General features: G+C 44.2%; 12 non-coding genes across 12 annotated transcripts; all 12 read right to left on the reverse strand.

Annotated features, from left to right (window-relative positions):
- Positions 1 to 9,928: 9,928 nt before the first annotated feature.
- On the reverse strand, positions 9,929 to 10,042 carry LOC140308322 (U5 spliceosomal RNA). The gene has a single exon (XR_011916279.1). It is a non-coding gene; the product is annotated as a U5 spliceosomal RNA (small nuclear RNA).
- Positions 10,043 to 10,453: 411 nt separating this feature from the next.
- LOC140307960 (U2 spliceosomal RNA) lies at positions 10,454 to 10,644 on the reverse strand. Its single transcript, XR_011915978.1, has one exon. It is a non-coding gene; the product is annotated as a U2 spliceosomal RNA (small nuclear RNA).
- Positions 10,645 to 10,952: 308 nt separating this feature from the next.
- Positions 10,953 to 11,066, reverse strand: LOC140308210 (U5 spliceosomal RNA). Its single transcript, XR_011916178.1, has one exon. It is a non-coding gene; the product is annotated as a U5 spliceosomal RNA (small nuclear RNA).
- A 411-nt stretch (positions 11,067 to 11,477) lies between these two features.
- On the reverse strand, positions 11,478 to 11,668 carry LOC140307852 (U2 spliceosomal RNA). The gene has a single exon (XR_011915880.1). It is a non-coding gene; the product is annotated as a U2 spliceosomal RNA (small nuclear RNA).
- Positions 11,669 to 11,953: 285 nt separating this feature from the next.
- Positions 11,954 to 12,067, reverse strand: LOC140308212 (U5 spliceosomal RNA). The gene has a single exon (XR_011916179.1). It is a non-coding gene; the product is annotated as a U5 spliceosomal RNA (small nuclear RNA).
- A 40,109-nt stretch (positions 12,068 to 52,176) lies between these two features.
- LOC140308323 (U5 spliceosomal RNA) lies at positions 52,177 to 52,290 on the reverse strand. Its single transcript, XR_011916280.1, has one exon. It is a non-coding gene; the product is annotated as a U5 spliceosomal RNA (small nuclear RNA).
- Positions 52,291 to 52,701: 411 nt separating this feature from the next.
- LOC140307933 (U2 spliceosomal RNA) lies at positions 52,702 to 52,892 on the reverse strand. The gene has a single exon (XR_011915953.1). It is a non-coding gene; the product is annotated as a U2 spliceosomal RNA (small nuclear RNA).
- Positions 52,893 to 53,200: 308 nt separating this feature from the next.
- LOC140308213 (U5 spliceosomal RNA) lies at positions 53,201 to 53,314 on the reverse strand. The gene has a single exon (XR_011916180.1). It is a non-coding gene; the product is annotated as a U5 spliceosomal RNA (small nuclear RNA).
- Positions 53,315 to 53,725: 411 nt separating this feature from the next.
- Positions 53,726 to 53,916, reverse strand: LOC140307935 (U2 spliceosomal RNA). The gene has a single exon (XR_011915954.1). It is a non-coding gene; the product is annotated as a U2 spliceosomal RNA (small nuclear RNA).
- A 308-nt stretch (positions 53,917 to 54,224) lies between these two features.
- LOC140308214 (U5 spliceosomal RNA) lies at positions 54,225 to 54,338 on the reverse strand. Its single transcript, XR_011916181.1, has one exon. It is a non-coding gene; the product is annotated as a U5 spliceosomal RNA (small nuclear RNA).
- A 411-nt stretch (positions 54,339 to 54,749) lies between these two features.
- On the reverse strand, positions 54,750 to 54,940 carry LOC140308093 (U2 spliceosomal RNA). The gene has a single exon (XR_011916070.1). It is a non-coding gene; the product is annotated as a U2 spliceosomal RNA (small nuclear RNA).
- Positions 54,941 to 55,225: 285 nt separating this feature from the next.
- Positions 55,226 to 55,339, reverse strand: LOC140308215 (U5 spliceosomal RNA). Its single transcript, XR_011916182.1, has one exon. It is a non-coding gene; the product is annotated as a U5 spliceosomal RNA (small nuclear RNA).
- Positions 55,340 to 71,698: the final 16,359 nt, after the last annotated feature.

Below are 71,698 nucleotides of genomic sequence, written 5' to 3' on the forward strand. Positions count from 1 at the left end.
AACATACTTAGAGAACAGGAAGTACTTTGTGTCAATAGGTAACTTTACATCTGAGCAGACAAGAATCACAAGTTCCCCAAGGTTCCATCCTGGGACCTCTTCTGTTTAACATCTACATGCTCCCACTGGCACAGATTATAAAAAACAACCAAATAAACTACCATAGCTATGCAGATGACACACAGATGTATATAACAATGTCACCAGGAGACAGAGGGCCTGTACAGGCCCTTGGAAAATGCATTGAGGAGATTAATGACTGGATGTGCCACAACTTCCTCCAGCTAAACAAAAACAAAACTGAGGTAATTGTCTTTGGAGCCAAAGATAAACGATTGAAAGTCACCACAGAGCTTCAATCTATAAATCTAAAAACGACCAACCAGGCCAGAAATCTGGGTGTAGTGATGGACTCAGACCTAAATTTGGACAAACACATTAAGGCATTAACAAAGTCAGCCTACTATCACCTTAAGAATATATCAAGGCTAAAAGATCTGATGTCTCAGCAGGACCTGGAAAAACTAGTCCATGCATTCATCTTTAGTAGGCTTGATTATTGTAATAGCATCTTTACAGGTCTGCCTAAAAAGTCAGTTAGACAACTGCAGCTCATCCAGAACTCAGCTGCTCGAGTCCTCACTAAGACCAAAAAAGTGGAGCACATCACAGTCCAGCTCTCAAGTCTTTACACTGGCTGCCTATCCATCAGAGGATAGACTTTAAAGTTCTGATGCTGGTCTATAAAGCTCTGAATGGTCAAGGACCAAAATACATCAGTGACCTCCTGACCCACTATGAACCTTCCAGACCCCTCAGGTCATCTGGATCCGGTATTTTATCAGTTCCCAGAGTCAAAACCAGACATGGAGAAGCTGCATTCAGCTTCTATGCTCCACATGTCTGGAACAAAGTCCCAGAAAGCCTCAGATCAGCTGAAACACTCAGTGTATTTAAGTCCAGGTTGAAGACACATCTATTTTCAGCTGCATTTGAATAAGCTTGAGTTTCAAAACGGAATCATGTTTTAACTATTGATTTTATCTTTCATATATATAATTTTTTCTGATTTTATCTATTGTTCTTATTTCCTTCTTTTGTTTAAATTTTAAATCATGCTTTTTATTTCTTCTGTTTTAATGTCTCTGTGAAGCACTTTGAATCACCTTGTTGTTGAATTGTGCTATACAAATATACTTGCCTTGTCTTGCCTTGCCTTACATTGTCGGGCATTCGCACCTTGTCTTACCCGCTTTTTACAAACTATAGTCAGACATCCACACCTTCTTGCAGCTGAACCACCTCCGCTTACTGTTTTGATCATGTATGGTCTGGCAATACTACCTTTTCTTACCCGTTTGTGAGTAATTATGGCTGGACATTCACACCTACTTTCAGCAGAACACCACCTCTCTCGCTTTTGATGATGTATGGACCGGCATTCTTACCTTTTCTAACACATTTTTCAGCAATTATGTTCGGAGATTCACACCTACTCACAGACGAACAACTCCGCTCCCGCATTTGATGGTGTATAGTCGGGCATTCTCACCCTTTCTCATCAGCTTTTTGCAAATTATGATCTGACATCCACACCTACTTGCAGTCGAACAGTTCTGCTCAAGCTTTTGATTATGTTTGGTTGGATATTCGAACCTTTTCTTAACTGCTTTTTACAAACTTTGGTTGGACGTTCACACCTTCTTGTAGCCGAACACATCCACAGCTGCTTTTGATGATGTATGGTTGGGCATTCGCACCTTTTTTTTACCCATTTTTCAGGAATTATGGGTGGATATTCACACCTTCTTGCAGCTGAACACCTCCTCTCCCACTTATGATCATGTGCGGTTTGATTTTAGAAATTTTTACTTTCATGTTTTCTAGCAATTATTGATGGACATTCACACCTTCTTGCAGCTGAACACCTCCTCTCCCACTTATGATCATGCGCGGTTTGATATTAGAAATTTTTACTTTCATGTTTTCTAGCAATTATTGATGGACATTCAGACCTTCTTTGCAGCTGAACACCTCCGCTCCCGCTTTTGATCATACATTGTCGGGCATTCATAACTTGTCTTACCAGATTTTTACAAACTTTAGTCGAACATTCACACCTTCTTGCAGCTGAACACCTCCGCTCCCGCTTTTGATGGTGTAAAGTCGGGCTTTCGAGCCTTTTCTTACCCGGTTTTTAGAAATTATGGTTGGATATTCAGACCTTGCAGCCGAACACCTCCGCTCCCTCTTTTGATCATACATTGTCGGGCATTCGCACCTTGTCTTACCCGCTTTTTACAAACTATAGTCAGACATTCACACGTTGCAGCTGAACCACCTCCGCTCCCTGTTTTGATCATGTATGGAGTGGCAATACTACCTTTTCTTACCCATTTGTGAGTAATTATGGCTGGACATTCACACCTACTTGCAGTCGAACAGCTCTGCTCCTGCTTTTGATTTTGTTTGGTTGGATATTCGAACCTTTTCTTAACTGCTTTTTACAAACTTTGGTCGGACGTTCACACCTTCTTGCAACCGAACACCTCCGCTTCCGCTTTTGATGGTATATATTCGGGAATTCGAACATTATCTTACCCGTTTTTTACAAACCATGGTCGGACTTTCACACCTTCTTGTAGCCGAACAACTCCACTCCCGCTATTGATTGTGTACAGTCGTGTAGTTTAACCTTTTCTTACCCGCTTTTTACCAACTATGGTCGGACATTCACACCGTCTACAGCGGAACACCTCCGCTTCCGCTTTTGATGGTGTATAGTCGGGCATTCGAACCTTTTCTTACCCGCTTTTTACAAACTATGGTCGGACATTCAAACCTTCTTGTAGCCGAAAAGCTCCGCTCCCTCTTTTGATCATACATTGTCGGGCATTTGCACCTTTTTCTTACCCGCTTTTTACAAACCATGGTCGGACTGTCACACCTTCTTGTAGCCGAACACATCTGCTCCCGCTATTGATTGTGTACAGTCGGGTTTTTTTAACCTTTTCTTACCCGCTTTTTACCAACTCTGGTCGGACATTCACACCTTCTTACAGCGGAACACCTCCGCTCCCTCTTTTGATGGTGTATGTTCGGGCATTCGAACCTTTTCTTACCCGCTTTTTACAAACTATGCTCGGACATTCAAACCTTCTTATAGCCGAACACATCCACTCCTGCTTTTGATGATGTGTGGTTGGGCATTCGAACCCACTTCTTGCCCGCTTTTCATTAATTATGGGTGGACATTCACACCTTGTCGCAGCCAAACACCTCCGCTCCCTGTTTTGATCACGTATGGTTGGACATTCGCACCTTTTCTCACCCGCTTTTTGCAAACTATGGTCAGCAATTCACAGCTTCCTCTCCACCATACTTGTATGGTGGGATATTCACACCCACTTGCATCCGAAGACCTCCGCCCCCACTTTTGTTGATATTTAGTCGGTCATTCGCACCTTACCCGCTTTTGGCAAACTATGGCCTTCTTGCAGCCAAACACCTCTGATCTCGCTTTTGATGATGTAAGGTTGGGCATTCAGACCTTGCTTCCCCTGCTTTTCACCAAATATAGTCGGACATTCACACCTTCTTGCAGCCGAACACTTCCGCTCCACCTTTTAGTGTTCTATCACACCTTTTTTTCACCGCATTTTATAGATTATGGTTGGAAATTCTCAACCACTCTCATCCGAAGACCTCTCCTCCCGCTTTTGTTAATATATTTGAACTTTAGTCGGACATTCACACCTTCTTGCAGCTGAACCACCTCCGCTCCCTGTTTTGATCATGTATGGTCTGGCAATACTACCTTTTCTTACCCGTTTGTGAGTAATTATGGCTGGACATTCACACCTACTTTCAGCAGAACACCACTTCTCTCGCTTTTGATGATGTATGGACCGGCATTCTTACCTTTTCTAACACATTTTTCAGCAATTATGGTCGGAGATTCACACCTACTCACAGACAAACAACTCCGCTCCCGCATTTGATGGTGTATAGTCGGGCATTCTCACCCTTTCTCATCAGCTTTTTGCAAATTATGATCTGACATTAACACCTGCTTTTGATGATGTATGGTTGGGTATTCGCACCTTTTTTTTACCCATTTTTCAGCAATTATGGGTGGACATTCACACCTTCTTGCAGCTGAACACCTCCTCTCCCACTTATGATCATGTGCGGTTTGATTTTCGAAATTTTTACTTTATTTTTTTCTAGCAATTATTGATGGACATTCAGACCTTCTTGCAGCTGAACACCTCCGCTCCCGCTTTTGATCATACACTGTCGGGCATTCGCACCTTGTCTTACCAGATTTTTACAAACTTTAGTCGAACATTCACACCTTCTTGCAGCTGAACACCTCCGCTCCCTCTTTTGATTATACATTGTCGGGCATTCGCACCTTGTCTTACCCGCTTTTTACAAACTATAGTCAGACATTCACACGTTGCAGCTGAACCACCTCCGCTCCCTGTTTTGATCATGTATGGTCTGGCAATACTACCTTTTCTTACCCGATTGTGAGTAATTATGGCTGGACATTCACACCTACTTTCAGCAGAACACCACCTCTCTCGCTTTTGATGATGTATGGACCGGCATTCTTACCTTTTCTAACACATTTTTCAGCAATTATGGTCGCAGATTCACACCTACTCACAGACAAACAACTCCGCTCCCGCATTTGATGGTGTATAGTCGGGCATTCTCACCGTTTCTCATCAGCTTTTTGCAAATCATGATCTGACATCCACACCTACTTGCAGTCGAAGAGTTCTGCTCCCGCTTTTGATTATGTTTGGTTGGATATTCGAACCTTTTCTTAACTGCTTTTTACAAACTTTGGTTGGACCTTCACACCTTCTTGTAGCCGAACACATCCACAGCTGCTTTTGATGATGTATGGTTGGGCATTCGCACCTTTTTTTTACCCATTTTTCAGGAATTATGGGTGGATATTCACACCTTCTTGCAGCTGAACACCTCCTCTCCCACTTATGATCATGTGTGGTTTGATTTTAGAAATTTTTACTTTCATGTTTTCTAGCAATTATTGATGGACATTCAGACCTGCTTGCAGATGAACACCTCCGCTCCCGCTTTTGATCATACATTGTCGGACATTCATACCTTGTCTTACCAGATTTTTACAAACTTTAGTCGAACATTCACACCTTCTTGCAGCTGAACACCTCCGCTCCCGCTTTTGATGGTGTAAAGTCGGGCTTTCGAGCCTTTTCTTACCCGGTTTTTAGAAATTATGATTGGATATTCAGACCTTGCAGCCGAACACCTCCGCTCCCACTTTTGATCATACATTGTCGGGCATTCGCACCTTGTCTTACCCGCTTTTTACAAACTATAGTCAGACATTCACACGTTGCAGCTGAACCACCTCCGCTCCCTGTTTTGATCATGTATGGAGTGGCAATACTACCTTTTCTTACCCGTTTGTGAGTAATTATGGCTGGACAATCACACCTACTTGCAGTCGAACAGCTCTGCTCCTGCTTTTGATTTTGTTTGGTTGGATATTCGAACCTTTTCATAACTGCTTTTTACAAACTTTGGTCGGACGTTCACACCTTCTTGCAACCGAACACCTCCGCTTCCGCTTTTGATGGTATATATTCGGGAATTCGAACCTTTTCTTACCCGTTTTTTACAAACCATGGTCGGACTTTCACACCTTCTTGTAGCCGAACAACTCCACTCCCGCTATTGATTGTGTACAGTCGTGTAGTTTAACCTTTTCTTACCCGCTTTTTAACAACTATGGTCGGACATTCACACCGTCTACAGCGGAACACCTCCGCTTCCGCTTTTGATGGTGTATAGTCGGGCATTCGAACCTTTTCTTACCCGCTTTTTACAAACTATGGTCGGACATTCAAACCTTCTTGTAGCCGAAAAGCTCCGCTCCCTCTTTTGATCATACATTGTCGGGCATTTGCACCTTTTCTTACCCGCTTTTTACAAACCATGGTCGGACTGTCACACCTTCTTGTAGCCGAACACATCTGCTCCCGCTATTGATTGTGTACAGTCGGGTTTTTTAACCTTTTCTTACCCGCTTTTTACCAACTCTGGTCGGACATTCACACCTTCTTACAGCGGAACACCTCCGCTCCCTCTTTTGATGGTGTATGTTCGGGCATTCGAACCTTTTCTTACCCGCTTTTTACAAATTATGCTCGGACATTCAAACCTTTTTATAGCCGAACACATCCACTCCTGCTTTTGATGATGAGTGGTTGGGCATTCGAACCTACTTCTTGCCCGCTTTTCATTAATTATGGGTGGACATTCACACCTTGTCGCAGCCAAACACCTCCGCTCCCTGTTTTGATGGTGTATGGTTGGACATTCGCACCTTTTCTCACCCGCTTTTTGCAAACTATGGTCAGCAATTCACAGCTTCCTCTCCACCATACTTGTATGGTGGGATATTCACACCCACTTGCATCCGAAGACCTCCGCCCCCACTTTTGTTGATATTTAGTCGGTCATTCGCACCTTACCCGCTTTTGGCAAACTATGGCCTTCTTGCAGCCAAACACCTCTGATCTCACTTTTGATGATGTAAGGTTGGGCATTCAGACCTTGCTTCACCTGCTTTTCACCAAATATAGTCGGACATTCACACCTTCTTGCAGCCGAACACTTCCGCTCCACCTTTTAGTGTTCTATCACACCTTTTTTTCACCGCATTTTATAGATTATGGTTGGAAATTCTCAACCAATCTATCCGAAGACCTCTCCTCCCGCTTTTGTTAATATATTTGAACTTTAGTCGGACATTCACACCTTCTTGCAGCTGAACCACCTCCGCTCCCTGTTTTGATCATGTATGGTCTGGCAATACTACTTTTTTTTACCCGTTTGTGAGTAATTATGGCTGGACATTCACACCTACTTTCAGCAGAACACCACCTCTCTCGCTTTTGATGATGTATGGACCGGCATTCTTACCTTTTCTAACACATTTTTCAGCAATTATGGTCGCAGATTCACACCTACTCACAGACAAACAACTCCGCTCCCGCATTTGATGGTGTATAGTCGGGCATTCTCACCCTTTCTCATCAGCTTTTTGCAAATTATGATCTGACATTAACACCTGCTTTTGATTATGTATGGTTGGGTATTCGCACCTTTTTTTTTACCCATTTTTAAGGAATTATGGGTGGACATTCACACCTTCTTGCAGCTGAACACCTCCTCTCCCACTTATGATCATGTGCGGTTTGATTTTCGAAATTTTTACTTTAATTTTTTCTAGCAATTATTGATGGACATTCAGACCTTCTTGCAGCTGAACATCTCCGCTCCCGCTTTTGATCATACATTGTCGGACATTCATACCTTGTCTTACCAGATTTTTACAAACTTTAGTCGAACATTCACACCTTCTTGCAGCTGAACACCTCCGCTCCCACTTTTGATGGTGTAAAGTCGGGCTTTTGAGCCTTTTCTTACCCGGTTTTTAGAAATTATGGTTGGACATTCAGACCTTGCAGCCGAACACCTCCGCTCCCTCTTTTGATTATACATTGTCGGGCATTCGCACCTTGTCTTACCAGCTTTTTACAAACTATAGTCAGACATTCACACGTTGCAGCTGAACACCTCCGCTACCGCTTTTGATGGTGTAAAGTCGGGCTTTTGAGCCTTTTCTTACCCGGTTTTTAGAAATTATGGTTGGACATTCAGACCTTGCAGCCGAACACCTCCGCTCCCTCTTTTGATTATACATTGTCGGGCATTCGCACCTTGTCTTACCCGCTTTTTACAAACTATAGTCAGACATTCACACGTTGCAGCTGAACCACCTCCGCTCCCTGTTTTGATCATGTATGGTCTGGCAATACTACCTTTTCTTACCCGTTTGTGAGTAATTATGGCTGGACATTCACACCTACTTTCAGCAGAACACCACCTCTCTCGCTTTTGATGATGTATGGACCGGCATTCTTACCTTTTCTAACACATTTTTCAGCAATTATGGTCGCAGATTCACACCTACTCACAGACAAACAACTCCGCTACCGCATTTGATGGTGTATAGTCGGGCATTCTCACCCTTTCTCATCAGCTTTTTGCAAATTATGATCTGACATTCACACCTACTTGCAGTCGAAAAGCTCTGCTCCCGCTTTTGATTATGTTTGGTTGGATATTCGAACCTTTTCTTAACTGCTTTTTACAAACTTTGTTCGGAGGTTCACGTCTTCTTGAAGCCGAACACCTCCGCTTCCGCTTTTGATGGTGTACAGTCGGGCATTTTAACCTTTTCTTACCCGCTTTTTACCAACTATGGTCGGACATTCACACCTTCTTGCAGCTGAACACCTCCGCTCCCGCTTTTGATGGTGTATAGTCGGGCTTTCGAGCCTTTTCTTCCCCGGTTTTTACAAATTATGGTTGGACATTCAGACCTTGCAGCCGAAAACCTTCGCTCCCTCTTTTGATCATACATTGTTGGGCATTCGCACCTTGTCTTACGCGCTTTTTACAAACTTTAGTCAGAAATTCACACCTTGCAGCTGAACCACCTCCGCTCCCTGTTTTGATCATGTATTGTCTGGCAATACTACCATTTCTTACCCGTTTGTGAGTAATCTTCTAAAAGGTCATACCTGTCATTTTTTCCATTGAAACCATAAATATTTAAGAGGTTAAAGTCTTGCCCCATAAAATTCAAGTGTGCTAAAAGTGCCCGTCCGTCTCGCACCAGAACATGCGGATTTTTAATTAGAATGGCCACACCATCATTTTTAATTTGATTTGAGCCACTCCATATCGATAAATTGGGCCACATTTCCTCCCATTGTCTATGGTTTTTCAAAAAAGGTAGTCCACATTCTTGTATTAAAAACACATCTGATTTTATGGAGTCTAAGAAGGATATAATACTCTGGGCTCTTGTCTTTGATTTCACACTTCTCACATTTAGTGTTGAGAAGGTGAGAACCATTAAAAGGATAAAGGAAAGTAGGTATGTCATTTTCGTTTTTCTAAGTTATCAAAACAAATTACACACTCAGGTTATTTCTTGGGAAACTAGCTCTCCTTTTCGGACTCTCGTGTTGGCCTCTGATGCAATGTTGCATTTAACTTTGAGTCCCTGGGGGTTGATTGCAGAGCTAAAGGGAATCAGAGGACAACTCAGATGCCGTCCTCCTCGGCTGTTGACCTTCGGGGAGGTGAGTACCTTCACTAGACTCACCTGTCTGCTCTTCCTCCTCATTTAGCTTAGCTCCACCCTCTGCCTGTGAATTCTCACAGACTTCAGCACTGAGTGGTGAGGCCTCTACAGGCCCCTCTCCTTTTTGCTCCTCACTTCCAATCCAAGCTTTTAGCGGGAAGTTTGAATTTATTGGGTCAACCTCTTCACTTTGTTCACCAACTGCCACCTCTGGTCCTTCTCTTTGTTGGCTTGACTGTGGCTTTACCGTCTTTAATTTGTTGGCAAAAGATTTAGGGCAATCTCAGAAGAGGTGATTTAATTCTCCACAGAGATTACATTTCCTGCCATTTGGACACTCTCCAAAAGTGTCCCCAATTTCTCTGCACTTCCCACATATCACCTTGGTACAAGCCTCAACCAGGTGCCCATGCTCACCACACTTGCGGCAGAGCTTGGGCTGCCCCTGGTACTGGATGTAACCTCGGTTTTCGAGGTGGCCAGAGTGTCACTTTGCATCTCCGCCCACCCGCTGCACTGAGCACTCTTCAGCCCTTTTAAATGGTATAACTTTGCACTCCCGCACGCTCCAGCGAGCACCATTCAAGCAACAACTTTGCACTCCAGCTTCAAACGTCGGCACAGTCGCAACAAGTAAGGCAACTCTACTCAGAGAAGTCACTCTGCACAGTAACAAGATTTCTTTTGCACAGACAGAAAGGGCTTCACCCGCAAAGGTAAAGCCTGCCAAAAATAGCAACAACTCATTAGTGCTGCTCTCCACGGAAGTCTTTAGTAAAAGGCGAAAGACTTGTACATTATGAAGAGAAACCAGAGTACGATTATCTGTCACTGCGGGAGCAGGGCATCAGGCTAGTTGGCATAGCCACCTTCCCCATGGTGAGCTTTGCTTGGTTGAGACGCTTGCTCCCCCTCCTTGCTCCTCGGCTGACCAAGTAGGAAAAATCGGGCCCTATTCGATGGCTGCCTTGTCTTTTACTCTGTGCAAAAGACAAGGCAGCCACAAACACCACGGGAACACCGTATTGAGGCTTTGTTCTGACCGCTCATTCAGTGTCGCGTTTCTTTCAAGCAATTCTCCCGGTTAGCCCGCACTCGGCTCGCCCCCAGAGCTGTGTTAAAGTCTACTTCGCATTCACTCTCTTTTCTCAGCAGACTAAAAGAAAGTTTCATCTTGGGCTCCCTGAAACTTCCATCCTGCACCACTGTTTGCTTTTTCACAAGAGCAGAGAAGAGCGCACCGTTCCCAGCGGCACTGCAGTACCGGGTCAATGCTTGGAGTGAACGGAGCAAGCTCCTTTTTCAACTCCTATTGCTAAAAATCCATTTAATATGTAGTCCTCGTACAAAGGCCATATCAGATATTAAACTGATAAGAACAGGTACTACACTTGATCTTAGCCAAAAGGCCGAGAAGCGATAACTGTCCACTGGTTCACGTCCGAGGGCCCTTCCTGGCACAATGCACACTTGTAGCGGTGTTCTTTTTATGGCCATAGGTGGCCAGAGTGTCACTTTGCACCTCCGCCCACCCGCTGCACTGAGCACTCTTCAGCCCTTTTAAATGGTATAACTTTGCACTCCCGCACGCTCCAGCAAGCACCATCCAAGCAACAACGTTGCACTCCAGCTTCAAACATCGGCACAGTCGCAACAAGTAAGGCGACTCTACTCAGAGAAGTCACTCTGCACAGTAACAAGATTTCTTTTGCACAGACGGAAAGGGCTTCACCCGCAAAGGTAAAGCCTGCCAAAAATAGAAACAACTCATTAGTGCTGCTTTCCACGGAAGTCTTTAGTAAAAGGCGAAAGACTTGTACGTTATGAAGAGAAACCAGAGTACGATTATCCGTCACTGCGGGAGCAGGGCATCAGGCTAGTTGGCATAGCCACCTTCCCCATGGTGAGCTTTGCTTGGTTGAGACGCTTGCTCCCCCTCCATGATCCTCGACTGACCAAGTAGGAAAAATCGGGCCCTATTCGATGGCTGCCTTGTCTTTTACTCTGTGCAAAAGACAAGGCAGCCACAAACACCACGGGAACACTGTATTGAGGCTTTGTTCTGACCGCTCATTCAGTGTCGCGTTTCTTTCAAGTAATTCTCCCGGTTAGCCCGCACTCGGCTTGCCCCCAGAGCTGTGTTAAAGTCTACTTCGCATTCACTCTCTTTTCTCAGCAGACTAAAAGAAAGTTTCATCTTGGGCTCCCTGAAACTTCCATCCTGCACCACTGTTTGCTTTTTCACAAGAGCAGAGAAGAGCGCACCGTTCCCAGCGGCACTGCAGTACCGGGTCGATGCTTGGAGTGAACGGAGCAAGCTCCTTTTTCAACTCCTATTGCTAAAAATCAATTTAATATGTAGTCCTCGTACAAAGGCCATATCAGATATTAAACTGATAAGAACAGGTACTACACTTGATCTTAGCCAAAAGGCCGAGAAGTGATATCTGTCCACTGGTTCACGTCCAAGGGCCCTTCCTGGCACAATGCGCACTTGTAGCGGTGTTCTTTTTATGGCCATAGGTGGCCAGAGTGTCACTTTGCACCTCCGCCCACCCGCTGCACTGAGCACTCTTCAGCCCTTTTAAATGGTATAACTTTGCACTCCCGCACGCTCCAGCAAGCACCATCCAAGCAACATCGGCACAGTTGCAACAAGTAAGGCGACTCTACTCAGAGAAGTCACTCTGCACAGTAACAAGATTTCTTTTGCACAGACGGAAAGGGCTTCACCCGCAAAGGTAAAGCCTGCCAAAAATAGAAACAACTCATTAGTGCTGCTTTCCACGGAAGTCTTTAGTAAAAGGCGAAAGACTTGTACGTTATGAAGAGAAACCAGAGTACGATTATCCATCACTGCGGGAGCAGGGCATCAGGCTAGTTGGCATAGCCACCTTCCCCATGGTGAGCTTTGCTTGGTTGAGACGCTTGCTCCCCCCCTTGCTCCTCGGCTGACCAAGTAGGAACAATCGGGCCCTATTCGATGGCTGCCTTGTCTTTTACTCTGTGCAAAAGACAAGGCAGCAACAAAAACACCACGGGAAAACCGTATTGAGGCTTTGTTCTGACCGCTCATTCGGTGTCGCGTTTCTTTCAAGCAATTCTCCCGGTTAGCCCACACTCGGCTCGCTCCTAGAGCCGTGTTAAAGTCTACTTCTCATTCATTCTTGTTTCTCAGCAGACTCTTGGGATTTTATCTATAAAATGAATTCCTTCACTCAAACTATGTTAAAACTGCTTTGTCCTTCATATTTACCATGTCTAGAAAGATTTAAACAAAAAAAACAACGTTGTACTTTGCAGTAAAAGACAGAGCAAATCTAAAGTTTCATGAATCCGAGAATAAGCTTACTTTCATGAGTTCTTCACGATTTGGGATTTTGCTATAAAATGAATTCCTTCACTCAAACTAAATCGCTAATCTGTTACATGTAAGGCAGATGTCAAATTCACCGAAATAGGATCTAAGGGTATTCGGCCAATCGAGCTGTAGCAGCTTCGGTAAAAGAGTATAAGTTGAAGAGTTTGTGAATAAAGGTGTGCGCACACATAGTGAGCTGTAGGAAAATAGGCAGGGAGCAATGCCGGCTGGGGTATATGTTCTTGTATGTTGTCTGACTGTTTGATTTGAATGTGTTGTGTAAGTGTCCCGTTGAATGTTACATGTTTGGGCTTTGACACGCTTCACTGTGGTTGTTAACTGTGTGGTGTGTCCTGAAATGTTATATGTTTGGGCTGTGTGACATGCTTAATGCTTGTCAGTAGCTACCCACTTATTCATATATAGCAACTGACAACATAAGAAGTCCGGACATACTTTGATAGTAGTTGTAGAAGTATCCTTATTGATAATAGATAAACTAATTCATAGTGATAGAACAGTAGATGAACAGGTGCCTGCACATGTCTCACGAAAATAAAATGGGTGTATGATTGCTGACGGCAGAGCAATACTGCCAAACTTATGAGTTCTTGTGGCAAACTTGATTCAGTGTCTTGACGTGTATACGCTGTTTCGCTGACTTGATTGTCACAAGAAACAAAGTGTGTTTGATAAGATCCGACCATTTTATTACGGGAGGATCAGTATCAGTATTCGGCTGCAAGTAGGTGTGAATGTCCAACCATAATTTGTAAAAAGCGGGTAAGAAAAGGTTCTCATGCCCGACTATACATTAACAAAAGCGGGAGGAGAGGTCTTCGGATGAGAGTGGGTGAGAATTTCCAACCATAATCTATAAAATGCGGTGAAGAAAAAGGTGTGAATGCTACATAGAACACTCAAAAGTGGAGCGGAAGTGTTCGGCTGCAAGAAGGTGTGAATGTCCGACTATATTTGGTGAAAAGTAGGTGAAGCAAGGTCTGAATGCCCAACCTTACATCATCAAAAGCGAGATCAGGTGTTTGGCTGCAAGAAGGCCATAGTTTGCCAAAAGCGGGTAAGGTGCGAATGACCGACTAAATATCAACAAAAGTGGGGGCGGAGGTCTTCGGATGCAAGTGGGTGTGAATATCCCACCATACAAGTATGGTGGAGAGGAAGCTGTGAATGGCCGACCATAGTAAAAAGCGGTTGAGAAAAGGTGCGAATGTCCACCATTATACACCATCAAAACAGGGAGCGGAGGTGTTTGGCTGCGACAAGGTGTGAATGTCCACCCATAATTAATGAAAAGCGGGCAACAAGTAGGTTTGAATGCCCAACCATACATCATCAAAATAAGGAGCGGAGGTGTTCCGTTGTAAGAAGTTATGAATGTCCGACCATAGTTGGTAAAAAGCGGGTAAGAAAAGGTTAAAATACCCGACTGTACACAATCAATAGCGGGAGCGGAGTTGTTCGGCTACTAAAAGGTGTGAAAGTCCGACCAAGTTTTGTAAAAAGCGGGTAAGAAAAGGTTCGAATGCCCGACAATTTATGATCAAAAGAGGGAGCGGAGTTGTTCAGCTGCAAGAAGGTCTGAATGTCCATCAATAATTGCTAGAAAAAATTAAAGTAAAAATTTTGAAAATCAAACCGCACATGATCATAAGTGGGAGAGGAGGTGTTCAGCTGCAAGAAGGTGTGAATGTCCACCCATAATTACTGAAAAATGGGTAAAAAAAAGGTGCGAATACCCAACCATACATCATCAAAAGCAGCTGTGGATGTGTTCGGCTACAAGAGGGTTTGAACGTCCAACCAAAGTTTGTAAAAAGCAGTTAAGAAAAGTTTCGAATATCCAACCAAACATAATCAAAAGCGGGAGCAGAACTGTTCGACTGCAAGTAAGTGTGAATGTCAGATCATAATTTGCAAAACAACAACTATACACCATCAAATGCGGGAGCGGAGTTGTTCGTCTGTTAGTAGGTGTGAATCTCCGACCATAATTGCTGAAAAATGTGTTAGAAAAGGTAAGAATGCCGGTCCATACATCATCAAAAGCGAGAGAGGTGGTGTTCTGCTGAAAGTAGGTGTGAATGTCCAGCCATAATTACTCACAAACAGGTAAGAAAATGTAGTATTGCCAGATCATACATGATCAAAACAGGGAGCGGAGGTGGTTCAGCTGCAAGAAGGTGTGAATGTCCGACTAAAGTTCAAATATATTCACAAAAGCGGGAGGAGAGGTCTTCGGATGAGAGTGGTTGAGAATTTCCAACCATAATCCATAAAATGCGGTGAAAAAAAGGTGTGATAGAACACTAAAAGGTGGAGCAGACGTGTTCCGCTGTAAGAAGGTGTGAATGTCCGACCATAGTTTGTAAAAAGCGGGTAAGAAAAGGTTAAAATACCCGACTGTACACCACCAATAGCGGGAGCAGGGTTGTTCGGGTACAAGAAGGTGTGAAAGTCCACCCATGGTTTGTAAAAAGCGGGTAACAAAAGGTTCGAATGCCCTAATATATACTATCAAAAGCGGAAGCGGAGGTGTTCGGCTGCAAGAAGGTGTGAACGTCCGACCAAAGTTTGTAAAAAGCAGTTAAGAAAAGGTTTGAATATCCAACCAAACAAAATCAAAAGCGGGAGCAGAGCTGTTCGACTGCAAGTAGGTGTGAATGTCCAGCCATAATTACTCACAACCGGGTAAGAAAAGGTAGTATTGCCAGACCATACATAATCAAAACAGGGAGCAGAGGTGGTTCAGCTGCAACGTGTGAATGTCTGACTATAGTTTGCAAAAAGCGGGTAAGACAAGGTGCGAATAACCGACAATGTATGATCAAAAGAGGGAGAGGAGGTGTTCGGCTGCAAGGTCTGAATGTCCAACCATAATTTCTAAAAACCAGGTAAGAAAAGGCTCGAAAGCCCGACTATACACCATCAAAAGCGGAAGCGGAGGTGTTCGGCTTCAAGAAGACGTGTACCTCCAAACAAAGTTTGTAAAAAGCAGTTAAGAAAAGGTTCGAAAATCCAACCAAACATAATCAAAAGCGGGAGCAGAGCTGTTCGACTGCAAGTAGGTGTGAATGTCAGATCATAATTTGCAAAAAGCTGATGAGAAAGGGTGAGAATGCCCGACTATACACCATCAAATGCGGTAGCGGAGTTGTTCGGCTTTGAGTAGGTGTGAATGTCCAGCCAAAATTACTCACAAACGGGTAAGAAAAGGTAGTATTGCCAGACCATACATGATCAAAACAGGGAGCGGAGGTGGTTCAGCTGCAAGAAGGTCTGAATGTCCGACTAAAGTTTGTAAAAAGCGCGTAAGACAAGGTGCGAATGCCAGACAATGTATGATCAAAAGAGGGAGCGGAGGTGTTAGGTTGCAAGAAGGTCTGAATGTCCAACCATAATAGAGATATAAAAGGACACCTTTATTCAAACTCATTTTGACAGGTGACCTCTGACCCCTTATCGATCAATCAAATTAATATGACAGGTGACCTTTGTTTGACATCCGTTTGCTGACATCTGGGGATATGACTTTTGACCTCTTATCGATCGATCAACCTATTTTGACGTGTGACCTCTGTTTGACATAGATTAGCCATCTGTTGAAGAGATCTAAGGAAGGAAGGGGGAGTTTATGGCTAGGGTTAAGAATGATTACAGCTAAAGTCAGGAGGTTGTGAGAAATATATTAGTTGAATGTTTAAATAAGAGAAAGGGTTAGGGTTAATAGAAAAGGTTAAGTTGTAGAAGTGGTCAGCATTTTAACAGCTTCAAAGACCGGTCCCTGTAAGGTAAAGATGGGAAAATAATTAGATGTGTGGGGTGGGGGGTGTTAACAGACATCTGGTTGTCTCAGGCTGCACCATACTGTGACACTGAACGGAGGATGGGTTGTTTATAGCAAATAGAGGTAGGTTTAAATTACATGAAAAAGGTTTCCCTCTTAGTTTGCATACATGTTGTATATGGTATCATAGGCTAATCTACAGAGAATTCACTAATAGAACAGGTTGCCCATAAAGTTTACATCTAGTTCTCGCTCTGACTGATCAGCTCACACTATGAGAGCCAACTGCAGGGGGTCGTAAGAATGCATCATGCTGCGGCACTGGGCTGTAGGGGGCAAATGGCCCGGGTCAATAAGAATGCAAAGTACAGTGTGGTAAACAATATGTGTCCTTGTCTTAGTTCGTAAGTAAACAAATGAACATATATGATGTTCACAAGGATGTACCATGCTGTGTGGGAATGAGATAACATTTTAAGTCTCGTACGAGCAAGGCTCAGGGTGCTGGAAAGTCCTCCTTTTACCAGGTGTTGCTAGCACTGCATGGATTTGGGTGGGGTGGGGGTGGGGGGGTGTTAACAGACATCTGGTTGTCTCTGGCTGCACCATACTGTGACACTGAACGGAGGATGGGTTGTTTATAGCAAATAGAGGTAGGTTTAAATTACATGAAAAAGGTTTCCCTCTTAGTTTGCATACATGTTGTATATGGTATCATGGGCTAATCTACAGAGAATTCACTAATAGAACAGGTTGCCCTTAAAGTTTACATCTAGTTCTCGCTCTGACTGATCAGCTCACACTATGAGAGCCAACTGCAGGGGGTCGTAAGAATGCATCATGCTGCGGCACTGGGCTGTAGGGGGCAAATGGCCCGGGTCAATAAGAATGCAAAGTACAGTGTGGTAAACAGTATGTGTCGTTGTCTTAGTTCGCAAGTAAACAAATGAACACATATGATGTTCACTAAGATGCACCATGCTGTGTGGGAATGAGACAACGTCTTACTTCACAAGTAAACAGAATCAATCTGTTACTAACCGTAGGGTGGATATAAACTAAGTGTGAAGAGCAAATGGGTTGAAATTAGCACTTCAAGAAATTTTTAAAACACTCCCTTATTTCTATGGAGGGGGGGTAAGACTATATAAAATGGTTCAGGCATTTACGTCAGGGGCTCAACCGACAGGATAGGAACCATGGACACAGGTACGCAAAAAGTCTCCTTAAAACTTTAAAAAAAAAAAAACCAACAAAAAAAACCAAAAAAAAAAAAACCAACAACAAACAACTTTTTTAGGACGGAAAACAAGAGCTGACGTCCATACACAGCCAACTGGCGGTTCTTTGGCACTCTTAGGAGTATTCAACGGTAAGTAAAAAAGATCTGATGTTAAACATATGAATGCGTGTATAATTATATTACCACACCATGACAGAGTGTTAATTTCCAGAGTTGGACGCAGAGGATTTGGATGACTTCATATTGACGCAAGCCGATTATGGTAATGTTACTTTAACTTTAATAACCTTTAACAAGTGAAATGTTTCAATGAAATAACAACAGATGTAATTGTTCACAGATTTACTAAACAGTGTGGAGCAAGGCCGAAAAAAGAAGAACCCAGCCGTGTTCGAAGGTGAATTGACTTTAAACGCGCCGGGAGGGGGAAACGGACTTTCCCTGAATAAATCCCGGCTACGACGAAGACTGCTCCCTGTACAACACAACCAGTTTTCAACTGAGTGTCCGAGTGTTAGTACAGAGGACGGACGGCAGGAAACATCTGTTCTACACACACCTCCGAGTGTACCTTACAGCCCACGAGAAACCCAACGACCCGAGTCGCCTGTGAGCGGCTACCATACCGACACAGCTGCAGGGGCTGAAGGGGCACGGGCTGTCGGCTTACTAGGCTGCATAACGGCGCAGCTATTAGAGGCGCCAAGCGTTGCTCGCGGGGGGGGAGGGACCCCTCGCTAAACAGCCTGATCAGCGGGGTAAGTTTTTAAAAAAAAAACTCATCACTCATTGTTTTTGTTTTCTCACGTGAGCGCGTAAGCGTCATACGTCATCAACACGGATGTGACGCATAGGGAGAGGGTGAAGGGTGAGAGGGGTTAAAAGAGCGCAGCCTTTTTTTTTTCCAGTAGAACTCATGTCTGGTGCCTGTAAAACAAGCCAGTTGATATATTATTACTGCTCTGTCCACTTATCCGTGCTGCATTCAACGGGAGCATTACATGGTAACATCTATGCAAATTTCACATAGTGTATACTTAAGCAAGGTTTTTTTTTTTTTAATTTATTTATTTATCTATTTTACGCTATTAAACTGTGTTTCAATTTGACAGAATCTGATGTTATAGCTCCCGTGAGGTCCGTGGTGAAGAATCGGCGGTGCAATAGAGTGCGCAACAGACTGTCGCTTGTCGAAGGGCTAATGAAAGGTACAGCCTATTATTATTATTATTATTATTATTATTATTATTATTTTAAATTATTATTATTAATTTTTTTTTTATTTTTTTTTTTATATATAATTTCTTTAATTTTTTTCATTTATTTTAATTTAAATTTTAAATTTTTAATTTAAATTTTTTTTTTTTTTTTTTTTTTTTTAAACTTTAATTTAAATTTTTAATTCTTAATTTTTTATTTTTTTTTTTATTTTTTTTTTTTATTATTTTTTTTTTAAATTCACAATCACTGAACCAGGTATATTCAAAATACTTTTATGGTTATTTCTCCTTCAACCACAGAGGCCGATCTGTCAATAGAACGGATAAATCCTCCAAGCCGGCCCGACCCTCGTCTATGGAGGAAAAGAAACGCTACCATCCGACGTGAAAGATCAAGAGCTCGGGCATTCATGAGAAGTAGCGAGATTCTTATACAGAGAATTAACCGTGACTTGGCCGTGATTTCGAAGTAAAGTAAATGTGTGTATATATATATAAGTAGATATCTTAACCCCTCTTAGCCATTCTCAATTCTGTGTAAAGATGGATAATCAAGCAGGCAGAGCTGTGCCGGCTGTAATATCCGAGGCTGTGGGAAATTTGGAAAACATACCCATACCGGTTCATGTGTGGGATTACTTTACACCACTGGAGTATGCGCTCCTTAATATCGATTATCAATCATCTCCTATGAATATTGAAGAAGATGAAAATGGTCAAATTGATGTGTTACATGAATTAGAATCATCAGTCCTGAATTTAAACGGGCCTCCGCCACCCGGCCCGAGTTTACAAAATGAGTCATCAAAACCAGCTCCTTGTGTCACATCACTAGAGACAGCCTCAGCGATTAGTGCTTCTCAATCTTCAGCATCAGACACAGCCTCATCAAATCTGAATTCTTTACCTTCTCCAGCTGCAGCAGAGCAAACTCTGCAGCATGGTAGGGGGGTCAATCAGGAGAACGTAGCCGTCCCTGAATTAGAATCGTCAGTCCTGAATTTAAACGGGCCTCCGCCACCCGGCCCGAGTTTACAAAATGAGTCATCAAATCCAGCTCCTTGTGTCACATCACTAGAGACAGCCTCAGCGATTAGTGCTTCTCAATCTTCAGCATCAGACACAGCCTCATCAAATCTGAATTCTTTACCTTCTCCAGCTGCAGCAGAACAAACTCTGCAGCATGGTAGGGGGGTGAATCAGGAGAACGTAGCCGTCCCTGAAACGAGTCGGAGAGCTACACCTCAACCGATTGAGCGGGAACGCTACAATTGTCTTGAAATAAGACGTCCCGTCACAATACCGCGTCCGTGCCCTGATAGAATGCCCAACATCGCTGAGTTCACTTCAGCTGTTATGAGCAATCTTATTGAAGTGGCAGAAACAGCGCGATCACACGCCAGATGTAATGATGTCGTCCAGCTAGAATTAGTAGGTGAGAGTATTTCTCAACATATTACCGTTTCTGTCACAAATGAGTCTGATGTAATCCTGAAAGCCTTTCTGGACTTTTTAGACGAGTTAACTCAATCGAACGCAGAGATTGCCTCTGATACTAACATGGAGTTAGTCCTCCAGGTAGTAAGAAACCCTACAGGGGGCGCCAAACGGAAGGCTTCAAAAACCTTAGAATGCGAATTAATCCATAAGAAAAAACGTCACTTGTACATTACAGATAACTGTGACAATCAGCTCTGTTTCGCCATCAGTCTCGCGCACGTCTCCGGTTCTAAATTTACCGATAGTCAAGCTTCGGCCCAGGCGAGAGAGTGGCAGCGTCAGGCAGGGCTGACTGATCAGACGCCTGTGTCTTTCGGTGATGTTGGAAAATTCGAAAAAATCCTAAACAGAAAAATTGTGGTGTTTCACAGAACCAAGGGTGATCGAGCTCTGTGTAAATTTGAGACTGATTTCAGAGATCGATCAAGCCCTCTCTTTCTGTTATTACTCCAAAACCATTACTATGGAATAAAAAACCTCAAAGGATTTTTAGGGTCCAGGTACATTTGCGAGCACTGCTACACCAGTTACAATGAGCCACACTCACACTACTGTCCTGGTTACTGTCCTGTGTGTTGCGACTCGTCATGTACAAATCAAGAGCTCAGTCCTGTATTTTGTGGCGATTGCAACAGAAGCTGTCGTAACTCGTCGTGCTTCAACAGACACAAAGAACCTCGTGAGAGACCCCAAGCCAGAATGCAAGTGAGTCATTGTGATCTGATTAAAAGATGTCCGACGTGTAAGAGATTTTATCGCGTTGCGATGACTAAGGTAAAAACCCCCCACGTGTGTGAAGGTTTAAAATGTAAAATCTGTGGTGAGAAACTGACCCTCGGTTCTACACCAACTCTCGGTGGACATCAGTGTTACATTCAGCCTACCAGCACCGACGAACGGCTTGACGAAAAACTGATCTTTTATGATTTTGAATCCTTAGTCGGTCAGAACGATGTGCATGTCCCCTTTCTGGTCTGTGCAAAAACGCTGAAAGGTGTGGAGTGGTCTGCCTACGGGTTGGATTGTGTCAAGAAATTCCTCCTCCGTTTCAGGAGACCACGCTACCGTGGATACACGTTTATTGCTCACAACGGACGAGGTTATGATAGTTATCTAATCCTTAACGTCATGGTGCAACTAGGTATGAAGCCCTCTCTCATCACACAGGGGAGTAAAATTCTCTGTTTTACAGACTGTGATTATGGTTTGAGATTCATCGATAGTCTGTCCTTCCTGGCTATGAAACTGAGTATGATGCCGAAAGCGTTAGGTTTCAGTGATCATACCAAAGGTTTCTTTCCCCACAGATTCTCTTCAGAGCAGAATTTGAAATATGTGGGGCCTTTTCCTTCACCGAGTTACTACTCTGTAGAACTCATGAGCCCCAGTGAGCAGGGAGAGTTCTACAGATGGTACGATGGAGTTTGTAAAGGCACCTTTAACTTTCGTGAACAGAGCATGCTTTACTGCAAAAATGATGTAGATATACTGTTCAAGGGGTGTGTCAAATTCCGCGAGCAATTCTTTAACGAGACGCGCGTGGACCCCCTGAAATGCATCACGATCGCGTCGGCCTGTATGAAGGTTTTTACCGCCAACTTTCTGCAGCCTAAAACCCTGGCCATACCTTCACCCGTTGATTACAGTCAGCAGAGTAAGACCTTCTCAAACGCATCCATCCAGTGGCTGGAGTGGTTAGCGTTTAGCAGAGGGATTGAGATTAGCCATGCGTTAAACACAGGGGAAAAAGGAATCGGTCCTTATCACGTAGATGGGTATGCGGAAATTGACGGTGTGAGGGTAGCTTTTGAGTTTTACGGCTGTTTCTTTCACGGCTGCCCCATCTGCTATCAGCCTCAAGACACATGTCCGCTGAGGAAGGAGCCGTTTGAAAAGTTCTATGCAGAGACCCATGAGAGAGAGAGAGAACTTCAGTCAGTGTACGGTCTTCGTCTGCATATCATGTGGGAGCACGAGTGGACTGAGATGAAAAAGTCCCATCCGGAGGTGATTGAATTTCTCAAGAGCTTTAACGCCCCTGAACCTCTCTCTCCGAGACAGGCACTGTACGGTGGTCGGACCTGCGCACTCAGGTTGAGGTACAGTGCGGGGGTAGATGAAACTGTGCACTACGCTGACTTTACATCTCTTTACCCCTATGTAAATTGCAGCTTTCCTTACCCTCTCGGCCATCCCAGAATCATCTGCAGAGATTTTGATGACCCTGACAGCTACTTTGGTTTCATAAGAGCTGTTGTTTATCCTCCGCGTGGGCTGTTTTTCCCAGTTTTACCTTACAAGTCATCTCACGGAAAACTTGTATTCACTCTCTGTCGCACCTGTGCTGAAATGAATAACCAGGCAGGTGCGTGCAGCCACAGCGATGAGGAGAGAGCACTAACAGGTGTGTGGGTGAGTGTGGAGTTTAGCAAGGCGTTAAAGCTTGGTTATCGTCTTGCTAAAATCACTGAGGTGTGGCACTTTGAGAGGACCAGTAGCTCAATCTTTGTAGACTACATACACACATTTCTTAAGGGTAAACAAGAGGCTTCAGGATATCCCGCAGACGCAGTTGATGAGGAGAGTAAGCAGAGGTACGTCAGTGATTACAAACTCCATCAAGGTATTCAGTTGGATACCAGCAAAATAGAGGTGAACCCTGCTAAAAGACAGGTGGCTAAACTGTGTCTGAACAGTTTCTGGGGGAAATTTGCGCAGAGAAGCGACCTCCATCAGACCACCATCGTCACAGACCCGAATGAATTTTTTAATTTCATGTTCTCGGGTAAATACAAGATAGCCTACTTCCACTTTCTAAACCCTGACATGTGCATGTTGCAGTGGACTTACAACAAACGGTGCATCGCTCCACCCAACAAGGTAAACAATGTATTCATTGCAGCATTTACCACCGCATATGCACGTTTAAAACTGTACAGCTGTCTGGAAGTAATGCAGGACAAAATTCTCTACATAGACACAGACAGTCTGATCTATGTGGTGAAAAAAGGTGAGACTCCACTGAAACTGGGAAACTATCTGGGGGATTTGACCGACGAGCTGGGAGGTGACACAATTCAGGAATTTGTTGCAGCAGGACCCAAGAGTTACGCCTACCAGACCAGAAATCAGAAAAAAGTATCGATGCGCGTTAAAGGCATCACTCAGACGCATGAATGCAGCGAGAAGGTCAACTTTGACAGCGTCAAAGAGTTAGTGGAGGGATACTTGGCTGACTCCAGAGAAACGGTGATCGAGACCCCTCAGCGTACCATCAGAAGAGATAAAAAGGGGTTTCTGTTAAAAAATGTGACATTCCAGAAAAAGTTCCGGGTGGTGTATGACAAGAGACGCCTTTTTCCTGACGGTACAACTCTGCCTTTCGGTTATTAAGGTATTAAGGTGGTTAAGAGAGGGAAAAAAATAAATAAAAATGCCGCAATTTTCTGATATGAAGGAGATTGATTTTGACCCCAGACTAAAGACTCCTTTTTCATGTCTGATTGTGGGGCCCAGCGGATGTGGAAAATCATTTTTTGTTAAAAGTGTTTTAAAAAAGTGTAACCATGTGATGGATGTTGTACCGGATAATATTGTTTGGATTTATACCTCTTTCCAACCACTGTATGCTGAACTGCAGCGGTTGAATAAAAACATCAAATTTGTGGAAGGATTGCCTCATTCTTTTGAAGATGAAAATCTGTTCCCTCCTGATCGTAAGCACTTGGTTATTCTGGACGATGTCATTTTTCAGGCTTCAGACCATCCTGAAGTGGTAAAAATTTTCACACAGTACAGACATCACAGAAATATGAGTGTCATGATGTTGACTCAAAATGTATTTCATCAAGGGAAATACAGTCGCACCATCAGCCTGAACAGTAACTACCTGGTGCTGTTTAAGAATCCCAGAGATAGATTGCAGGTGAATATACTAGCCCGTCAAATCTTACCCTCAGAGAAAGCTATTTTTCTGGAGAGCTTTGAGGACGCCACCAGAGAGCCGCACGGGTATTTAATCGTCGACCTGACCCACTCATGCCCAGAACAATACAGACTGAGAACGGGTTTACTTCCTAGTCAGTGGCCAGTTGTCTATGTTCCGAAAGCATAGTAATTTATCATGTCAGCCCGTATAAAAAGGAATGCTCCGTTACTCCGAGCTCTGTACCACGCCACACCTCAGAAACGTAAGGACATTCTCGGCCATTGTTCACCCGACTTTCTTAAAGCTTTGTGTGAGATTGCTCTGAATATTTTAAAGGGTAACATTAAGCTATCCCCTCCCCAGTATCGGAGTTTGAAAAAGCAAAAGAAAGTTATCAGACTGCTGGCTGATAAGAGAACCGGTTTAAAACGTAAGCAGCTGGCTCTCAAAAGTCAAGGAGGAGGGTTTATTCTCCCCATCCTAACGGCTCTTGCACCCGTAATTGGGGATCTAGTGGCCGGAATCGTTAGAAGATAAGATGTCGCTCAGGACAGCACAAAAGATGTTTCTCATCTCACCTCATCAGTTCAAACACTTGAGTCAGTCAGAGACTTCTATCAGACAGACGGCGGAGGATGATTTGGATAGTAAAATGAGAGCGATACTCGACGAGTCAGGAATGACCTCTTATGAAAAAATTAAGAAATACGACGCCCTGCTGCAAAGATACCTCACCCTGATCAAGCAAGGTCAGATGGAGGAGCCGCGGATGACTGTGACTCTTCAGCGAAACAATCTTAATGATCCAATACCTGAATCAGATTCCCGTGAGACGGATCGTGTTCACGAGCCCGATCAGCTAGAATTGGATGCAACGGCGAGTGAGGTATTAAAAATCCTTCCAAAGCGCGATCGCAGAAATGGTGAATACATCTTGAGGAAATTATCTGAGAGAAATGGCTGGACCACCAGAGGAGAATTTGTTTATCAGGGGCAGGTTGTGAGAGGATCACATTTGGTTGATTTACTTAAAAACCTTCTGCTCCCTTTTAAAAGAAAAGCCCAAACCATGCAACCAGCAGGCTGGACAAGTTTTCTCAATGTTCTGAATGAACTGAACATACCTTTATCCTCTGTGAATAATCCGCAAGCCCGTGAACAATATCGTCGTCTCAAAACAGAGTCGAGCGGAATAGAGAAAATACCATCTGTAAAACCGAAGAAGAAGATAACCCTCTCCCCACATTTTTTAAGATCTGGACATAATGAGCGAGATAAGGCTGCAGATGAACATAGTCTGCATAAAAAGATAAAACCTCCGCGCTGGGTTACCTTTTCACCATAAATTTCTGTAAGAAATGAATAAAATGATACCGTCATTTGTTCTCAATAAAAAATTTTTATTGATTCCAATTTTCAGAGTCTACAGAGTCATCACTTTCATGCATTCACAATTTATAGCACTCTTTGAACATCTGTAAAGAACAGGCTCCGTGATGAAATGAGGTAGCACTGTGCTTTCTGATGCATCTCTGATATTTTTTCACAAAGTTAGATACCATCACATCATTTTTAAGAACATCGTCACTGTAGGAGGATAATACTTGCTGCAGAGACATTCCGCACGCCCGGTGGCAGAGGTAATAAACGCACTGCTGACCGCACACGGTGGACAAGGTGTTCTGAAGTTGGCGATTATGGTACGTTATCTTCAGGGATCGGTCTTTCAGAAATGACACAATGTCTGAGGGGTAGTGAGAAAAATCTGGCGGTAGCCCGTAAGAGTCGAAAAAGGTGGCTTGACCGTTCTCCTCCAGAGTCAGAGCTAGCCAATGCTCCCCAGGCATGTGAGAAGGATGTGTGTTCACAATGAAGTAAGCCGGCTTTGTAAACGTTTGTGTGAGCAAGGGGAGTTGGTCACTAGCCCACACGCCACAAAATAGGTCACCCAGTAGATGGTGCAACAGGCTCTCCAGTTGGTGGTTATTCATGCTTACTCTTTTAATAATAGTCCACCAGCACCTGTCTTCTTGAGTTGATCTCCAAAATGGAATCGTAACATGCGTAGACAATGAGGGTTGTGGTGTGAGGTAGCGGAACTCTAAACCTCGCCTCCAGTCTTAAATTCCCATTAGAAACAGGTGACAAGGCGTCGCTATCCTCACCAGGATTGAGATTAAAGATAAACAGCGAGTAACCGTTGTTAAATTCTTCACGTGTGATACTCAGAGGGAGATCTTTTAAATGACGACCTGTCGCTGTGAACAAATTGTAAAATTCCCGGACTGAAATGCCTTGGTTGAACTGAGGCTGGAACGCCTTGGCGGGAACTTGTTTACCATCCTGACAAAGAGCTAGATACTCTATATCCATATGTTTAAAGTTGAAGGGTGACAAGTCCCTTCTTCCCGTGAATGCCTCGTGGTGCACCATACCTAAAACAATATATTTAGGCATCGCTCCCAAAAAGAGATTCTCCTGATTGCATATCCTCGAATTTTCAGGGATGGAGTATGTTTTTACATTCACTCGTGACAGTGGGTAGAGAGCGTTTCCTCTCATTAAGGCCGATGTGTGGCCTAAGCGAACAGCGGGGGAGACGGAAACTTTTTTGATAAAAAGAGAGGCTCCTAATATCATTAATCGGTAAGTCGAGTCTCTGGTTCCCATGAGATAGAAGGCCTCACTGGCTCTGGTTAGTTTAACTCTCATATCCACAGAGTTCAGCAGGAGCCTTTCGCAGAAAAAGATATCCCCATGGAGGGGGCCCAATAGGTGTACTTCTCTGGAATTAGCTGTACAGAGAGCCCTCTGGTTTAGCCCTCTGTTTGGCCCATTATTGGTTACTATAGAGTCTATGGCGCCGGCTGTGTCTTTACAATAAAGACCAGCGCTGAACTGACTCTTTAACGTGTCTTCAGAAAAGTTTAGCAGAGTCTCGATCATAGCTCTATATGGGTGGGTGGCACTAGACTGTGAAATTAATCTATCACCCAGAGTAACATCGCATTGACTGAATAGTGTATTGAGAGGATAATTGATGAGACCCACAGGTGCGTCGTTCGCCAAGTTTGTGCCGTCTGCATTGGTGATCTTCACGCGTAGATGTAACAAGGTATCGTTGAGATCCAGATACTTTTCACCATCTCCCGGTATAAAAAACTCAATCGGACCATTCTCAGTAATAGCGGATAGAGGCATAATTTCCGTGTAGATCTTATCCTCGATAGAAAGCTGGGTCATAGGGACTGAAAATAAGTCCAGTTCTGCCAGGGTGCACTCAGGGGATTTGTGATGCAAAAGAGCCATGTTTCACTCTCTTTCTCTCTCTATTTATGATTCAGTGGAATATATCCCTGCTCCGTGCAGACTTCCTCCCTTTAGGCTTGATCCTTCCAACTGACTTCTTTCTTTTGAGCGGCCTCACTATTTGTGACCTCCTCACACGTTCACCCGGCGGCCGCTTTCTTGGTCTTCGTGACAGAACCATGATACCCGATCCTTCTTGTCCTCCCGTCTCTGCAGGACCAGAGATCCTTCTCATGGTTTTGCCTATGACATCTGAGGCAATGTTTGTAGCTGCTGTTTTCAGATGAGGCTTAGCTATAGCAAAACCTTTTTTAACAAGGGGGGCTACGAAGCGAAATAATTTTGAAAATATAGAACCTATTCCACGACCGTACATTACAGGTGCTCCATAAAAACCAGGCAGGGTACCTCCGACCTGGTTCTGGTAATAGTTTACGAAGCGGTGAGGATCATCCCTCATGTTTATCTGAACCATGTTGCTTTGTTTTGTCGTCCTCCTCCTGACACAGACACAGACACTGAGGTGACCTCTGACTGAACGTTTGTTTGATAGTGACTAATGAGTCTGTGATCAACTCGTTTTTATATATATATATATATATTACCTCTTACTCTCTCTGTGATATTAGAGTGAATGACCATCATTTCATTACGCGTTGAGATATCACGGGTCGGAAGTGTAGTCTCACAACGGTTTTCCCATAAGTAAAATTTACCGGAGTGTTTTGATCCGTTTTAATCTCTATGTGGATGTTTTCAATATGCCTCTTTGCTACAGGTAGATAGTTGACCGGGTTAAAAGTATGCGTAATTATATCGCCAAACTTACCCTCTACTCTAGCTGTTCGCAAGAGCGGGGCATAAGCATCGCCGACTATCTGAGGAGCAACCACATCGCTGTAACAGTAAAGCTGGTAGAAACCTGCTTTTAAATCCATCGGGTAAGGGGCACTCCTTTTATCAAACACGATCCATTTGCCAGGCTCCACACCTAGCATGTAGCTCAGTGGTGGATAAAAACGCAGGTGGTACTGGCCACCTGCCTGATACACGAGTCTATTTTCCACCGTGTTCACGACTAAATAAATATCAGAACCTATTTTTCTAAGGTGACCCTCAATCTCGGCTTTGAGCTGATTCAAATCCTTGAAATGTCCCCATCCTATATTGTGGCGGTAGAAATTTTCCAGCCCCGCTTTCCTCCATTCAAAAAAAGCCTGGTCCTTGGGGGCGTTATGCCATGTGTACGGATAAGAAATCTCCGTCAAGGCAACCTGCCACGAACCTTCCAAATCGATATGCTGGGCTAAATCCACGCGGAAACTGGAACTGGTATTATTCTTAAAGACGTTGAGACTAGCGTTGGAGGGCAGGGTGATATAAAACCCCTCATCCTCCACCGTTCGGTTCATGGTGTAATGTAGCGGGCTAGCAGTAGCGATGGCCCCCTTTATACCTCGTGAAGGTCACTGGCTCTGACCCAGCTGTTGAATTTCTCAGGCCAGTTTTTCCAACGGACAAAAACCTGTTTTACACCCCTGATGTTGCGTCGTTTTAATATCTTCTCCACTTGATACATCTTGTCTTTATTCAGTTTAACTTTTTGAATCTCCTCCGCGTAAAATGAACCTTCAATAGCTTCTCCATCAAAATCTTTGAGTTTGTACACAGGGGGAGATCGTGCAAGCTGCTCGCTCACTGTAAACACTTCGTCTGTAAAACTTTGTTCATATTTCTTGTCAAACACACCTCGCAGTTTAGATATTCTTACAAGATCTCCTTTTTTAAACTTTATCCTTGAGTCCTTGCAGCATCGATCGCGTGCAGAGCCGTACAGGTTCTGAAAAACTTTAAAGGTGTTTTCTAGAGTCACTTCTACAGGCTTCATTTTGATGCTCGTGTGGTAACTGTGGTTGTAACTTTCCACGAGATCCTGCAGGACGTCGACGTATCGACGTGTGTTATTAGCAGTAAAATATCTCCACATCCTGGTTTTTAACGTGCGGTTAAACCTCTCAATCACAGATGCCTTTACCTCGCTCGGAGTAGCAAAATGCACAACTCTGTGGTTCTCTAATAATGCCTTAAATTTTTTGTTAAAAAATTCTTTCCCGGCATCAGTTTGAAGTTTTTTAGGGGTCTCGCTTTCTCTAAAAACAGATTCAAAAGCCTTTACGACCTCTGCGGCTGTTTTTCTCTTCATAGTGCGAACGTAAGCCTTTTTTGAAAACACGTCAATGACGGTTAATAGATAATTATACCCGTCATTGTACTCAGCCAAGGCCTGCATGTCGCAGAGATCTGCTTGGAATTGTTTTAAGGGGCTGGTGACAAAAACTCTGTTTCTCGGAAAATGTATTCTTGCAGGTTTATGTAGAGTATATGCATCTTGCTCTGATAAGAAGTCTTGCACTTTTTCGCACGCAACTTTCTTACCCGTTTCGTCCTGTACAGCTTTACGCAACCTCTCTACTCCCCCAAAACTACCAGGGTGGATAGGATCGTAGAAAACCTTTTTCATTAACCTCGTTTCAGCCATCTCACCTTATACAAACTCTGGCTTGTAATGACAGAAAACACAAAACGCAAGTATATTTCAACCTTTTATTTTTTCTCTAATGTGTAATAATACACACACACACACACACATACAAATGATCACAAAAAGCAGGAATGCTAGTAATATAGGATTTAAGAAAAGTTAAATGTTATAAAAACATCACACGAATACAATATTAGTCTAAACACATCCGGCTGATGGAAAGAAGGAATGTAACACCCCTCTTTTAACCCTCCCAGAACTTTGTCATGGTTTGAAGCTGCTGCAATTTCTTTACATCATCTCCAATCAACTGCTCGTACATATCGTGTATAGAAGTGTTGATTTGTTTCACCAGAGTTAGTTCGTACAAGTAAGCTTCTGCCACAGCCCTGACTCTGGCATCATCTTCACAAATGTTACGCGCAGTTAGAAGATGTTGAATGGAAGCAACGAATCGTTGATTATAAAGTCTCCGCATCAGAGTGTAGTAATGGTCATGAAAAAAGTCGTCCTCGAGGACATCCTTGCACTGATGTTGGCGTAAACTAGGGTGATCGACACTACACCCGTAGCATGATTCAATCATAAATTTTTTGATGGTCTCGTTCAAGAGGTGTATCACTGCAGTTTTCACAACTTTGATGAAACCTGAGGGGACCCATCCATCAAACTCGTCCTCACCCTCTCCTCCGGCATCCTGAGTGTGTGCAGGGGACCCCTGGCCTGGTGGAAGCTGAGAGTCCTCCATTTCGTTAGATTTAGCTTCCTCCGTTGTTACGGCCACGGTGGATCCTATCGGGTAGAGCGTTAAGCAGCGGTCATCAGGCGCCGAATTTGAGAACTCGATCTCGAGAGAAGAGGAGGAGTTGGAGGAGAAGAAAGACTCAGACGAAGTCGCTGGTGAAGGAGGGTGATACGGCTCCAGGTAGTATCTGTCGCTGTCTGGTGATCCAAACTGCGGTGATGTGGATGTTGAAGAAGGACTCCCTGTATGCACCAATAGCGACGGAGAAGCATTCTCCAGATCGCGGTCAGCGATCTCCTCGCACAATGTCTTCTGGACGCTAGTTCTCATCCTGTTCCTCGTGTTGATCGGTGTATGACCTGTGCTGGAGTGTGTCCTTATAAACCTGAAGGGGGTGTGGTTATTGAGGTTGAGGAGGAGGGTTCTCAGCGGAGGGAGGTCTACACAGCCAGGGTTTTCTTGACTGCTAGAATCTCACCCCAGTTCTGGCAACTGCGGAACAGCGTGGAAACTCGATCCGCTATATCATTCATCTTCTCCACCCAGGCTGCATGAGGTATTGCTAACAGCGTCCTAAACACACCACAGTCAGAGTTATAGCACTCAAGAACAAAAAGATCCCCGTCTTCATTCTCATTAGATTTCCGGTGGCTTGCACGGAAGAACCAACGGCCTGTAACGCCTGTTTTCGATTGCCACACAGCAGTGAAAACCATCCTTGTTTTGGCCAGCTCAGCATCATCCAGAGGATTCCTCAGTCTCGGACTCTCCAGTCTCGGCCGTTTGGCTGCAGACGTTGCCGGGATTTCTTCGGGTTCTTCTTTCACTGTTAACACCTCCTCAGCCGAGCCCATGCCTCCTTCTCTATGACGCGGTATCGCTAGTTTCAACACTCCCCAGTCGTTGGAAGTTAGCATACCCACAGTGGTCAGAGGTCCCGGCTTCTCACCACCCTCGTCAAGCTGATACAGACAGAGGTCACCTGTTTCATACATGAACACATAGCCCCATCTTCCCCGCAGTCCATAAGGCTCCAGTGACCATTCTTCCCGTAGAGACACAGGCGGCGGTTGCTGCGTTCTGCACAGAAACACCATCCTTTTCTTGGGAGCATTAGGTACCAAGGGCTGATCTTCAATTATCGTTACCGGAGTCTCACAAATGAGAGACCGCAGAGCACACGTCCTCTCCGGGGCCTGCGTAGATTTATCCTCTACACTCACTCTGCTTCTTGTCCTCGGCATCTTGAATCAGCTATCTTTCACCCCAAAGTCGTTCTCTACACACTGACTGTCTCAGGGTTTTTATCCTTTACTCGAAACACCTCCCCTGTCCACCCATTGGCCCTCAAACCTGGGGGTCGAACAATACCCCACCCCACACATCTAATTATTTTCCCATCTTTACCTTACAGGGACCGGTCTTTGAAGCTGTTAAAATGCTGACCACTTCTACAACTTAACCTTTTCTATTAACCCTAACCCTTTCTCTTATTTAAACATTCAACTAATATATTTCTCACAACCTCCTGACTTTAGCTGTAATCATTCTTAACCCTAGCCATAAACTCCCCCTTCCTTCCTTAGATCTCTTCAACAGATGGCTAATCTATGTCAAACAGAGGTCACACGTCAAAATAGGTTGATCGATCGATAAGAGGTCAAAAGTCATATCCCCAGATGTCAGCAAACGGATGTCAAACAAAGGTCACCTGTCATATTAATTTGATTGATCGATAAGGGGTCAGAGGTCACCTGTCAAAATGAGTTTGAATAAAGGTGTCCTTTTATATCTCTCATAATTTGTAAAAACCGGGAAGAAAAGGCTCGAAAGCCCTACTATACACCATCAAAAGCGCGAGCAGAGGGGTTCAGCTGCAAGAAGGTCTGAATGTGCATCAATAATTTCTTTAAAACATGAAAGAAAATTTTCGAATATCAAACCGCACATGATCATAAGCGGGAGAGGATGTTTTCAGCTGCAAGACGGTGTGAATGTCCACCCATAATTCCTGAAAAATGGGTAAAAAAAGGTGCGAATGCCCAACCATACATTATCAAAAGCAGCTGTGAATATCAGATCATAATTTGCAAAAAGCTGATGAGAAAGAGTGAGAATGCCCGACTATACACCATCAAATGCGGGAACGGAGGTGTTCGGCTCTGAGTAGGTGGGAATGTCCGACCATAATTGCTGAAAAATGTGTTAGAAAAGGTAAGAATGCCGGTCCATACATCATCAAAAGCGAGAGAGGTGGTGTTCTGCTGAAAGTAGGTGTGAATGTCCAGCCATAATTACTCACAAACGGGTAAGAAAAGGTAGTATTGCCAGACCATACATAATCAAAACAGGGAGCGGAGGTGATTCAGCTGCAAGAAGGTCTGAATGTCCGAGCATAGTTTGTAAAAAGCGGGTAAGAAAAGGTTTGAATGACCGAAAATACACCATCAAAAGAGGGAGCGGACGTGTTCCGCTGTAAGAAGGTGTGAATGTCCGACCAGAGCTGGTAAAAAGCGGGTAAGAAAAGGTTAAAAAACCCAACTGTACACAATCGATAGCGGGAGCAGATGTGTTCGGCTACAAGAAGTTGTGACAGTCCGACCATGGTTTTATAAAAAGCGGGTAAGAAAGGGTGCGAATGCCCGACAATGTATGATCAAAAGAGGCAGCGGAGGCTTTCGGCTACAAGAAGGTTTGAATGTCCGACCATAGTTTGTAAAAAGCGGGTAAGAAAAGGTTCGCATGCCCGACTATACACCATCAAAAGCGGAAGCGGAGGTGTTCCGCTGTAAGACGGTGTGAATGTCCGACCATAGTTGGTAAAAAGCGGGTAAGAAAAGGTTAAACTACCCGACTGTACACAATAAATAGCGGGAGTGGAGTTGTTCGGCTGCAAGAAGGTGTGAACGTCCGACCAAAGTTTGTAAAAAGCAGTTAAGAAAAGGTTCGAATATCCAACCAAACAAAATCAAAAGCGGGAGCAGAGCTGTTCGACTGCAAGTAGGTGTGAATGTCCAGCCATAATTACTCACAACCGGGTAAGAAAAGGTAGTATTGCCAGACCATACATAATCAAAACAGGGAGCAGAGGTGGTTCAGCTGCAACGTGTGAATGTCTGACTATAGTTTGTAAAAAGCGGGTAAGACAAGGTGCGAATAACCGACAATGTATGATCAAAAGAGGGAGCGGAGGTGTTCGGCTGCGAGGTCTGAATGTCCAACCATAATTTCTAAAAACCAGGTAAGAAAAGGCTCGAAAGCCCGACTATACACCATCAAAAGCGGAAGCGGAGGTGTTCGGCTTCAAGAAGACGTGTACCTCCGAACAAAGTTTGTAAAAAGCAGTGAAGAAAAGGTTCGAATATCCAACCAAACATAATCAAAAGCGGGAGCAGAGCTGTTCGACTGCAAGTAGGTGTGAATGTCAGATCATAATTTGCAAAAAGCTGATGAGAAAGGGTGAGAATGCCCGACTATACACCATCAAATGCGGTAGCGGAGTTGTTCGGCTTTGAGTAGGTGTGAATGTCCAGCCAAAATTACTCACAAACGGGTAAGAAAAGGTAGTATTGCCAGACCATACATGATCAAAACAGGGAGCGGAGGTGGTTCAGCTGCAAGAAGGTCTGAATGTCCGACTAAAGTTTGTAAAAAGCGCGTAAGACAAGGTGCGAATGCCAGACAATGTATGATCAAAAGAGGGAGCGGAGGTGTTAGGTTGCAAGAAGGTCTGAATGTCCAACCATAATTTGTAAAAACCGGGAAGAAAAGGCTCGAAAGCCCTACTATACACCATCAAAAGCGCGAGCAGAGGGGTTCAGCTGCAAGAAGGTCTGAATGTCCATCAATAATTTCTTTAAAACATGAAAGAAAATTTTCGAATATCAAACCGCACATGATCATAAGCGGGAGAGGATGTTTTCAGCTGCAAGACGGTGTGAATGTCCACCCATAATTCCTGAAAAATGGGTAAAAAAAGGTGCGAATGCCCAACCATACATTATCAAAAGCAGCTGTGAATATCAGATCATAATTTGCAAAAAGCTGATGAGAAAGAGTGAGAATGCCCGACTATACACCATCAAATGCGGGAGCGGAGGTGTTCGGCTCTGAGTAGGTGGGAATGTCCGACCATAATTGCTGAAAAATGTGTTAGAAAAGGTAAGAATGCCGGTCCATACATCATCAAAAGCGAGAGAGGTGGTGTTCTGCTGAAAGTAGGTGTGAATGTCCAGCCATAATTACTCACAAACAGGTAAGAAAAGGTAGTATTGCCAGACCATACATGATCAAAACAGGGAGCGGAGGTGGTTCAGCTGCAAGAAGGTGTGAATGTCCGACTAAAGTTCAAATATATTAACAAAAGCGGGAGGAGAGGTCTTCGGATGACAATGGTTGAGAATTTCCAACCATAATCTATAAAATGCGGTGAAAAAAAGGTGTGATAGAACACTAAAAGGTGGAGCGGAAGTGTTCGGCTGCAAGAAGGTGTGAATGTCCGACTATATTTGGTGAAAAGCAGGTGAAGCAAGGTCTGATTGTCCAACCTTACATCATCAAAAATGAGATCAGTGGTGTTTGGCTGCAAGAAGGCCATAGTTTGCCAAAAGCGGGTAAGGTGCGAATGACCGACTAAATATCAACAAAAGTGGGGGCGGAGGTCTTCGGATGCAAGTGGGTGTGAATCTTCCACCATACAAGTATGGTGAAGAGGAAGCTGTGAATCGCTGACCATAGTTTGCAAAAAGCGGTTGAGAAAAGGTGCGAATGTCCAACCATACATGATCAAAACAGGGAGCGGAGGTGTTTGGCTGCGACAAGGTGTGAATGTCCACCCATAATTAATGAAAAGCGGGCAAGAAGTAGGTTCGAATGCCCAACCACACATCATCAAAAGCAGGAGTGGATGTGTTCGGCTACAAGAAGGTTTGAATGTCCGAGCATAGTTTGTAAAAAGCGGGTAAGAAAAGGTTCGAATGCCCAAACATACACCATCAAAAGAGGGAGCGGACGTGTTCCGCTTTAAGAAGGTGTGAATGTCCGACCAGAGTTGGTAAGAAGCGGGTAAGAAAACGTTAAAAAACCTGACTGTACACAATCAATAGTGGGAGCGGATGTGTTCAGCTACAAGAAGGTGTGACAGTCCGACCATGGTTTGTAAAAAGCGGGTAAGAAAAGTTGCAAATGCCCGACAATGTATGATCAAAAGAGGGAGCGGAGCTTTTCGGCTACAAGAAGGATTGAATGTCCGACCATAGTTTGTAAAAAGCGGGTAAGAAAATGTTCGAATGCCCGACTATACACCATCAAAAGCGGAAGCGGAGGTGTTCCGCTGTAAGACGGTGTGAATGTCCAACCATAGTTGGTAAAAAGCGGGTAAGAAAAGGTTAAACTACCCGACTGTACACAATCAATAGCGTGAGTGGAGTTGTTCGGCTACAAGAAGGTGTGAAAGTTCGACCATGGTTTGTAAAAAGCGGGTAAGAAAAGGTTCGAATTCCCGAATATATACCATCAAAAGCGGAAGCGGAGGTGTTCGGTTGCAAGAAGGTTTGAACGTCCGACCAAAGTTTGTAAAAAGCAGTTAAGAAAAGCGTCGAATATCCAACCAAACAAAATCAAAAGCGGGAGCAGAGCTGTTCGACTGCAAGTAGGTGTGAATGTCCAGCCATAATTACTCACAAACGGGTAAGAAAAGCTAGTATTGCCAGACCATACATGATCAAAACAGGGAGCGGAGGTGGTTCAGCTGCAACGTGTGAATATCTGACTATAGTTTGTAACAAGCGGGTAAGACAAGGTGCGAATGCCCAACAATGTATGATCAAAAGAGGGAGCGGAGGTGTTCGGCTACAAGAAGGTGTGAAAGTCCGACCATGGTTTGTAAAAAGCAGGTAAGAAAAGGTTCGAATGCCCGAACATACACCATCAAAAGAGGGAGCGGACGTGTTCCGCTGTAAGAAGGTGTGAATGTCCGACCATAGTTGGTAAAAAGCGGGTAAGAAAAGGTTAAAATACCCGACTGTACACAATCAATAGCGGGAGCAGAGTTGTTCGGCTACAAGAAGGTGTGAAAGTCCACCCATGGTATGTAAAAAGCGGGTAAGAAAAGGTTCGAATGCCCGAATATATACTATCAAAAGCGGAAGCGTAGGTGTTCGACTGCAAGTAGGTGTGAATATCAGATCATATGCAAAAAGTTGATGAGAAAGGGTGAGAATGCCTGACTAAACACCATCAAATGCGGGAGCGGAAGTGTTTGGCTGTGAGTAGGTGTGAATGTCCGACCATAATTGCTGAAAAATGTGTTAGAAAAGGTAAGAATGCTGGACCATACATCATCAAAAGCGGGAGAGGTGGTGTTCGGCTGCAAGAAGGTGTGAAAGTCCGACCATGGTTTGTAAAAAGCGGGTAAGAAAAGGTTTGAATGCCCGAATATACACCATCAAAAGTGGAAGCGGAATTGTTCGGCTGCAAGAAGGTGTGAACGTCCGACCAGTTTGTAAAAAGCAGTGAAAAGCGAGAAAAAGCTTTTCGTTAGTTTTGCATGATTTGGGATTTTGCTTATAAAATGCATTCCTTCACTCAAACTATGTTAAAACTGATTTGTCCTTCATATTTACCTTGTCTAGAAAGATTTAAACAAAAAAAAAACCCCAACGTACTTTGCAGTAAAAGAAAGAGCAAATCTAAGATCTAAAAGTTTCAGGAATCCGAGTATAAGCTTGCTTTCATGAGTTCTTCACGATTTCGGATTTTGCTACAAAATGAATTGCTTTGCTCAAACCAAGTTAAACCTGCTTTGTCCTTCCATATTTATCAATGTCGAGATAGATTTAAACAAAACAAAGAAAACACGTTGTACTTTGCAATATAACAAATAGCAACACTGAAGGATCAGGAATCCGAGAATAAGCTTTTCATGTGTTGTGCATGTTTTGAGATTTTGTTTTAAAATGAATTCCTTCACTCAAACTATGTTAAAACTGCTTTGACATTGATAAATATGAAGACAAAGCAATTTTAACTTGGTTTGAGCAAAGCAATTCATTTTATAGGAAAATCCGAAATCATGCAGAACGTATGAAAATAAGCTTATTCTCGGATTCCTGTTCCTTCAGTGTTGCTCTCTCTTCTACTGCAATATACAATGTTGTTCTTTGTTGAAGTTGATCTAGAAATTGATAAATATGAAGTTAAAAGCAGTTTTAACATAGTTTGAGTGAAGGAATTCATTTTATAGCAAAATCCCAAATCATGCAGAACGTATGAAAAGAAGCTTATTCTCGGATTCCTGTTCCTTCAGTGTCTCTCTTTCTTCTACTGCAATATACAATGTTGTTCTTTGTTGAAGTCGATCTAGACATTGATAAATATGAAGGACAAAGAAGTTTTCACTTGGTTTGAGTGAAGGAATTCATTTTATACATAAAATCCCAAATCATGCAGAACGTATGAAAGTAAGCTTATTCTCGGATTCCTGTTCCTTCAGTGTTGCTCTTTCTACTACTGCAATATACAATGTTGTTCTTTGTTGAAGTCGATCTAGACATTGATAAATATGAAGGTAAAAGCAGTTTTAACATAGTTTGAGTGAAGGAATTCATTTTATAGCAAAATCCCAAATCATGCAGAACGTATGAAAATAAGCTTATTCTCGGATTCCTGATCCTTCAGTGTCTCTCTTTCTTCTACTGCAAAATCTAATGTTGTTCTTTGTTGAAGTCGATCTAGACATTGATAAATATGAAGGTAAAAGCCGTTTTACCATAGTTTGATTGAAGGAATGCATTTTATAAGCAAAATCCCAAATCATGCAGAACTCATGAAAAGCTTTTTCTCGGATTTCTGAACCTTTCTTTCTTTTACTGCAAAATACTACGTTGTTTTTTGTTCAAATCTATCTAGACATTTATAAATACCAGCCGAACATCTCTGCTGCCGCTTTTGATAATTTATGGTTTGGTATTCTTACCTTTTCTTACCCGTTTGTGAGTAATTATGGCTGGATATTCACACCTTCTTGCAGCCGAACACCACCTCTCCCGCTTTTGATGATGTATGGGCTGGCATTCTTACCTTTTCTAACACATTTTTCAGCAACTAGGGTGGGACATTCACACCTACTCACAGACAAACACCTCCGCTCTCGCATTTGATGGTGTATAGTAGGGCATTCTCACCCTTTCTCATCAGCTTTTTGCAAATTATGATCTGACATTCACACCTACTGCTTTTTACAAACTATGGTCAGACATTCACACCGTCTTACAGTGCAACACCTCCGCTCCCGCTTTTGATGGTGTATAGTCGGGCATTCAAACCTTTCTTACCCACTTTTTACAAACTTTGGTCGGACATTCAGACCTTCTTGTAGCCGAAAACCTCCGCTCCCTCTTTTGATCATACATTGTCGGGCATTCGCACCTTTTCTTACCCGCTTTTTACAAACCATGGTGAGACTTTCACACCTTCTTGTAGCCGAACACATCCGCTCCCGCTATTGATTGTGTACAGTCGGATATTTGAACCTTTTCTTACCTTCTTTTTACCAACTATGGTTGGGCATTCACACCCTTACACCCTTACAGCGGAACACGTCCGGTCTGTCTTTTGATGGTGTATGTTCGGGCATTCGAAGCTTTTCTTACCCGCTTTTTACAAACTATGCTCGGACATTCAAACCTTCTTGTAGCCGAACACATCCACTCCTGCTTTTGATGATGTATGGTTGGGCATTGGAACCTACTTGTTGCCCGCTATTCATTAATTATGGGTGGACATTAAAACCTTGTCGCAGCCAAACACGTCCGCTCCCTGTTTTGATCATGTATGGTTGGACATTCGCACCTTTTCTCACCCGCTTTTTGCAAACAATGGTCAGCAATTCATAGCTTCCTCTCCACCATACTTGTATGGTGGAATATTCACACCCACTTGCATCCGAAGACCTCCGCCCCCACTTTTGTTGATATTTAGTCGGTCATTCGCACCTTACCCGCTTTTGGCAAACTATGGCCTTCTTGCAGCCAAACACCTCTGATCTCGCTTTTGACCCTTTCTCATCAGCTTTTTGCAAATTATGATCTGACATCCCTCCCTCCTGAGCTGTCACCTTATCGTGGTGGGGGAGTTTGCGTGCCCCAATGAGTCCGGGAGCTATGTTGCTCGGGGCTTTAAGCCCCTGGTAGGGTCACCCAAGGCAAGCAGATCCTAGATGAGGGACCAGACAAAGAACAGCTCAAAAGACCCCTTATGATGAACAAAAAATTTGGACCTCGGAGCCAGGCCCGGGGGTGGGGCCCGGCAGCGGGCGCCTGGTGGCCGGGTCTGTGCCCATGGGGCTCGGTCGGGCATAGCCCGAAATGATGACGTGGGTCCCCCTTCCGACGGGCTCACCACCCGTGGGAGGGGCCAAGGGGGTCGGGTGCGATGTGAGCTGGGTAGCGGCCGAAGGCAGAGGCCTTGGCGGTCTGATCCTCGGCTACTGAAGCTAGCTCTTGGGACGTGGAATGTCACCTCTCTGTTGGGGAAGGAGCCGGAGCTGGTGCGCGAGGCTGAGCGGTTCCGGCTAGATATAGTCGGACTCACCTCGACGCACGGCTTGGGCTCTGGAACCAGTCCTCTTGAGAGGGGTTGGACTCTCTTCCACTCTGGAGTTGCCCGTGGTGAGAGGCGCAGAGCAGGTGTGGGCATACTTATTGCCCCCCGGCTGTGTGCCAGTACATTGGGGTTTACCCCAGTGAACGAGAGGGTAGCCTCCCTCCGCCTTCGGGTGGGGGGACGAGTCCTGACTGTTGTTTGTGCCTATGCGCCAAACAGCAGTTCAGAGTACCCACCCTTTTTGGAGTCTCTGGGGGAGGCACTGGAGAATGCTCCTACCGGAGACTCCCTCGTTCTGCTGGGGGACTTCAATGCTCACGTGGGCAATGACAGTGAGACCTGGAGGGGTGTGATTGGGAGGAACGGCCCCCCCGATCTGAACCAGAGTGGTGTTATGTTGTTGGACTTCTGTGCTGGTCATGGACTGTCCATAACGAACACCATGTTCAGACATAAGGGTGTCCATATGTGCACTTGGCACCAGGACACCCTTGGCCGCAGTTCGATGATCGACTTTGTGGTTGTATCATCGGACTTGCGGCCGTATGTCCTGGACACTCGGGTGAAGAGAGGGGCGGAGCTGTCAACTGATCACCACCTGGTGGTGAGTTGGCTCCGCTGGTGGGGGAGGATGCCGATCAGACCTGGCAGGCCCAAACGTATTGTGAGGGTCTGCTGGGAGCGTTTGTCAGAATCCCCCGTCAGAAGGAGCTTTAACTCCCACCTCCGGCAGAGCTTCAACCATATCCCGGGGGAGGTGGGGGACATTGAGTCCGAATGGGCCATGTTCCGTGACTCCATTGCCGAGGCAGCTGATCGGAGTTGTGGCCGTAAGGTGGTCGGTGCCTGTCGTGGCGGCAACCCTCGAACCTGCTGGTGGACACCAGTGGTGAGGGAAGCCGTCAAGCTGAAGAAGGAGTCCTATCGGGCCTTTTTGGCCAGTGGGACCCTGGAAGCAGCTGATAGGTACCGACAGGCCAGACGGGCTGCGGCTTCGGCGGTTGCTGAGAAAAAAACTCGGGCCTGGGAGGAGTTCGGTGAGACCATGGAGAACGATTTCCGGACGGCCTCGAAGAGATTCTGGTCCACCATCCGGCGTCTCAGGGGGGGGAAGCGGCTCACAGTCAACACTGTTTACAGTGGGGACGGGGCTTTGCTGACCTCAACTAGGGATGTTGTGAGTCGGTGGGGGGAGTACTTCGAGGAACTCCTCAATCCTACCAACACGTGCTCGGAAGAGGCAGAGTCGGAGAGTAACTGGTGAAAAATGGGAAAAGAGTGTGTCGGAAAGCTGAGCGCCGATGGAGAAAAACAAATCTCCAGGTTCATTATGACATCTATAAAGAGAAACTTCACTCTTATAATTTACAACTGAGGAATGCAAGGAAATCCTACTTCCCTGACATCATCACCAAAAACAGTCATAATGCTCGGGCCTTATTTGCTACAGTTGACAGGCTAACAAACCCTCCTGTGTCAGTGGCAAATGAACTCCATTCCACCATGGCCTGCAATGACTTTGCCAAATTCTTCATAGACAAAGTCCAAAATATTAGACAAGCAGTTGGTACATCAGCAGCAGGTTCAGCATATGTACTGTGTCCACCGAAAACCGGTTTAAACACCATGACACTATTTCAACCCATTAACAGTAAAGACCTGGAGGACATCTTACGTCACCTGAAGTCCTCCTCTTGCTGTTTAGACATCCTACCAACAGGTTTTTTCAAAGGGGTCTCAAAGACTTTGGAGTCAGACCTGTTACTGATTGTGAACCTGTCCTTAACGTCAGGTGTGTTTCCAGAGCCACTAAAAACAGCTGTAATTAAACCTCTGCTGAAAAAGGACAATCTTGATAAGACGCAAATGAACAACTACAGGCCCATCTCAAATCTCCCATTTTTAAGTAAGATCATTGAAAAAGCGGTTTTTCAACAGCTTAATTACTTTTTAACACAAAATAACTGCTATGATACCTTCCAGTCAGGCTTTAGACAGCACCACAGCACTGAGACTGCTCTGACCAAAGTGTTTAATGACATATGTATGAATACAGACAGTGGAAAAATGTCAGTCTTAGTTTTACTGGATCTCAGTGCTGCCTTTGATACAGTTGACCACAATATATTACTCAAACAACTGGAGAACTGGGCTGGTCTTTCCGGAACTGTACTAAACTGGTTCAAAACATACTTAGAGAACAGGAAGTACTTTGTGTCAATAGGTAACTTTACATCTGAGCAGACAAGAATCACAAGTTCCCCAAGGTTCCATCCTGGGACCTCTTCTGTTTAACATCTACATGCTCCCACTGGCACAGATTATAAAAAACAACCAAATAAACTACCATAGCTATGCAGATGACACACAGATGTATATAACAATGTCACCAGGAGACAGAGGGCCTGTACAGGCCCTTGGAAAATGCATTGAGGAGATTAATGACTGGATGTGCCACAACTTCCTCCAGCTAAACAAAAACAAAACTGAGGTAATTGTCTTTGGAGCCAAAGATAAACGATTGAAAGTCACCACAGAGCTTCAATCTATAAATCTAAAAACGACCAACCAGGCCAGAAATCTGGGTGTAGTGATGGACTCAGACCTAAATTTGGACAAACACATTAAGGCATTAACAAAGTCAGCCTACTATCACCTTAAGAATATATCAAGGCTAAAAGATCTGATGTCTCAGCAGGACCTGGAAAAACTAGTCCATGCATTCATCTTTAGTAGGCTTGATTATTGTAATAGCATCTTTACAGGTCTGCCTAAAAAGTCAGTTAGACAACTGCAGCTCATCCAGAACTCAGCTGCTCGAGTCCTCACTAAGACCAAAAAAGTGGAGCACATCACAGTCCAGCTCTCAAGTCTTTACACTGGCTGCCTGTCCATCAGAGGATAGACTTTAAAGTTCTGATGCTGGTCTATAAAGCTCTGAATGGTCAAGGACCAAAATACATCAGTGACCTCCTGACCCACTATGAACCTTCCAGACCCCTCAGGTCATCTGGATCCGGTATTTTATCAGTTCCCAGAGTCAAAACCAGACATGGAGAAGCTGCATTCAGCTTCTATGCTCCACATGTCTGGAACAAAGTCCCAGAAAGCCTCAGATCAGCTGAAACACTCAGTGTATTTAAGTCCAGGTTGAAGACACATCTATTTTCAGCTGCATTTGAATAAGCTTGAGTTTCAAAACGGAATCATGTTTTAACTATTGATTTTATCTTTCATATATATAATTTTTTCTGATTTTATCTATTGTTCTTATTTCCTTCTTTTGTTTAAATTTTAAATCATGCTTTTTATTTCTTCTGTTTTAATGTCTCTGTGAAGCACTTTGAATCACCTTGTTGTTGAATTGTGCTATACAAATATACTTGCCTTGTCTTGCCTTGCCTTACATTGTCGGGCATTCGCACCTTGTCTTACCCGCTTTTTACAAACTATAGTCAGACATCCACACCTTCTTGCAGCTGAACCACCTCCGCTTACTGTTTTGATCATGTATGGTCTGGCAATACTACCTTTTCTTACCCGTTTGTGAGTAATTATGGCTGGACATTCACACCTACTTTCAGCAGAACACCACCTCTCTCGCTTTTGATGATGTATGGACCGGCATTCTTACCTTTTCTAACACATTTTTCAGCAATTATGTTCGGAGATTCACACCTACTCACAGACGAACAACTCCGCTCCCGCATTTGATGGTGTATAGTCGGGCATTCTCACCCTTTCTCATCAGCTTTTTGCAAATTATGATCTGACATCCACACCTACTTGCAGTCGAACAGTTCTGCTCCCGCTTTTGATTATGTTTGGTTGGATATTCGAACCTTTTCTTAACTGCTTTTTACAAACTTTGGTTGGACGTTCACACCTTCTTGTAGCCGAACACATCCACAGCTGCTTTTGATGATGTATGGTTGGGCATTCGCACCTTTTTTTTACCCATTTTTCAGGAATTATGGGTGGATATTCACACCTTCTAGCAGCTGAACACCTCCTCTCCCACTTATGATCATGTGCGGTTTGATTTTAGAAATTTTTACTTTCATGTTTTCTAGCAATTATTGATGGACATTCACACCTTCTTGCAGCTGAACACCTCCTCTCCCACTTATGATCATGCGCGGTTTGATATTAGAAATTTTTACTTTCATGTTTTCTAGCAATTATTGATGGACATTCAGACCTTCTTTGCAGCTGAACACCTCCGCTCCCGCTTTTGATCATACATTGTCGGGCATTCATAACTTGTCTTACCAGATTTTTACAAACTTTAGTCGAACATTCACACCTTCTTGCAGCTGAACACCTCCGCTCCCGCTTTTGATGGTGTAAAGTCGGGCTTTCGAGCCTTTTCTTACCCGGTTTTTAGAAATTATGGTTGGATATTCAGACCTTGCAGCCGAACACCTCCGCTCCCTCTTTTGATCATACATTGTCGGGCATTCGCACCTTGTCTTACCCGCTTTTTACAAACTATAGTCAGACATTCACACGTTGCAGCTGAACCACCTCCGCTCCCTGTTTTGATCATGTATGGAGTGGCAATACTACCTTTTCTTACCCATTTGTGAGTAATTATGGCTGGACATTCACACCTACTTGCAGTCGAACAGCTCTGCTCCTGCTTTTGATTTTGTTTGGTTGGATATTCGAACCTTTTCTTAACTGCTTTTTACAAACTTTGGTCGGACGTTCACACCTTCTTGCAACCGAACACCTCCGCTTCCGCTTTTGATGGTATATATTCGGGAATTCGAACATTATCTTACCCGTTTTTTACAAACCATGGTCGGACTTTCACACCTTCTTGTAGCCGAACAACTCCACTCCCGCTATTGATTGTGTACAGTAGTGTAGTTTAACCTTTTCTTACCCGCTTTTTACCAACTATGGTCGGACATTCACACCGTCTACAGCGGAACACCTCCGCTTCCGCTTTTGATGGTGTATAGTCGGGCATTCGAACCTTTTCTTACCCGCTTTTTACAAACCATGGTCGGACTGTCACACCTTCTTGTAGCCGAACACATCTGCTCCCGCTATTGATTGTGTACAGTCGGGTTTTTTTAACCTTTTCTTACCCGCTTTTTACCAACTCTGGTCGGACATTCAAACCTTCTTATAGCCGAACACATCCACTCCTGCTTTTGATGATGTGTGGTTGGGCATTCGAACCCACTTCTTGCCCGCTTTTCATTAATTATGGGTGGACATTCACACCTTGTCGCAGCCAAACACCTCCGCTCCCTGTTTTGATCACGTATGGTTGGACATTCGCACCTTTTCTCACCCGCTTTTTGCAAACTATGGTCAGCAATTCACAGCTTCCTCTCCACCATACTTGTATGGTGGGATATTCACACCCACTTGCATCCGAAGACCTCCGCCCCCACTTTTGTTGATATTTAGTCGGTCATTCGCACCTTACCCGCTTTTGGCAAACTATGGCCTTCTTGCAGCCAAACACCTCTGATCTCGCTTTTGATGATGTAAGGTTGGGCATTCAGACCTTGCTTCCCCTGCTTTTCACCAAATGTAGTCGGACATTCACACCTTCTTGCAGCCGAACACTTCCGCTCCACCTTTTAGTGTTCTATCACACCTTTTTTTCACCGCATTTTATAGATTATGGTTGGAAATTCTCAACCACTCTCATCCGAAGACCTCTCCTCCCGCTTTTGTTAATATATTTGAACTTTAGTCGGACATTCACACCTTCTTGCAGCTGAACCACCTCCGCTCCCTGTTTTGATCATGTATGGTCTGGCAATACTACTTTTTCTTACCCGTTTGTGAGTAATTATGGCTGGACATTCACACCTACTTTCAGCAGAACACCACCTCTCTCGCTTTTGATGATGTATGGACCGGCATTCTTACCTTTTCTAACACATTTTTCAGCAATTATGGTCGGAGATTCACACCTACTCACAGACAAACAACTCCGCTCCCGCATTTGATGGTGTATAGTCGGGCATTCTCACCCTTTCTCATCAGCTTTTTGCAAATTATGATCTGACATTAAAACCTGCTTTTGATGATGTATGGTTGGGTATTCGCATCTTTTTTTTACCCATTTTTCAGCAATTATGGGTGGACATTCACACCTTCTTGCAGCTGAACACCTCCTCTCCCACTTATGATCATGTGCGGTTTGATTTTCGAAATTTTTACTTTATTTTTTTCTAGCAATTATTGATGGACATTCAGACCTTCTTGCAGCTGAACACCTCCGCTCCCGCTTTTGATCATACATTGTCGGGCATTCGCACCTTGTCTTACCAGATTTTTACAAACTTTAGTCGAACATTCACACCTTCTTGCAGCTGAACACCTCCGCTCCCTCTTTTGATTATACATTGTCGGGCATTCGCACCTTGTCTTACCCGCTTTTTACAAACTATAGTCAGACATTCACACGTTGCAGCTGAACCACCTCCACTCCCTGTTTTGATCATGTATGGTCTGGCAATACTACCTTTTCTTACCCGATTGTGAGTAATTATGGCTGGACATTCACACCTACTTTCAGCAGAACACCACCTCTCTCGCTTTTGATGATGTATGGACCGGCATTCTTACCTTTTCTAACACATTTTTCAGCAATTATGGTCGCAGATTCACACCTACTCACAGACAAACAACTCCGCTCCCGCATTTGATGGTGTATAGTCGGGCATTCTCACCCTTTCTCATCAGCTTTTTGCAAATCATGATCTGACATCCACACCTACTTGCAGTCGAAGAGTTCTGCTCCCGCTTTTGATTATGTTTGGTTGGATATTCGAACCTTTTCTTAACTGCTTTTTACAAACTTTGGTTGGACGTTCACACCTTCTTGTAGCCGAACACATCCACAGCTGCTTTTGATGATGTATGGTTGGGCATTCGCACCTTTTTTTTACCCATTTTTCAGGAATTATGGGTGGATATTCACACCTTCTTGCAGCGGAACACCTCCTCTCCCACTTATGATCATGTGTGGTTTGATTTTAGAAATTTTTACTTTCATGTTTTCTAGCAATTATTGATGGACATTCAGACCTGCTTGCAGATGAACACCTCCGCTCCCGCTTTTGATCATACATTGTCGGACATTCATACCTTGTCTTACCAGATTTTTACAAACTTTAGTCGAACATTCACACCTTCTTGCAGCTGAACACCTCCGCTCCCGCTTTTGATGGTGTAAAGTCGGGCTTTCGAGCCTTTTCTTACCCGGTTTTTAGAAATTATGGTTGGATATTCAGACCTTGCAGCCGAACACCTCCGCTCCCACTTTTGATCATACATTGTCGGGCATTCGCACCTTGTCTTACCCGCTTTTTACAAACTATAGTCAGACATTCACACGTTGCAGCTGAACCACCTCCGCTCCCTGTTTTGATCATGTATGGAGTGGCAATACTACCTTTTCTTACCCGTTTGTGAGTAATTATGGCTGGACATTCACACCTACTTGCAGTCGAACAGCTCTGCTCCTGCTTTTGATTTTGTTTGGTTGGATATTCGAACCTTTTCTTAACTGCTTTTTACAAACTTTGGTCGGACGTTCACACCTTCTTGCAACCGAACACCTCCGCTTCCGCTTTTGATGGTATATATTCGGGAATTCGAACCTTTTCTTACCCGTTTTTTACAAACCATGGTCGGACTTTCACACCTTCTTGTAGCCGAACAACTCCACTCCCGCTATTGATTGTGTACAGTCGTGTAGTTTAACCTTTTCTTACCCGCTTTTTAACAACTATGGTCGGACATTCACACCGTCTACAGCGGAACACCTCCGCTTCCGCTTTTGATGGTGTATAGTCGGGCATTCGAACCTTTTCTTACCCGCTTTTTACAAACTATGGTCGGACATTCAAACCTTCTTGTAGCCGAAAAGCTCCGCTCCCTCTTTTGATCATACATTGTCGGGCATTTGCACCTTTTCTTACCCGCTTTTTACAAACCATGGTCGGACTGTCACACCTTCTTGTAGCCGAACACATCTGCTCCCGCTATTGATTGTGTACAGTCGGGTTTTTTAACCTTTTCTTACCCGCTTTTTACCAACTCTGGTCGGACATTCACACCTTCTTACAGCGGAACACCTCCGCTCCCTCTTTTGATGGTGTATGTTCGGGCATTCGAACCTTTTCTTACCCGCTTTTTACAAATTATGCTCGGACATTCAAACCTTTTTATAGCCGAACACATCCACTCCTGCTTTTGATGATGAGTGGTTGGGCATTCGAACCTACTTCTTGCCCGCTTTTCATTAATTATGGGTGGACATTCACACCTTGTCGCAGCCAAACACCTCCGCTCCCTGTTTTGATGGTGTATGGTTGGACATTCGCACCTTTTCTCACCCGCTTTTTGCAAACTATGGTCAGCAATTCACAGCTTCCTCTCCACCATACTTGTATGGTGGGATATTCACACCCACTTGCATCCGAAGACCTCCGCCCCCACTTTTGTTGATATTTAGTCGGTCATTCGCACCTTACCCGCTTTTGGCAAACTATGGCCTTCTTGCAGCCAAACACCTCTGATCTCACTTTTGATGATGTAAGGTTGGGCATTCAGACCTTGCTTCACCTGCTTTTCACCAAATATAGTCGGACATTCACACCTTCTTGCAGCGGAACACTTCCGCTCCACCTTTTAGTGTTCTATCACACCTTTTTTTCACCGCATTTTATAGATTATGGTTGGAAATTCTCAACCAATCTATCCGAAGACCTCTCCTCCCGCTTTTGTTAATATATTTGAACTTTAGTCAGACATTCACACCTTCTTGCAGCTGAACCACCTCCGCTCCCTGTTTTGATCATGTATGGTCTGGCAATACTACTTTTTTTTACCCGTTTGTGAGTAATTATGGCTGGACATTCACACCTACTTTCAGCAGAACACCACCTCTCTCGCTTTTGATGATGTATGGACCGGCATTCTTACCTTTTCTAACACATTTTTCAGCAATTATGGTCGGAGATTCACACCTACTCACAGACAAACAACTCCGCTCCCGCATTTGATGGTGTATAGTCGGGCATTCTCACCCTTTCTCATCAGCTTTTTGCAAATTATGATCTGACATTAACACCTGCTTTTGATGATGTATGGTTGGGTATTCGCACCTTTTTTTTACCCATTTTTAAGGAATTATGGGTGGACATTCACACCTTCTTGCAGCTGAACACCTCCTCTCCCACTTATGATCATGTGCGGTTTGATTTTCGAAATTTTTACTTTAATTTTTTCTAGCAATTATTGATGGACATTCAGACCTTCTTGCAGCTGAACATCTCCGCTCCCGCTTTTGATCATACATTGTCGGACATTCATACCTTGTCTTACCAGATTTTTACAAACTTTAGTCGAACATTCACACCTTCTTGCAGCTGAACACCTCCGCTCCCACTTTTGATGGTGTAAAGTCGGGCTTTTGAGCCTTTTCTTACCCGGTTTTTAGAAATTATGGTTAGACATTCAGACCTTGCAGCCGAACACCTCCGCTCCCTCTTTTGATTATACATTGTCGGGCATTCGCACCTTGTCTTACCCGCTTTTTACAAACTATAGTCAGACATTCACACGTTGCAGCTGAACACCTCCGCTCCCGCTTTTGATGGTGTAAAGTCGGGCTTTTGAGCCTTTTCTTACCCGGTTTTTAGAAATTATGGTTGGACATTCAGACCTTGCAGCCGAACACCTCCGCTCCCTCTTTTGATTATACATTGTCGGGCATTCGCACCTTGTCTTACCCGCTTTTTACAAACTATAGTCAGACATTCACACGTTGCAGCTGAACCACCTCCGCTCCCTGTTTTGATCATGTATGGTCTGGCAATACTACCTTTTCTTACCCGTTTGTGAGTAATTATGGCTGGACATTCACACCTACTTTCAGCAGAACACCACCTCTCTCGCTTTTGATGATGTATGGACCGGCATTCTTACCTTTTCTAACACATTTTTCAGCAATTATGGTCGCAGATTCACACCTACTCACAGACAAACAACTCCGCTACCGCATTTGATGGTGTATAGTCGGGCATTCTCACCCTTTCTCATCAGCTTTTTGCAAATCATGATCTGACATTCACACCTACTTGCAGTCGAAAAGCTCTGCTCCCGCTTTTGATTATGTTTGGTTGGATATTCGAACCTTTTCTTAACTGCTTTTTACAAACTTTGTTCGGAGGTTCACGTCTTCTTGAAGCCGAAAACCTCCGCTCCCTCTTTTGATCATACATTGTTGGGCATTCGCACCTTGTCTTACGCGCTTTTTACAAACTTTAGTCAGAAATTCACACCTTGCAGCTGAACCACCTCCGCTCCCTTTTGATCATGTATTGTCTGGAAATACTACCATTTCTTACCCGTTTGTGAGTAATCTTCTAAAAGGTCATACCTGTCATTTTTTCCATTGAAACCATAAATATTTAAGAGGTTAAAGTCTTGCCCCATAAAATTCAAGTGTGCTAAAAGTGCCCGTCCGTCTCGCACCAGAACATGCGGATTTTTAATTAGAATGGCCACACCATCATTTTTAATTTGATTTGAGCCACTCCATATCGATAAATTGGGCCACATTTCCTCCCATTGTCTATGGTTTTTCAAAAAAGGTAGTCCACATTCTTGTATTAAAAACACATCTGATTTTATGGAGTCTAAGAAGGATATAATACTCTGGGCTCTTGTCTTTGATTTCACACTTCTCACATTTAGTGTTGAGAAGGTGAGAACCATTAAAAGGATAAAGGAAAGTAGGTATGTCATTTTCGTTTTTCTAAGTTATCAAAACAAATTACACACTCAGGTTAATTCTTGGGAAACTAGCTCTCCTTTTCGGACTCTCGTGTTGGCCTCTGATGCAATGTTGCATTTAACTTTGAGTCCCTGGGGGTTGATTGCAGAGCTAAAGGGAATCAGAGGACAACTCAGATGCCGTCCTCCTCGGCTGTTGACCTTCGGGGAGGTGAGTACCTTCACTAGACTCACCTGTCTGCTCTTCCTCCTCATTTAGCTTAGCTCCACCCTCTGCCTGTGAATTCTCACAGACTTCAGCACTGAGTGGTGAGGCCTCTACAGGCCCCTCTCCTTTTTGCTCCTCACTTCCAATCCAAGCTTTTAGCGGGAAGTTTGAATTTATTGGGTCAACCTCTTCACTTTGTTCACCAACTGCCACCTCTGGTCCTTCTCTTTGTTGGCTTGACTGTGGCTTTACCGTCTTTAATTTGTTGGCAAAAGATTTAGGGCAATCTCAGAAGAGGTGATTTAATTCTCCACAGAGATTACATTTCCTGCCATTTGGACACTCTCCAAAAGTGTCCCCAATTTCTCTGCACTTCCCACATATCACCTTGGTACAAGCCTCAACCAGGTGCCCATGCTCACCACACTTGCGGCAGAGCTTGGGCTGCCCCTGGTACTGGATGTAACCTCGGTTTTCGAGGTGGCCAGAGTGTCACTTTGCATCTCCGCCCACCCGCTGCACTGAGCACTCTTCAGCCCTTTTAAATGGTATAACTTTGCACTCCCGCACGCTCCAGCGAGCACCATTCAAGCAACAACTTTGCACTCCAGCTTCAAACATCGGCACAGTCGCAACAAGTAAGGCAACTCTACTCAGAGAAGTCACTCTGCACAGTAACAAGATTTCTTTTGCACAGACAGAAAGGGCTTCACCCGCAAAGGTAAAGCCTGCCAAAAATAGCAACAACTCATTAGTGCTGCTCTCCACGGAAGTCTTTAGTAAAAGGCGAAAGACTTGTACATTATGAAGAGAAACCAGAGTACGATTATCTGTCACTGCGGGAGCAGGGCATCAGGCTAGTTGGCATAGCCACCTTCCCCATGGTGAGCTTTGCTTGGTTGAGACGCTTGCTCCCCCTCCTTGCTCCTCGGCTGACCAAGTAGGAAAAATCGGGCCCTATTCGATGGCTGCCTTGTCTTTTACTCTGTGCAAAAGACAAGGCAGCCACAAACACCACGGGAACACCGTATTGAGGCTTTGTTCTGACCGCTCATTCAGTGTCGCGTTTCTTTCAAGCAATTCTCCCGGTTAGCCCGCACTCGGCTCGCCCCCAGAGCTGTGTTAAAGTCTACTTCGCATTCACTCTCTTTTCTCAGCAGACTAAAAGAAAGTTTCATCTTGGGCTCCCTAAAACTTCCATCCTGCACCACTGTTTGCTTTTTCACAAGAGCAGAGAAGAGCGCACCGTTCCCAGCGGCACTGCAGTACCGGGTCGATGCTTGGAGTGAACGGAGCAAGCTCCTTTTTCAACTCCTATTGCTAAAAATCCATTTAATATGTAGTCCTCGTACAAAGGCCATATCAGATATTAAACTGATAAGAACAGGTACTACACTTGATCTTAGCCAAAAGGCCGAGAAGCGATAACTGTCCACTGGTTCACGTCCGAGGGCCCTTCCTGGCACAATGCGCACTTGTAGCGGTGTTCTTTTTATGGCCAGAGGTGGCCAGAGTGTCACTTTGCACCTCCGCCCACCCGCTGCACTGAGCACTCTTCAGCCCTTTTAAATGGTATAACTTTGCACTCCCGCACGCTCCAGCAAGCACCATCCAAGCAACAACGTTGCACTCCAGCTTCAAACATCGGCACAGTCGCAACAAGTAAGGCGACTCTACTCAGAGAAGTCACTCTGCACAGTAACAAGATTTCTTTTGCACAGACGGAAAGGGCTTCACCCGCAAAGGTAAAGCCTGCCAAAAATAGAAACAACTCATTAGTGCTGCTTTCCACGGAAGTCTTTAGTAAAAGGCGAAAGACTTGTACGTTATGAAGAGAAACCAGAGTACGATTATCCGTCACTGCGGGAGCAGGGCATCAGGCTAGTTGGCATAGCCACCTTCCCCATGGTGAGCTTTGCTTGGTTGAGACGCTTGCTCCCCCTCCTTGCTCCTCAGCTGACCAAGTAGGAAAAATCGGGCCCTATTCGATGGCTGCCTTGTCTTTTACTCTGTGCAAAAGACAAGGCAGCCACAAACACCACGGGAACACCGTATTGAGGCTTTGTTCTGACCGCTCATTCAGTGTCGCGTTTCTTTCAAGTAATTCTCCCGGTTAGCCCGCACTCGGCTCGCCCCCAGAGCTGTGTTAAAGTCTACTTCGCATTCACTCTCTTTTCTCAGCAGACGAAAAGAAAGTTTCATCTTGGGCTCCCTGAAACTTCCATCCTGCACCACTGTTTGCTTTTTCACAAGAGCAGAGAAGAGCGCACCGTTCCCAGCGGCACTGCAGTACCGGGTCGATGCTTGGAGTGAACGGAGCAAGCTCCTTTTTCAACTCCTATTGCTAAAAATCCATTTAATATGTAGTCCTCGTACAAAGGCCATATCAGATATTAAACTGATAAGAACAGGTACTACACTTGATCTTAGCCAAAAGGCCGAGAAGCGATAACTGTCCACTGGTTCACGTCCGAGGGCCCTTCCTGGCACAATGCGCACTTGTAGCGGTGTTCTTTTTATGGCCAGAGGTGGCCAGAGTGTCACTTTGCACCTCCGCCCACCCGCTGCACTGAGCACTCTTCAGCCCTTTTAAATGGTATAACTTTGCACTCCCGCACGCTCCAGCAAGCACCATCCAAGCAACAACGTTGCACTCCAGCTTCAAACATCGGCACAGTCGCAACAAGTAAGGCGACTCTACTCAGAGAAGTCACTCTGCACAGTAACAAGATTTCTTTTGCACAGACGGAAAGGGCTTCACCCGCAAAGGTAAAGCCTGCCAAAAATAGAAACAACTCATTAGTGCTGCTTTCCACGGAAGTCTTTAGTAAAAGGCGAAAGACTTGTACGTTATGAAGAGAAACCAGAGTACGATTATCCGTCACTGCGGGAGCAGGGCATCAGGCTAGTTGGCATAGCCACCTTCCCCATGGTGAGCTTTGCTTGGTTGAGACGCTTGCTCCCCCTCCATGATCCTCGACTGACCAAGTAGGAAAAATCGGGCCCTATTCGATGGCTGCCTTGTCTTTTACTCTGTGCAAAAGACAAGGCAGCCACAAACACCACGGGAACACTGTATTGAGGCTTTGTTCTGACCGCTCATTCAGTGTCGCGTTTCTTTCAAGTAATTCTCCCGGTTAGCCCGCACTCGGCTTGCCCCCAGAGCTGTGTTAAAGTCTACTTCGCATTCACTCTCTTTTCTCAGCAGACTAAAAGAAAGTTTCATCTTGGGCTCCCTGAAACTTCCATCCTGCACCACTGTTTGCTTTTTCACAAGAGCAGAGAAGAGCGCACCGTTCCCAGCGGCACTGCAGTACCGGGTCGATGCTTGGAGTGAACGGAGCAAGCTCCTTTTTCAACTCCTATTGCTAAAAATCAATTTAATATGTAGTCCTCGTACAAAGGCCATATCAGATATTAAACTGATAAGAACAGGTACTACACTTGATCTTAGCCAAAAGGCCGAGAAGCGATATCTGTCCACTGGTTCACGTCCAAGGGCCCTTCCTGGCACAATGCGCACTTGTAGCGGTGTTCTTTTTATGGCCATAGGTGGCCAGAGTGTCACTTTGCACCTCCGCCCACCCGCTGCACTGAGCACTCTTCAGCCCTTTTAAATGGTATAACTTTGCACTCCCGCACGCTCCAGCAAGCACCATCCAAGCAACATCGGCACAGTTGCAACAAGTAAGGCGACTCTACTCAGAGAAGTCACTCTGCACAGTAACAAGATTTCTTTTGCACAGACGGAAAGGGCTTCACCCGCAAAGGTAAAGCCTGCCAAAAATAGAAACAACTCATTAGTGCTGCTTTCCACGGAAGTCTTTAGTAAAAGGCGAAAGACTTGTACGTTATGAAGAGAAACCAGAGTACGATTATCCATCACTGCGGGAGCAGGGCATCAGGCTAGTTGGCATAGCCACCTTCCCCATGGTGAGCTTTGCTTGGTTGAGACGCTTGCTCCCCCCCTTGCTCCTCGGCTGACCAAGTAGGAACAATCGGGCCCTATTCGATGGCTGCCTTGTCTTTTACTCTGTGCAAAAGACAAGGCAGCAACAAAAACACCACGGGAAAACCGTATTGAGGCTTTGTTCTGACCGCTCATTCGGTGTCGCGTTTCTTTCAAGCAATTCTCCCGGTTAGCCCACACTCGGCTCGCTCCTAGAGCCGTGTTAAAGTCTACTTCTCATTCATTCTTGTTTCTCAGCAGACTCTTGGGATTTTATCTATAAAATGAATTCCTTCACTCAAACTATGTTAAAACTGCTTTGTCCTTCATATTTACCATGTCTAGAAAGATTTAAACAAAAAAAACAACGTTGTACTTTGCAGTAAAAGACAGAGCAAATCTAAAGTTTCATGAATCCGAGAATAAGCTTACTTTCATGAGTTCTTCACGATTTGGGATTTTGCTATAAAATGAATTCCTTCACTCAAACTAAATCGCTAATCTGTTACATGTAAGGCAGATGTCAAATTCACCGAAATAGGATCTAAGGGTATTCGGCCAATCGAGCTGTAGCAGCTTCGGTAAAAGAGTATAAGTTGAAGAGTTTGTGAATAAAGGTGTGCGCACACATAGTGAGCTGTAGGAAAATAGGCAGGGAGCAATGCCGGCTGGGGTATATGTTCTTGTATGTTGTCTGACTGTTTGATTTGAATGTGTTGTGTAAGTGTCCCGTTGAATGTTACATGTTTGGGCTTTGACACGCTTCACTGTGGTTGTTAACTGTGTGGTGTGTCCTGAAATGTTATATGTTTGGGCTGTGTGACATGCTTAATGCTTGTCAGTAGCTACCCACTTATTCATATATAGCAACTGACAACATAAGAAGTCCGGACATACTTTGATAGTAGTTGTAGAAGTATCCTTATTGATAATAGATAAACTAATTCATAGTGATAGAACAGTAGATGAACAGGTGCCTGCACATGTCTCACGAAAATAAAATGGGTGTATGATTGCTGACGGCAGAGCAATACTGCCAAACTTATGAGTTCTTGTGGCAAACTTGATTCAGTGTCTTGACGTGTATACGCTGTTTCGCTGACTTGATTGTCACAAGAAACAAAGTGTGTTTGATAAGATCCGACCATTTTATTACGGGAGGATCAGTATCAGTATTCGGCTGCAAGTAGGTGTGAATGTCCAACCATAATTTGTAAAAAGCGGGTAAGAAAAGGTTCTCATGCCCGACTATACATTAACAAAAGCGGGAGGAGAGGTCTTCGGATGAGAGTGGGTGAGAATTTCCAACCATAATCTATAAAATGCGGTGAAGAAAAAGGTGTGAATGCTACATAGAACACTCAAAAGTGGAGCGGAAGTGTTCGGCTGCAAGAAGGTGTGAATGTCCGACTATATTTGGTGAAAAGTAGGTGAAGCAAGGTCTGAATGCCCAACCTTACATCATCAAAAGCGAGATCAGGTGTTTGGCTGCAAGAAGGCCATAGTTTGCCAAAAGCGGGTAAGGTGCGAATGACCGACTAAATATCAACAAAAGTGGGGGCGGAGGTCTTCGGATGCAAGTGGGTGTGAATATCCCACCATACAAGTATGGTGGAGAGGAAGCTGTGAATGGCCGACCATAGTAAAAAGCGGGTGAGAAAAGGTGCGAATGTCCACCATTATACACCATCAAAACAGGGAGCGGAGGTGTTTGGCTGCGACAAGGTGTGAATGTCCACCCATAATTAATGAAAAGCGGGCAACAAGTAGGTTTGAATGCCCAACCATACATCATCAAAATAAGGAGCGGAGGTGTTCCGTTGTAAGAAGTTATGAATGTCCGACCATAGTTGGTAAAAAGCGGGTAAGAAAAGGTTAAAATACCCGACTGTACACAATCAATAGCGGGAGCGGAGTTGTTCGGCTACTAAAAGGTGTGAAAGTCCGACCAAGTTTTGTAAAAAGCGGGTAAGAAAAGGTTCGAATGCCCGACAATTTATGATCAAAAGAGGGAGCGGAGTTGTTCAGCTGCAAGAAGGTCTGAATGTCCATCAATAATTGCTAGAAAAAATTAAAGTAAAAATTTTGAAAATCAAACCGCACATGATCATAAGTGGGAGAGGAGGTGTTCAGCTGCAAGAAGGTGTGAATGTCCACCCATAATTACTGAAAAATGGGTAAAAAAAAGGTGCGAATACCCAACCATACATCATCAAAAGCAGCTGTGGATGTGTTCGGCTACAAGAGGGTTTGAACGTCCAACCAAAGTTTGTAAAAAGCAGTTAAGAAAAGTTTCGAATATCCAACCAAACATAATCAAAAGCGGGAGCAGAACTGTTCGACTGCAAGTAAGTGTGAATGTCAGATCATAATTTGCAAAACAACAACTATACACCATCAAATGCGGGAGCGGAGTTGTTCGTCTGTTAGTAGGTGTGAATCTCCGACCATAATTGCTGAAAAATGTGTTAGAAAAGGTAAGAATGCCGGTCCATACATCATCAAAAGCGAGAGAGGTGGTGTTCTGCTGAAAGTAGGTGTGAATGTCCAGCCATAATTACTCACAAACGGGTAAGAAAAAGTAGTATTGCCAGACCATACATGATCAAAACAGGGAGCGGAGGTGGTTCAGCTGCAAGAAGGTGTGAATGTCCGACTAAAGTTCAAATATATTCACAAAAGCGGGAGGAGAGGTCTTCGGATGAGAGTGGTTGAGAATTTCCAACCATAATCCATAAAATGCGGTGAAAAAAAGGTGTGATAGAACACTAAAAGGTGGAGCAGACGTGTTCCGCTGTAAGAAGGTGTGAATGTCCGACCATAGTTTGTAAAAAGCGGGTAAGAAAAGGTTAAAATACCCGACTGTACACCACCAATAGCGGGAGCAGGGTTGTTCGGGTACAAGAAGGTGTGAAAGTCCACCCATGGTTTGTAAAAAGCGGGTAACAAAAGGTTCGAATGCCCGAATATATACTATCAAAAGCGGAAGCGGAGGTGTTCGGCTGCAAGAAGGTGTGAACGTCCGACCAAAGTTTGTAAAAAGCAGTTAAGAAAAGGTTAGAATATCCAACCAAACAAAATCAAAAGCGGGAGCAGAGCTGTTCGACTGCAAGTAGGTGTGAATGTCCAGCCATAATTACTCACAACCGGGTAAGAAAAGGTAGTATTGCCAGACCATACATAATCAAAACAGGGAGCAGAGGTGGTTCAGCTGCAACGTGTGAATGTCTGACTATAGTTTGCAAAAAGCGGGTAAGACAAGGTGCGAATAACCGACAATGTATGATCAAAAGAGGGAGTGGAGGTGTTCGGCTGCAAGGTCTGAATGTCCAACCATAATTTCTAAAAACCAGGTAAGAAAAGGCTCGAAAGCCCGACTATACACCATCAAAAGCGGAAGCGGAGGTGTTCGGCTTCAAGAAGACGTGTACCTCCGAACAAAGTTTGTAAAAAGCAGTTAAGAAAAGGTTCGAATATCCAACCAAACATAATCAAAAGCGGGAGCAGAGCTGTTCGACTGCAAGTAGGTGTGAATGTCAGATCATAATTTGCAAAAAGCTGATGAGAAAGGGTGAGAATGCCCGACTATACACCATCAAATGCGGTAGCGGAGTTGTTCGGCTTTGAGTAGGTGTGAATGTCCAGCCAAAATTACTCACAAACGGGTAAGAAAAGGTAGTATTGCCAGACCATACATGATCAAAACAGGGAGCGGAGGTGGTTCAGCTGCAAGAAGGTCTGAATGTCCGACTAAAGTTTGTAAAAAGCGCGTAAGACAAGGTGCGAATGCCAGACAATGTATGATCAAAAGAGGGAGCGGAGGTGTTAGGTTGCAAGAAGGTCTGAATGTCCAACCATAATTTGTAAAAACCGGGAAGAAAAGGCTCGAAAGCCCTACTATACACCATCAAAAGCGCGAGCAGAGGGGTTCAGCTGCAAGAAGGTCTGAATGTCCATCAACAATTTCTTTAAAACATGAAAGAAAATTTTCGAATATCAAACCGCACATGATCATAAGCGGGAGAGGATGTTTTCAGCTGCAAGACGGTGTGAATGTCCACCCATAATTCCTGAAAAATGGGTAAAAAAAGGTGCGAATGCCCAACCATACATTATCAAAAGCAGCTGTGAATATCAGATCATAATTTGCAAAAAGCTGATGAGAAAGAGTGAGAATGCCCGACTATACACCATCAAATGCGGGAACGGAGGTGTTCGGCTCTGAGTAGGTGGGAATGTCCGACCATAATTGCTGAAAAATGTGTTAGAAAAGGTAAGAATGCCGGTCCATACATCATCAAAAGCGAGAGAGGTGGTGTTCTGCTGAAAGTAGGTGTGAATGTCCAGCCATAATTACTCACAAACGGGTAAGAAAAGGTAGTATTGCCAGACCATACATAATCAAAACAGGGAGCGGAGGTGATTCAGCTGCAAGAAGGTCTGAATGTCCGAGCATAGTTTGTAAAAAGCGGGTAAGAAAAGGTTTGAATGCCCGAAAATACACCATCAAAAGAGGGAGCGGACCTTTTCCGCTGTAAGAAGGTGTGAATGTCCGACCAGAGCTGGTAAAAAGCGGGTAAGAAAAGGTTAAAAAACCCAACTGTACACAATCGATAGCGGGAGCAGATGTGTTCGGCTACAAGAAGTTGTGACAGTCCGACCATGGTTTTATAAAAAGCGGGTAAGAAAGGGTGCGAATGCCCGACAATGTATGATCAAAAGAGGCAGCGGAGGCTTTCGGCTACAAGAAGGTTTGAATGTCCGACCATAGTTTGTAAAAAGCGGGTAAGAAAAGGTTCGCATGCCCGACTATACACCATCAAAAGCGGAAGCGGAGGTGTTCCGCTGTAAGACGGTGTGAATGTCCGACCATAGTTGGTAAAAAGCGGGTAAGAAAAGGTTAAACTACCCGACTGTACACAATAAATAGCGGGAGTGGAGTTGTTCGGCTGCAAGAAGGTGTGAACGTCCGACCAAAGTTTGTAAAAAGCAGTTAAGAAAAGGTTCGAATATCCAACCAAACAAAATCAAAAGCGGGAGCAGAGCTGTTCGACTGCAAGTAGGTGTGAATGTCCAGCCATAATTACTCACAACCGGGTAAGAAAAGGTAGTATTGCCAGACCATACATAATCAAAACAGGGAGCAGAGGTGGTTCAGCTGCAACGTGTGAATGTCTGACTATAGTTTGTAAAAAGCGGGTAAGACAAGGTGCGAATAACCGACAATGTATGATCAAAAGAGGGAGCGGAGGTGTTTGGCTGCGAGGTCTGAATGTCCAACCATAATTTCTAAAAACCAGGTAAGAAAAGGCTCGAAAGCCCGACTATACACCATCAAAAGCGGAAGCGGAGGTGTTCGGCTTCAAGAAGACGTGTACCTCCGAACAAAGTTTGTAAAAAGCAGTGAAGAAAAGGTTCGAATATCCAACCAAACATAATCAAAAGCGGGAGCAGAGCTGTTCGACTGCAAGTAGGTGTGAATGTCAGATCATAATTTGCAAAAAGCTGATGAGAAAGGGTGAGAATGCCCAACTATACACCATCAAATGCGGTAGCGGAGTTGTTCGGCTTTGAGTAGGTGTGAATGTCCAGCCAAAATTACTCACAAACGGGTAAGAAAAGGTAGTATTGCCAGACCATACATGATCAAAACAGGGAGCGGAGGTGGTTCAGCTGCAAGAAGGTCTGAATGTCCGACTAAAGTTTGTAAAAAGCGCGTAAGACAAGGTGCGAATGCCAGACAATGTATGATCAAAAGAGGGAGCGGAGGTGTTAGGTTGCAAGAAGGTCTGAATGTCCAACCATAATTTGTAAAAACCGGGAAGAAAAGGCTCGAAAGCCCTACTATACACCATCAAAAGCGCGAGCAGAGGGGTTCAGCTGCAAGAAGGTCTGAATGTCCATCAATAATTTCTTTAAAACATGAAAGAAAATTTTCGAATATCAAACCGCACATGATCATAAGCGGGAGAGGATGTTTTCAGCTGCAAGACGGTGTGAATATCCACCCATAATTCCTGAAAAATGGGTAAAAAAAGGTGCGAATGCCCAACCATACATTATCAAAAGCAGCTGTGAATATCAGATCATAATTTGCAAAAAGCTGATGAGAAAGAGTGAGAATGCCCGACTATACACCATCAAATGCGGGAGCGGAGGTGTTCGGCTCTGAGTAGGTGGGAATGTCCGACCATAATTGCTGAAAAATGTGTTAGAAAAGGTAAGAATGCCGGTCCATACATCATCAAAAGCGAGAGAGGTGGTGTTCTGCTGAAAGTAGGTGTGAATGTCCAGCCATAATTACTCACAAACGGGTAAGAAAAGGTAGTATTGCCAGACCATACATGATCAAAACAGGGAGAGGAGGTGGTTCAGCTGCAAGAAGGTGTGAATGTCCGACTAAAGTTCAAATATATTAACAAAAGCGGGAGGAGAGGTCTTCGGATGACAATGGTTGAGAATTTCCAACCATAATCTATAAAATGCGGTGAAAAAAAGGTGTGATAGAACACTAAAAGGTGGAGCGGAAGTGTTCGGCTGCAAGAAGGTGTGAATGTCCGACTATATTTGGTGAAAAGCAGGTGAAGCAAGGTCTGATTGTCCAACCTTACATCATCAAAAACGAGATCAGTGGTGTTTGGCTGCAAGAAGGCCATAGTTTGCCAAAAGCGGGTAAGGTGCGAATGACCGACTAAATATCAACAAAAGTGGGGGCGGAGGTCTTCGGATGCAAGTGGGTGTGAATCTTCCACCATACAAGTATGGTGGAGAGGAAGCTGTGAATCGCTGACCATAGTTTGCAAAAAGCGGTTGAGAAAAGGTGCGAATGTCCAACCGTACATGATCAAAACAGGGAGCGGAGGTGTTTGGCTGCGACAAGGTGTGAATGTCCACCCATAATTAATGAAAAGCGGGCAAGAAGTAGGTTCGAATGCCCAACCACACATCATCAAAAGCAGGAGTGGATGTGTTCGGCTACAAGAAGGTTTGAATGTCCGAGCATAGTTTGTAAAAAGCGGGTAAGAAAAGGTTCGAATGCCCAAACATACACCATCAAAAGAGGGAGCGGACGTGTTCCGCTTTAAGAAGGTGTGAATGTCCGACCAGAGTTGGTAAGAAGCGGGTAAGAAAACGTTAAAAAACCTGACTGTACACAATCAATAGTGGGAGCGGATGTGTTCAGCTACAAGAAGGTGTGACAGTCCGACCATGGTTTGTAAAAAGCGGGTAAGAAAAGTTGCAAATGCCCGACAATGTATGATCAAAAGAGGGAGCGGAGCTTTTCGGCTACAAGAAGGATTGAATGTCCGACCATAGTTTGTAAAAAGCGGGTAAGAAAATGTTCGAATGCCCGACTATACACCATCAAAAGCGGAAGCGGAGGTGTTCCGCTGTAGGACGGTGTGAATGTCCAACCATAGTTGGTAAAAAGCGGGTAAGAAAAGGTTAAACTACCCGACTGTACACAATCAATAGCGTGAGTGGAGTTGTTCGGCTACAAGAAGGTGTGAAAGTTCGACCATGGTTTGTAAAAAGCGGGTAAGAAAAGGTTCGAATTCCGAAAAGCAGGTGAAGCAAGGTCTGATTGTCCAACCTTACATCATCAAAAGCGAGATCAGGTGTTTGGCTGCAAGAAGGCCATAGTTTGCCAAAAGCGGGTAAAGCGGGTAAAGCGGGTAAAGCGGTAAAGCGGCTTTGAGTAGGTGTGAATGTCCAGCCAAAATTACTCACAAACGGGTAAGAAAAGGTAGTATTGCCAGACCATACATGATCAAAACAGGGAGCGGAGGTGGTTCAGCTGCAAGAAGGTCTGAATGTCCGACTAAAGTTTGTAAAAAGCGCGTAAGACAAGGTGCGAATGCCAGACAATGTATGATCAAAAGAGGGAGCGGAGGTGTTAGGTTGCAAGAAGGTCTGAATGTCCAACCATAATTTGTAAAAACCGGGAAGAAAAGGCTCGAAAGCCCTACTATACACCATCAAAAGCGCGAGCAGAGGGGTTCAGCTGCAAGAAGGTCTGAATGTCCATCAACAATTTCTTTAAAACATGAAAGAAAATTTTCGAATATCAAACCGCACATGATCATAAGCGGGAGAGGATGTTTTCAGCTGCAAGACGGTGTGAATGTCCACCCATAATTCCTGAAAAATGGGTAAAAAAAGGTGCGAATGCCCAACCATACATTATCAAAAGCAGCTGTGAATATCAGATCATAATTTGCAAAAAGCTGATGAGAAAGAGTGAGAATGCCCGACTATACACCATCAAATGCGGGAACGGAGGTGTTCGGCTCTGAGTAGGTGGGAATGTCCGACCATAATTGCTGAAAAATGTGTTAGAAAAGGTAAGAATGCCGGTCCATACATCATCAAAAGCGAGAGAGGTGGTGTTCTGCTGAAAGTAGGTGTGAATGTCCAGCCATAATTACTCACAAACGGGTAAGAAAAGGTAGTATTGCCAGACCATACATAATCAAAACAGGGAGCGGAGGTGATTCAGCTGCAAGAAGGTCTGAATGTCCGAGCATAGTTTGTAAAAAGCGGGTAAGAAAAGGTTTGAATGCCCGAAAATACACCATCAAAAGAGGGAGCGGACCTTTTCCGCTGTAAGAAGGTGTGAATGTCCGACCAGAGCTGGTAAAAAGCGGGTAAGAAAAGGTTAAAAAACCCAACTGTACACAATCGATAGCGGGAGCAGATGTGTTCGGCTACAAGAAGTTGTGACAGTCCGACCATGGTTTTATAAAAAGCGGGTAAGAAAGGGTGCGAATGCCCGACAATGTATGATCAAAAGAGGCAGCGGAGGCTTTCGGCTACAAGAAGGTTTGAATGTCCGACCATAGTTTGTAAAAAGCGGGTAAGAAAAGGTTCGCATGCCCGACTATACACCATCAAAAGCGGAAGCGGAGGTGTTCCGCTGTAAGACGGTGTGAATGTCCGACCATAGTTGGTAAAAAGCGGGTAAGAAAAGGTTAAACTACCCGACTGTACACAATAAATAGCGGGAGTGGAGTTGTTCGGCTGCAAGAAGGTGTGAACGTCCGACCAAAGTTTGTAAAAAGCAGTTAAGAAAAGGTTCGAATATCCAACCAAACAAAATCAAAAGCGGGAGCAGAGCTGTTCGACTGCAAGTAGGTGTGAATGTCCAGCCATAATTACTCACAACCGGGTAAGAAAAGGTAGTATTGCCAGACCATACATAATCAAAACAGGGAGCAGAGGTGGTTCAGCTGCAACGTGTGAATGTCTGACTATAGTTTGTAAAAAGCGGGTAAGACAAGGTGCGAATAACCGACAATGTATGATCAAAAGAGGGAGCGGAGGTGTTCGGCTGCGAGGTCTGAATGTCCAACCATAATTTCTAAAAACCAGGTAAGAAAAGGCTCGAAAGCCCGACTATACACCATCAAAAGCGGAAGCGGAGGTGTTCGGCTTCAAGAAGACGTGTACCTCCGAACAAAGTTTGTAAAAAGCAGTGAAGAAAAGGTTCGAATATCCAACCAAACATAATCAAAAGCGGGAGCAGAGCTGTTCGACTGCAAGTAGGTGTGAATGTCAGATCATAATTTGCAAAAAGCTGATGAGAAAGGGTGAGAATGCCCAACTATACACCATCAAATGCGGTAGCGGAGTTGTTCGGCTTTGAGTAGGTGTGAATGTCCAGCCAAAATTACTCACAAACGGGTAAGAAAAGGTAGTATTGCCAGACCATACATGATCAAAACAGGGAGCGGAGGTGGTTCAGCTGCAAGAAGGTCTGAATGTCCGACTAAAGTTTGTAAAAAGCGCGTAAGACAAGGTGCGAATGCCAGACAATGTATGATCAAAAGAGGGAGCGGAGGTGTTAGGTTGCAAGAAGGTCTGAATGTCCAACCATAATTTGTAAAAACCGGGAAGAAAAGGCTCGAAAGCCCTACTATACACCATCAAAAGCGCGAGCAGAGGGGTTCAGCTGCAAGAAGGTCTGAATGTCCATCAATAATTTCTTTAAAACATGAAAGAAAATTTTCGAATATCAAACCGCACATGATCATAAGCGGGAGAGGATGTTTTCAGCTGCAAGACGGTGTGAATATCCACCCATAATTCCTGAAAAATGGGTAAAAAAAGGTGCGAATGCCCGACCATACATTATCAAAAGCAGCTGTGAATATCAGATCATAATTTGCAAAAAGCTGATGAGAAAGAGTGAGAATGCCCGACTATACACCATCAAATGCGGGAGCGGAGGTGTTCGGCTCTGAGTAGGTGGGAATGTCCGACCATAATTGCTGAAAAATGTGTTAGAAAAGGTAAGAATGCCGGTCCATACATCATCAAAAGCGAGAGAGGTGGTGTTCTGCTGAAAGTAGGTGTGAATGTCCAGCCATAATTACTCACAAACGGGTAAGAAAAGGTAGTATTGCCAGACCATACATGATCAAAACAGGGAGAGGAGGTGGTTCAGCTGCAAGAAGGTGTGAATGTCCGACTAAAGTTCAAATATATTAACAAAAGCGGGAGGAGAGGTCTTCGGATGACAATGGTTGAGAATTTCCAACCATAATCTATAAAATGCGGTGAAAAAAAGGTGTGATAGAACACTAAAAGGTGGAGCGGAAGTGTTCGGCTGCAAGAAGGTGTGAATGTCCGACTATATTTGGTGAAAAGCAGGTGAAGCAAGGTCTGATTGTCCAACCTTACATCATCAAAAACGAGATCAGTGGTGTTTGGCTGCAAGAAGGCCATAGTTTGCCAAAAGCGGGTAAGGTGCGAATGACCGACTAAATATCAACAAAAGTGGGGGCGGAGGTCTTCGGATGCAAGTGGGTGTGAATCATCCACCATACAAGTATGGTGGAGAGGAAGCTGTGAATCGCTGACCATAGTTTGCAAAAAGCGGTTGAGAAAAGGTGCGAATGTCCAACCGTACATGATCAAAACAGGGAGCGGAGGTGTTTGGCTGCGACAAGGTGTGAATGTCCACCCATAATTAATGAAAAGCGGGCAAGAAGTAGGTTCGAATGCCCAACCACACATCATCAAAAGCAGGAGTGGATGTGTTCGGCTACAAGAAGGTTTGAATGTCCGAGCATAGTTTGTAAAAAGCGGGTAAGAAAAGGTTCGAATGCCCAAACATACACCATCAAAAGAGGGAGCGGACGTGTTCCGCTTTAAGAAGGTGTGAATGTCCGACCAGAGTTGGTAAGAAGCGGGTAAGAAAACGTTAAAAAACCTGACTGTACACAATCAATAGTGGGAGCGGATGTGTTCAGCTACAAGAAGGTGTGACAGTCCGACCATGGTTTGTAAAAAGCGGGTAAGAAAAGTTGCAAATGCCCGACAATGTATGATCAAAAGAGGGAGCGGAGCTTTTCGGCTACAAGAAGGATTGAATGTCCGACCATAGTTTGTAAAAAGCGGGTAAGAAAATGTTCGAATGCCCGACTATACACCATCAAAAGCGGAAGCGGAGGTGTTCCGCTGTAGGACGGTGTGAATGTCCAACCATAGTTGGTAAAAAGCGGGTAAGAAAAGGTTAAACTACCCGACTGTACACAATCAATAGCGTGAGTGGAGTTGTTCGGCTACAAGAAGGTGTGAAAGTTCGACCATGGTTTGTAAAAAGCGGGTAAGAAAAGGTTCGAATTCCCGAATATATACCATCAAAAGCGGAAGCGGAGGTGTTCGGTTGCAAGAAGGTTTGAACGTCCGACCAAAGTTTGTAAAAAGCAGTTAAGAAAAGCGTCGAATATCCAACCAAACAAAATCAAAAGCGGGAGCAGAGCTGTTCGACTGCAAGTAGGTGTGAATGTCCAGCCATAATTACTCACAAACGGGTAAGAAAAGCTAGTATTGCCAGACCATACATGATCAAAACAGGGAGCGGAGGTGGTTCAGCTGCAACGTGTGAATGTCTGACTATAGTTTGTAACAAGCGGGTAAGACAAGGTGCGAATGCCCAACAATGTATGATCAAAAGAGGGAGCGGAGGTGTTCGGCTACAAGAAGGTGTGAAAGTCCGACTATGGTTTGTAAAAAGCAGGTAAGAAAAGGTTCGAATGCCCGAACATACACCATCAAAAGAGGGAGCGGACGTGTTCCGCTGTAAGAAGGTGTGAATGTCCGACCATAGTTGGTAAAAAGCGGGTAAGAAAAGGTTAAAATACCCGACTGTACACAATCAATAGCGGGAGCAGAGTTGTTCGGCTACAAGAAGGTGTGAAAGTCCACCCATGGTATGTAAAAAGCGGGTAAGAAAAGGTTCGAATGCCCAAATATGTACCATCAAAAGCGGAAGCAGAGGTGTTCGACTGCAAGTAGGTGTGAATATCAGATCATATGCAAAAAGTTGATGAGAAAGGGTGAGAATGCCTGACTAAACACCATCAAATGCGGGAGCGGAAGTGTTTGGCTGTGAGTAGGTGTGAATGTCCGACCATAATTGCTGAAAAATGTGTTAGAAAAGGTAAGAATGCTGGACCATACATCATCAAAAGCGGGAGAGGTGGTGTTCGGCTGCAAGAAGGTGTGAAAGTCCGACCATGGTTTGTAAAAAGCGGGTAAGAAAAGGTTTGAATGCCCGAATATACACCATCAAAAGTGGAAGCGGAATTGTTCGGCTGCAAGAAGGTGTGAACGTCCGACCAGTTTGTAAAAAGCAGTGAAAAGCGAGAAAAAGCTTTTCGTTAGTTTTGCATGATTTGGGATTTTGCTTATAAAATGCATTCCTTCACTCAAACTATGTTAAAACTGATTTGTCCTTCATATTTACCTTGTCTAGAAAGATTTAAACAAAAAAAAACCCCAACGTACTTTGCAGTAAAAGAAAGAGCAAATCTAAGATCTAAAAGTTTCAGGAATCCGAGTATAAGCTTGCTTTCATGAGTTCTTCACGATTTCGGATTTTGCTACAAAATGAATTGCTTTGCTCAAACCAAGTTAAACCTGCTTTGTCCTTCCATATTTATCAATGTCGAGATAGATTTAAACAAAACAAAGAAAACACGTTGTACTTTGCAATATAACAAATAGCAACACTGAAGGATCAGGAATCCGAGAATAAGCTTTTCATGTGTTGTGCATGTTTTGAGATTTTGTTTTAAAATGAATTCCTTCACTCAAACTATGTTAAAACTGCTTTGACATTGATAAATATGAAGACAAAGCAATTTTAACTTGGTTTGAGCAAAGCAATTCATTTTATAGGAAAATCCGAAATCATGCAGAACGTATGAAAATAAGCTTATTCTCGGATTCCTGTTCCTTCAGTGTTGCTCTTTCTTCTACTGCAATATACAATGTTGTTCTTTGTTGAAGTCGATCTAGACATTGATAAATATGAAGTTAAAAGCAGTTTTAACATAGTTTGAGTGAAGGAATTCATTTTATAGCAAAATCCCAAATCATGCAGAACGTATGAAAAGAAGCTTATTCTCGGATTCCTGTTCCTTCAGTGTCTCTCTTTCTTCTACTGCAATATACAATATTGTTCTTTGTTGAAGTCGATCTAGACATTGATAAATATGAAGGACAAAGAAGTTTTCACTTGGTTTGAGTGAAGGAATTCATTTTATACATAAAATCCCAAATCATGCAGAACGTATGAAAGTAAGCTTATTCTCGGATTCCTGTTCCTTCAGTGTTGCTCTTTCTACTCCTGCAATATACAATGTTGTTCTTTGTTGAAGTCGATCTAGACATTGATAAATATGAAGGTAAAAGCAGTTTTAACATAGTTTGAGTGAAGGAATTCATTTTATAGCAAAATCCCAAATCATGCAGAACGTATGAAAATAAGCTTATTCTCGGATTCCTGATCCTTCAGTGTCTCTCTTTCTTCTACTGCAAAATCTAATGTTGTTCTTTGTTGAAGTCGATCTAGACATTGATAAATATGAAGGTAAAAGCCGTTTTACCATAGTTTGATTGAAGGAATGCATTTTATAAGCAAAATCCCAAATCATGCAGAACTCATGAAAAGCTTTTTCTCGGATTTCTGAACCTTTCTTTCTTTTACTGCAAAATACTACGTTGTTTTTTGTTCAAATCTATCTAGACATTTATAAATACCAGCCGAACATCTCTGCTGCCGCTTTTGATAATTTATGGTTTGGTATTCTTACCTTTTCTTACCCGTTTGTGAGTAATTATGGCTGGATATTCACACCTTCTTGCAGCCGAACACCACCTCTCCCGCTTTTGATGATGTATGGGCTGGCATTCTTACCTTTTCTAACACATTTTTCAGCAACTAGGGTGGGACATTCACACCTACTCACAGACAAACACCTCCGCTCTCGCATTTGATGGTGTATAGTAGGGCATTCTCACCCTTTCTCATCAGCTTTTTGCAAATTATGATCTGACATTCACACCTACTGCTTTTTACAAACTATGGTCAGACATTCACACCGTCTTACAGTGCAACACCTCCGCTCCCGCTTTTGATGGTGTATAGTCGGGCATTCAAACCTTTCTTACCCGCTTTTTACAAACTTTGGTCGGACATTCAGACCTTCTTGTAGCCGAAAACCTCCGCTCCCTCTTTTGATCATACATTGTCGGGCATTCGCACCTTTTCTTACCCGCTTTTTACAAACCATGGTGAGACTTTCACACCTTCTTGTAGCCGAACACATCCGCTCCCGCTATTGATTGTGTACAGTCGGATATTTGAACCTTTTCTTACCTTCTTTTTACCAACTATGGTTGGGCATTCACACCTACTTACAGCGGAACACGTCCGGTCTGTCTTTTGATGGTGTATGTTCGGGCATTCGAAGCTTTTCTTACCCGCTTTTTACAAACTATGCTCGGACATTCAAACCTTCTTGTAGCCGAACACATCCACTCCTGCTTTTGATGATGTATGGTTGGGCATTGGAACCTACTTGTTGCCCGCTATTCATTAATTATGGGTGGACATTAAAACCTTGTCGCAGCCAAACACGTCCGCTCCCTGTTTTGATCATGTATGGTTGGACATTCGCACCTTTTCTCACCCGCTTTTTGCAAACAATGGTCAGCAATTCATAGCTTCCTCTCCACCATACTTGTATGGTGGAATATTCACACCCACTTGCATCCGAAGACCTCCGCCCCCACTTTTGTTGATATTTAGTCGGTCATTCGCACCTTACCCGCTTTTGGCAAACTATGGCCTTCTTGCAGCCAAACACCTCTGATCTCGCTTTTGATGATGTAAGGTTGGGCATTCAGACCTTGCTTCACATGCTTTTCACCAAATATAGTCGGACATTCACACCTTCTTGCAGCCGAACACTTCCGCTCCACCTTTTAGTGTTCTATAACACCTTTTTTTCACCGCATTTTATAGATTATGGTTGGAAATTCTCAAACACTCTCATCCGAAGACTTCTCCTCTCGCTTTTGTTAATATATTTGAACTTTAGTCGGACATTCACACCTTCTTGCAGCTGAACCACCTCCGCTCCCTGTTTTGATCATGTATGGTCTGGCAATACTACCTTTTCTTACCCGTTTGTGAGTAATTATGGCTGGACATTCACACCTACTTTCAGCAGAACACCACTTCTCTCGCTTTTGATGATGTATGGACCGGCATTCTTACCTTTTCTAACACATTTTTCAGCAATTATGGTCGGAGATTCACACCTACTCACAGACGAACAACTCCGCTCCCGCATTTGATGGTGTATAGTTGGGCATTCTCACCCTTTCTCATCAGCTTTTTGCAAATTATGATCTGACATCCCTCCCTCCTGAGCTGTCACCTTATCGTGGTGGGGGAGTTTGCGTGCCCCAATGAGTCCGGGAGCTATGTTGCTCGGGGCTTTAAGCCCCTGGTAGGGTCACCCAAGGCAAGCAGATCCTAGATGAGGGACCAGACAAAGAACAGCTCAAAAGACCCCTTATGATGAACAAAAAATTTGGACCTCGTGATCCCTTGCCCGGATATGGGACACCGGGGCCTCCCCCCGGAGCCAGGCCCGGGGGTGGGGCCCGGCAGCGGGCGCCTGGTAGCCGGGTCTGTGCCCATGGGGCTCGGTCGGGCATAGCCCGAAATGATGACGTGGGTCCCCCTTCCGACGGGCTCACCACCCGTGGGAGGGGCCAAGGGGGTCGGGTGCGATGTGAGCTGGGTAGCGGCCGAAGGCAGAGGCCTTGGCGGTCTGATCCTCGGCTACTGAAGCTAGCTCTTGGGACGTGGAATGTCACCTCTCTGTTGGGGAAGGAGCCGGAGCTGGTGCGCGAGGCTGAGCGGTTCCGGCTAGATATAGTCGGACTCACCTCGACGCACGGCTTGGGCTCTGGAACCA

The sequence above is a fragment of the Leuresthes tenuis genome, unplaced genomic scaffold (genome assembly GCF_036924035.1).
Source record: "Leuresthes tenuis unplaced genomic scaffold, fLeuTen1.0.hap1 SCAF_5, whole genome shotgun sequence".
Classification (NCBI taxonomy): Eukaryota; Metazoa; Chordata; class Actinopteri; order Atheriniformes; family Atherinopsidae; genus Leuresthes; species Leuresthes tenuis.